Source organism: Rhinichthys klamathensis, unplaced genomic scaffold (assembly GCF_029890125.1).
Source record: "Rhinichthys klamathensis goyatoka isolate OS25496 unplaced genomic scaffold, OSU_Roscu_1.1 h1tg000310l_1, whole genome shotgun sequence".
Classification (NCBI taxonomy): domain Eukaryota; kingdom Metazoa; phylum Chordata; class Actinopteri; order Cypriniformes; family Leuciscidae; genus Rhinichthys; species Rhinichthys klamathensis.
The window spans coordinates 367,304-439,392 of NW_026606828.1; the positions used below are offsets into that span (position 1 = coordinate 367,304).

Consider the following 72,089-nt stretch of genomic DNA (forward strand, 5'->3'; position numbering starts at 1 on the left):
AAAACTTAAAAATTTGAGTTACTACAATGAAGGAAATTGGTTTAATAAATAGAAACTCAAAATATCATGTTATCTGAACCACATTAATTATCTAAGTTGATTTGACAAAAGATAAAAAGTTAATAAATCATGAAAATAATTTTTTACAGTGTCTTGACAACTGGCAACTGTTGCCCGAGATTTACCGTAAAAATAGAGTGCTGGCAACGCATATAATATATTACAGTTTCTAACTGGCCTATAAATTTACATAATGTAAATATACCAACCTGAGTTTTAATCTGAATCTGTCTGGCACTGTAAAATGTATTGAGAATAACACAAGTGTGGAAGGTCACAAGATGAATCAAAGTTTGAAATAGGCATAAAACACTCAAACGTAACAGACAACAAGAATAAAAAGTAAAGAAATGTGATGGTTTGTAGGAATAGTGGCAATGGCCTTTTGTCCATAAATAGGCTAATATAGCTTTTCATGCATTTTCTTTTGTAAAAAAACAAACAATTTCAACAGTATTTTACAGCAAATGTGTATATTGCTTTATTAAGTATAATATAAATGTGCTGTCCTTAAATTATGAAGTAATTGTTTCTACTATTTTTTACATTATTAGATACAGGAAAATTACATGTTGTATTTTAGGTAACTCACCAGTTAACAGCTTTTATGCAAGTATTTATTCAGAAAAATTGACTTCACTATAGAGTATTGAATAGTTTGTGAATGTGAGATGAATGTATGAAAATAAGGTGGCACATCTATTTTGTGAGATTAACTTTTCGCACTCTAGATGTAGTCGCTTAAAAAAAACAGATATTGATGGGATCATGGGACATTTCTGTAAACTGAGTTTCACAACACCCTTGCTGCAACAAACCATCTTTTAGGAAAACATTCATTTAAATATTTCTATATACTTACCTGCCACAAAAATAAAAAAATCTTATTACAGTAAGAGTTTATTATTCTTTTTTAATCAACATATTAAACACTCATTGCCACACATTCCCTGCCAAAACAAACAGTTCTCATGTTGACAGTTTACTGCCATCTACTGGACAATGCACATATATCACGTCATATATATATATATATATATATATATATATATATATATATATATATATATATATATATGACGTGATATATGTGCATTGTCCATTGTTTTTACTATAGCATTTTTTACATTCACATACTGTTAACATTAACATTAATCCCCATGGAATGAAGGAAATGCGTTGTACATATATATATGGTTATATATATCCCTGTACTCATTCAATCAATGAGTAAAGCCAGTATGTGAATGTAAAAAATGCTATAGTAAAAACATGTTTATTGTTTAACTGTAAGTTATAACTTGCAAATGTGAAACATTTTTTAATTATGTCATTTTAATGTTAATAATGTGTTTTTGTGCAAAAATAATAGCTTATTTTATTTATATTAACCAATCTGAATTTTTCAGAAAGTATTTGGTAAACTATGGCATAACAAAAATAGACAATTGTTGTGCTCTTTGAACCAATCCACCTAAACAAAAATATCGAGAAACAACTATCTTCAAAACATCAGCATTCTATCATTCACTTGTGTCTCTCACATTGCACTCAGTTTGTGATTGTTTGCACTTGTACCCTATACTGAGTGGGCAAACATGGCACTTCATGTCATGCGCAAGCTGTTCACACTGGCTCTAAATAGATAGTGTGATGATATACATAAACATTAAGTTTTCACCAGTTTAAATGGATGCATGAAAATTGATTCCTAAAACTGACACATCCCATGCAGGCGATGGTAAGCAAGTGTTGGAAATGCCAGAAATGCCAACACATAAGTTTCAGTTCACCTTGCCACGGAGGTTTCAACTTCTGTATTCGGTAGCTTGCGGATGCATCTGTCTGGTACATACTTCTGTTTTGCTTTTCTCATCTGTCCCACAACAGATGAAATGTGCATGAGCTCAGAAATACAGACGAAGGAAAATGAAAAGTTGTAAATAATGTTTTTAAGCTTATGCTTATAATCTATATCCTTTAAAGAATTATACATTCATTCATTTGTTATATTTTAATTGGCATTTTGGGGCTTGATTTCATTTAAACTGATCAACTTAATGTCTGTTTTCAGCAATACTGAATGTATGTGATAAAAATATCTAGGAAATTGATCAATGAACAATGAAAAGAACAAAGTACCAGTTCAGTCCTTCTGACAAGGTCGGGCAACAGGAAGCATGTGCGATTTATTTTTTAAATGACTCACAACCACCCAAAACAGTTTGACAAAATAATAATGATACTTATGTATTTATTAAATGAACATGGTAAAAAAAAAATGTTAATGCCTTAAGATTTTAAGTACAATCAACTTGGATATTTAAACTTAAATCACATTAAACTCACTTTAAAAAATTTGTTGAATCTTGTATAACATAAAACTTATTTTGATGAGTTAAAGCAATGTTAAACATATGTTGCCATAACTTATTCATCATATATTTTACAGTGAATGAATAAATGAATGAGTGAGTAAATAAACAGTTTATTTCATATTGTTGCATCATTCAAGTTTTTTTTATATATATATATATATATATATATATATATATATATATATATATATATATATATATATATATATATATATATAAAAAGAAGATTCAATCATTTTATAGTGATAAATTATATAGTAAGTTATTTCCCATTTTTAGTCAGAATAGTTCAGCTAAATCATATTGAGCTCACGTCTAATGACTATTATGATGTATTTGTGGCAGCATTGTGATTTTAATTTCTCAATGAAAACTAGAATAAATGAGCACAGGTAAAAAGATATATGTTTTCATGTGTCATTTTACAACTTTCCAAGCAAATATCGAGACATTTCAGTCGTGAGAAAGATTTGAACTAAGTATTCAATCACTCAAATTTAATTTTCTTTTTAAATACTACTTTAAAACAAAGATATTTTATGATAGAGTAGATCACAAAACAAAACAGCACAAATATCATCAAAAGAGTCAAAATAACATCTATAGAGTAGTACTCAATCCAGGACATTCTGAAAGACTGTGTTCGTAAATGAGGGGCTCCTCTATTCCTCATGACAAACTCAATCCAGAAGATGGCACGATCAAGAGGTTTCATTGGCTGGTCGTGATGCAGTCTGGACAGTCTCTGCATGTTCTCCCTGTAAGATGGGTTATGCAGAACCTCTTTTAATGCCTCTAGAAACACATTCCTGTCCAGAGTCGCAATATCTACAATCTTTGCTGTTCCCTTTGCTTGCATCCTGAAGAGATTGTCAGGTTGGTCAAATACTATAGGTAGACCCAAAATGGGAATCCCATGATAGATGGCTTCCTGAATTCCATTGGTGCCTCCATGTGTTATAAACACTTTAGTTTGTGGATGTCCAAGCAGGTCCTTTTGGGGTAACCAGTCAACAAGTAATGTATTATCACCAATGTTGACAGGTCGAGGTCCAGTGTGTCTCCAAATTATTTTTTGAGGCAGTCTGGCAAAAGCGGCAGCAATTTCCTCAGTGATGTCTTGTGGAAGATGACTAAAAAGAGTTCCTAGGGACATGACGATGACTCCATGATCTCCTGAGCTCCGCACAAACTCCTCAAGATCAGCTGGAAGTGGCTTGGCTGGTTTACACTGGAAGCCGCCCATATAGACGATATTTGGCATTGTGGGTCGTGGAAACTCAAACGTGAAGTCATTTCTCATGAGCCAGATGTCGGCATCCCAAAGAAGGTATTTGTAGTTGATTTCTGATCCAAAGTATTTGTTGCAGAAGGACTGGTAGTGTGAGGAGATAAACCTGGTTTTGTGATAAAGCAAAAACAAGTATGCCATTACGTTCTGCACTCGTTGAGCAAACGTCATCTTATCAGTCAGCTCTACACCGGGTACAGGAACATACGACAGAGGTGAAGGAGCTATTTCGTAATGTGCTTCTCCATGTATCGTCCAACGGACATTTAGCACAAGAGGGAGGGCAAGACGATGGGCCAGGAAAACTCCGCCTCCAAAAGCCGGATCTGTCAGAACCAGGTCATACTTTGCGGTATGAAGTGAATCCATTAAGTCTTTATTTTCAAATATTTTTCCAATGAAGGCAAGTTGATTGCAATGCATCTCTTCAAATACCATTCCAACCTCGGAAGCCAATGCGAGGTGAGTCCAGATGGACAACTTTTCTCTTCTGATGACCAGAATATGTCTTGTAAATGTATCAAGCAGCTCCTTTTCAATGCCACCGCTATTAGAAACAGTGACGGAGGTGTAGAAAGGAGACTCTTCCTTGATATACCAGCTGTTGGAGGCTCTAAGCACCGTCACGTTGTGACCTCGTGAGTGTAATTCCTCGATCAGGACCTTCATGTTCACCCAGTGACTTCCATCCAGTGGAAATACCAACACTTTACCTCCTAACACTTGAGATAATATGCTCAAGAATGTTAGCAAAGTGACAGGGAGGTAATGCATCTTCGTTTTTAACCTTTGAAGAAAGAAAGTTACAATACATTTCAGTTACACACAAAATGCCACTTATTATAATTGTTTAGGATAAATAAAGGTAATCTGCTTCACTTACCACACAAGCATGCGACTGACTGGATAGATTTCTCACTGCATTCCACTACTAAAATGGTGTGAAACAAGCCCTGCCCAGCTAATATAAAAAAACGCATTGGGAGTGCACATGTGAAAGTTAACACCACTCCTCTCTCCACACAATACATGTCTAAACTTGATATTATTCTGAGAAGTGCGTTGATTTAGATGCATCTAAATCCTCTACCGACCAAATAAAATAGCTTATTAATCTACAACAACAAACTTTTTGACCCCAATACATTTTTTTTACCAATGAGACAAAAGCGTCAGTGAAAAGCTTAAGATGAAATATATGCGTCATATGAAAACACAAATCATAATTGAGATTTGATGGAAATGACACTGAGCTTTTAGAAAAATAATGACAAAACTATTTATTGTAACGCATACACTGTTGGACGTTACACAAAGTAAACTAGTGAGAGAATGATGGCTTGTTAGAGCATCTTGATTTTCTTTGAAAACATTTGTAAAACATTCTTATATTTAATCTATTTATCTCAAGAATCACAATATGTAACAGTGTTGGTTTATGTTCCCTGGTGTCCACTAGAGGTCCTCTTCCCCCACGGTGTCAATCACATTAGGAACTGCATCCCCCACAATCCTTGTCTGCGCTCATCACTGTTCATTGCACTCAGCTGTGTTCCCCATCATGATTGTTAGTTTCTGTGTGTATAAATACCCTGCCTGTTTAGTGTTTGTTACGGAGTCCTTGTTATTCGTCACACCACTTCAGAGTGCTGTGTTCTTGCCTTGTTTCTCGTGTATTTTATGTTTCGGATTGCCTTATGTATTTTGTGAGTACGGATTACCCTAAATAAATACTGCTATTGGATCCCTGTTTCCTGTGTGTGGTATCGTGACACAATATGTATTAGAAACTCGCTTATCCTCTTTTTTGTGAGTACGGATTACCCTAAATAAATACTGCTATTGGATCGTGACACGATATGTATAAGAAACTCGCTTATCCTCTTTGAAATGTACTTGCTGTTTTCAACATTTACTTGCGGTATTCCTTTCCAACACTAGATGGCGATTAGGAGTAGCATACCGGTACTTACTTGGGCCCAATCAATCATTTAAACTTTTTCCAATTCATTATTTCCAGAAAAATAATGTAAAAATGTTACAAAAAAAATAAATAATAATAATAATAATTGCATCACAATAAGTGTATTGTGATTGTCAAAACATTGGTAACTAAACAGAATTTCATTAAGTTACAATCAATGTTTACATATAGGCTCTACTGTTTTATTAGTGCTTGATACAAATTTCACGATTTTTTAATTTGGAAATATCAGGTCGCCTACAGTATAGCTACTTGTTAATTTTTCAAAGGAAAAAAAATCTCTATAGCCTAATGCTGTAAACAGTGACATTAGTATGGACATATAATATTATTAAATGTTAAAATGAACAAATAAAATGTATATGTGGTTTAGCATTATTATTATTCACAATAATAACGTTATAGTAGGCTATTTTAATGATATGAGTAAAAATATAATAAATATGTAATAGTGCATATATTTAGCAAAATATAGGCTAGGCCTAGTTAATTTTTCTAGCAATACTAACATGCTATGGTCATTAAATGGCTTTCCTGAGGTAAATGTAACGTTACATGACGTTTTTCCGCGGTTGAAACATTGATTGATCGATCGATTACATGAGACATGATAAATATTTCGGTTGTAGTGTAAACTATCTTTCAACATATAGCTACCTTCCAATGTTAATCCGTGCTTATTTAGGCCTACTATTAACTAGTAGTAAAGAGAAAGAGCTGTTCGGTTCACGTAAACACATTTACACAATTAAATTGACAGAATTTGGGGGATTCATCCTCCTGGCGCCCCTCAGGAAACGAACAACTAGGTAGTTTTTCCCTAGTGTGCGTCCTTCTACAGGGTCGTGTGATGCCGCTATGGCAGCCACATATACTTTGAGCGTGGAGGGGGTGCGGCCTGCCTCCAACAGCTCTTGTAAGAAAACGAGCACACTCGGTACCTCGCATGTCTCAGGGTTCAGGTTCCTGGGTTTACACCAGTCACTGAACACCTTCCATTTCTGGGCATATAAGCGCCTCGTAGAGGGCGCTCGCACCTCAGTGATGGTTCTCAACACTCCACTGGGGAGGTTCCCGGGAACCCGTTGAGGGGCCATGCATGGAGGGCCCACAGATCGGGGCTGGGATGGAGGATCATCCCGTTGGCCTGCCTGAGGAGGTCTAGCCTCAGTGGAATCGGCCATGGGGCATCTGCATCAGTTCTGGAAACCACGTCTGGTTCTTCCAGAGTGGGGCTACCAGGAGCACTGCACATTTCTCCTCCCTGATCCGACTGATGACCTGAGGTAGCATCGCGATCGGAGGGAAGGCATACAGCGGGCGGCTCGGCCAGATTTGGGCGAGCGCGTCTGTGCTCTTTGAAAAGAAGAGAGGGCAGTGCGCATTTTCCTTGGAGGCAAAGAGGTCGACCTCTGCTCTGCCAAAGGTTTGCCATAACCACTGAATCGTCAGGGGGTGGAGAGACCATTCTCCTGGGAGAACTTTGTCTCTGGACAGCATGTCCGCTCCCTGGTTTAGAACACCTGGCACATGCGTTGCTCTCAGCGAGCGCAGGTTGCGCTGGGACCATAGTATGAGTTCCCTGGCCATCGAGTGCAGGGAGCTCGACCTGAGTCCACCCTGACGATTTATATACGAGACTACCGTCATGTTGTCCGTTCGGACCAGGACGTGCTCGTCCTTCAGGTACGGAAGCAGGGCTCTGAGAGCCAAAGCGACCGCTTTCAATTCCAGACAGTTTATATGTAGGCGCTTCTCCGGGTTTGACCACAAGCCGGAGACAGGCCTGCCCTCGTAAAGGGCCCCCCAACCTATTTTGGAGGCATCTGTCGTGATCATTTTTCTCCTTGTGTTCACGCCCAAACTCACACCGGACTGATACCAGTCGACAGCTTTCCAGGGCGTCAGGGCTTTTATGCAGCCGTGATTCGCTCTGATTTTAAGTGGCCCGAGCGCCACGCGTGCGTGGGGACCCGGCTTTTGAGCCAGCGTTGGAGAGGACGCATGTGCAACAATCCTAGCTGGAGTACAGCTGATGCCGAGGCCATGAGACCGAGCATCCTTTGAAATCGCTTGACGGGGGCGCGCGCGCCCGCTCTGAACGATGTTGCAAGGCGCCGGATAGTGAGCGCGCGCTCTGATGAGAGGCGCGCCGTCATCTGCACTGAGTCTAGCACTATTCCCAGAAAAGAAATATTCTGGCTGGGGGATAGCATGCTCTTTGCAAAATTGATTCTTAGACCCAGGCATTCTAGATGACTGATAATCCAAGACCTGTGTGTCACTAACTGGCTCTCTGATTGTGCTAGGACTAGCCAATCGTCGAGATAATTCAGTATTCGCACTCCCCGCTGTCTCAGGGGGGAAGTGCTGCATCCATACATTTCGTGAATGTACGGGGTGCCAGTGACAGGCCGAATGGTAGTACTGTGTACTGGTATGACTGTCCCTCGAAAGCGAATCTCAGAAATGGCCTGTGATGAGGCGCTATCGGAATGTGAAAGTAAGCATCTTTCAGATCCACTGATAGAAACCAATCCCCCGGGCGAACTTGCGCGAGGATATGCTTGGTTGTTAACATTCTGAACGAGCGAATCATTAAAGCTTTGTTCAGATGTCTGAGATCTAGAATGGGGCGGAGACCACCATCCTTTTTCGGGACGAGAAAATAGCGACTGTAAAAACCTGCCTCGCTCATAGACTGTTTCTATAGCGCCCTTCTCTATCAGTTTGAGCACCTCGGTGCGTAGAACATGTGGAACATCTTTTCTCACTTTCGTCTCGACCACCGCTGTGAAGCGGGGCGGTCTGCGAGCGAATTGAAGCGAGTAACCGTGTTTTATTATGTTCAAAACCCATTTCGGCATGCCGGGGATATTTTCCCAAGCTTTCGCTCGCACAGATATGGGCTGAATGCTGGCTGGGGGCGTGTCGCAGTGACGTATGGCTCCCGCCGGCAAATCGCCCTGTGCTAATACTGAGCTTACAGCTCTCAGAGGCGCGGGCGCGCGCTGAGCAGCTTTGTTGAATGCCGAGTGCAGGGGTGCGTGTGAGATTACAGGCACGCTCGCCACATCCGTAATGCTCACAGTGTGAGTTGGGGAAATGTTTAAGACTGTATGGACAGTGCTTATGGGTGGGGGTGCATAGACTGTGGTAGGCACGCGCGCCACTTTCATAAAACTTCCCGCTCATGGCGGGAGGTTTTTGGCCATATAAAAAGTGTTTGTGAGTTGGGGTGCGTGCATAACAGCGGGCACATGCGCTACTCTTATAGAATTTCCCGCTTTTACTGGGGAAGTGTTTATAACTGTGGGAACAGTGCTTATGTGTAGTGGTGCATACATGACAGTGGGCACACAATCTACATTTATGGGGCGTCCAGCCTGAGCTGGGGAAGCATTTGGCACTGCTTTGACAGTTTTGATATGTGGGAATGCGCACTTTAGTGTGGACATGTGACCCTTTAATGACACAGGCAGAAAATGGCTCTTTATGTGATTTCTGTGTGTCGCCGTAAAAACGGCGTTTGTTCGCAGGTGAGCGAGCTGTGCGGCTGGCCCATTGGCTGCTGTACAGACATTTCCAGCCGCCTGTAAGGGGACTGGGGAATGGTTTAAATGTTTTGGAGAGAGCGGTCCGGCTCTTGCGAGACACGCGCTCTCTCTTTTTCTCCCTGTAGCTAGGAAGACTTACGAGGCTCTGGGTTCAGCACAATCTTGGGCCGAGGTCCCCGTCGCTCGGGCGGTTGCTTCCTGTTGGCAGAGCGCGAGCGGCGTCAGAAGTCAGTTTCAGGTCTGGGCTGAGAGACGGGAGGTGCCGTCTTGACTCGCTGCTGCTGAGGCGGCTTTTGGCGGCTCTGCGATGAGCTAGATCTGTGTTTGAAAGCTCCGTCGGGTGTTTGAAAGCTCCGTCGAATCAATTCATTAATCCTTGATTTTCTTTTTTACCACTCATTTATAAACAAGCACTTTCTATTTTTATATCATGGGAACTTATCCTCGATACTATTCCTTATAAAAAACAATCGGATTGCTTTGATATCGCTACTTAGACCCAACTTTGCGAATCTCGGCTACTAGCCTTTAGTCCGCTAGCATTTCACGCGTGGCCTCGCGCCTATTGACCGTCTGATTTTACACCCGTTTCACTGAAAGGATACAGGTTATATCCAGCATTTCAGTCCTAAATTACTAGTGATATTGGTAGTATCACTACTAATCTACTGTTCATCTGTTATGGCGAACATATCAGATGTGTGTCTAACGTTACCTCTGAGTGCAGGTGAGGACACATTCGAACTCATTTCGGTACGATTGGAGCTTGAATCAGTGGAGAAACAGATCCGTGGTCTGCTAGAGAGGCAAGCCGAGCTGCGGGATCGGCGATCAGCGCTTGAAACGTCACGCGCCGATGCACACAAGTCAGTGGTTAGTAACTTTTTGACTCCGACTTCGTCCACTCCGTGCGTTTCTCTGCCCAGGAGGACGCGATCATCTCTGGCATCATTCACTCCGGCACCAACCCAACACAATGGACCCTGGGTGATCCCACAGCGGAAGACACGAGCCAGGACCAGAGCAAGAACCTCTCCGCCCCTCCCGGTCTTCGAGATCTCCACCCGGAACCGCTTCTCCCCTCTTCGCGAGTCGGAACGCGACGACGCCGTGATCATCGGCACTTCCATGGTCCGTCATGTCCGCGCTACCTCAGGTAAGGGTAAGGTGCGCACTCACTGCCTTCCTGGTGCTCGTGTTCTTGATGTCGCCGCACAGGTTCCCGAAATCCTGAACGGTGACGAGCGCGTCGGAGCTGTGGTGCTTCACGCTGGAACAAACGATATCAGGCTGCGGCAGACGGAGGTTCTGAAGAAGGACTACAGGAGCCTGATCGAAACGGTACGCAGCACAGCGCCTGAGGCAACGATCATCGTGTCTGGACCGCTTCCCACGTACCGACAAGGACAGGAAAGGTTCAGTAGATTATTTGCACTTAATGAATGGTTAATGTCATTGTGTAATGAACAAAAACTGCTCTTTGTAAATAATTGGAATCTGTTCTGGGAGCGACCTAGGCTCTACCGTGCTGATGGCCTGCACCCCAGCAGAGCCGGAGCGGCTGTTGTGTCGGATAATATCTCCAAGACGTTACACACCGTATGACTAGAAAATCAAATTCCAAATCACAGTCTTTGCTGTGCCAATTTAATTGATATAAGTAGTGTAGAATATTATATAGAAACTGTGTCTATTCCTCGTTTAGTGAGGCCAAATAATAAATCCACTGTAGGATCCAGGAAAAATCTTATTGTAATTAAACCTGAAAATCTAAATATCAGTGAACAAAAACAATTTCTAAAACTAGGTCTTCTAAACATTAGATCGCTCACACCTAAGGCGGTTATTGTAAATGAAATGGTCACAGATAATAGCTTCGATGTACTTTGCCTTACTGAAACCTGGCTTAAACCAAACGAGTATTTCGGTCTAAATGAGTCTACCCCGCCAGGATACTGTTATAAGCATGAGCCCCGTCTGATCGGTCGTGGCGGCGGTGTTGCAACAATCTATAGAGATATTCTTAATGTAACTCAGAAAACAGGTCACAGGTTTAATTCGTTTGAAGTACTGGTGCTAAACGTTGCGCTCTTAGATGTAAGAAATAAATCCCTATTATCTCTAGCCTTGGCTACTGTATATAGACCTCCAGGACCATATGCTGATTTCCTAAAAGAGTTTGCAGACTTTCTCTCAGATCTATTGGTCAATGCCGATAAAGCAATAATTGTTGGAGATTTTAACATACACGTAGATAACACAAACGATGCGTTAGGGACTGCGTTTACAGATTTATTAAACTCCTTTGGGGTCAAGCAGAATGTCAGTGGTCCCACTCATCGTCTAAATCATACACTAGATTTAATTATATCATACGGAACCAATCCAACCGATATAGATATTATACCGCAAAGTGACGATCTCACCGATCATCACATGGTAACTTGTATAATACGCACTGCTGAAATTTGTCATGTTGCGCCACGTTATAGACCAGGCAGAACAATCCTTCCAACCACTATAGATAGATTCTCAAATAGCTTACCTGATCTATCTCAGCTGCTCAGTGAACCCAAACAAACAGATAAACTAGAGGAAATGATTAGCAGTTTGAGCACCATTTTCTCTAGTACATTAGATATTGTTGCACCAATTAGATCAAAAAAGGTTAGAGAGAAAACTAAAGCACCATGGTACAACAGTGCTACGCATGCTATCAAGAGAGAAACTCGTAACCTAGAGCGTAAATGGAAACAAACTAATTTAGAGGTCTTTAGAATCGCGTGGAAAGACAGTATGTCTCGTTATAAAAAAGCTCTAAAAGCAGCCAGGGCTGAGCATCTCCGCAAACTAATAGAAAATAACCAAAATAATCCAAGGTTTTTATTTAACACCGTGGCTAGACTAACAAATAAACAGACATCACCCGAGCAAATTATTCCGTTACAGTATAGCTGTAATGATTTTATGAACTACTTCAATGAGAAAATAGAAAGCATCCGAAACACAATTGTAAATGTACAATCCTCTATGGTGTCTTATGATTCAGCCTCAACTATCGCCCCTCAAGAACAACTACACCGCTTTACAACTATAGGACAGGAAGAGCTAAATAAACTTATCATTGCATCTAAACCAACAACATGTTTATTAGATCCAATACCAACTAAATTTCTGAAAGAAGTGTTACCTGTAGTGGAAGAGCCTCTTCTTAATATTATTAACTCGTCTTTATCTTTAGGTCATGTTCCAAAAATATTCAAGCTGGCAGTAATAAAACCTCTCATTAAGAAACCGCAATTAGATCCAAATAACTTAGCAAATTACAGACCGATTTCAAATCTTCCATTTATGTCTAAAATACTAGAAAAGACTGTGTCCGCTCAATTGTGCTCTTTCATGCAAGAAAATGAGATATATGAAAAATTTCAGTCAGGATTCAGACCGCATCATAGCACAGAAACTGCGCTAGTTAAAATTACAAATGATTTACTTTTAGCTTCTGACCAAGGCTGTATCTCAATACTAGTTCTACTCGATCTTAGTGCTGCGTTTGACACTATCGATCATAAAATACTCTTGGATCGACTACAAAACTACACTGGTGTTCAGGGACAGGCATTAAGCTGGTTCAGATCGTATTTATCAGACCGTTACCATTTTGTTTGTTTAAATGGGGAAAAATCGAAGATAACGTCAGTAGACTATGGAGTGCCGCAAGGATCAGTGTTAGGCCCTCTGCTATTCTCAATATATATGCTGCCACTTGGTAATATTATAAGAAAACATGGAATTAATTTCCACTGTTATGCCGATGACACTCAATTATATATTTCATCACGGCCAGATGAAAACACTAACTCATCAAAATTGACAGAGTGTCTTAAAGATATAAAATGCTGGATGACGCATAATTTCCTGCTACTAAATCCAGATAAAACGGAGGTATTACTTGTTGGTCCAAAAAACTATCCACAAAACCACTTACAATACAACTTTAATATAGAAGGATGTCCTGTTACTTTATCCTCTACGGTAAAAGACCTGGGAGTTATACTAGACCACAACTTGTCTTTCGAAAATCATATTTCATATGTTACAAGAACGGCCTTTTTCCATCTTAGAAACATTGCTAAATTACGTAACATGCTATCTGTTTCCGATGCAGAAAAGTTAGTTCATGCATTCATGACCTCGAGACTAGATTACTGTAATGCTTTATTAGCCGGTTGTCCTGCATCCTCAATAAACAAGCTACAGTTAGTGCAAAATGCAGCTGCTAGAGTTCTTACTAGGTCAAGAAAATATGATCATATAACACCAATTTTATCATCTCTACACTGGTTACCTATCAAGTTCCGTATCAATTACAAAGTACTATTACTGACCTATAAAGCCCTAAATGGTTTAGCTCCTGTGTATTTAATGGACCTTCTATCGCCCTACAATCCATCGCGTTCTTTAAGATCACTAAATTCGAGGCTTCTAGTCATTCCTAGGATATCTAAGTCCACTAAAGGAGGGAGGGCGTTCTCACATTTAGCTCCTAAACTCTGGAATAGCCTTCCTGATATTGTTCGAGGCTCTGACTCGCTGTCCCAGTTTAAAACTAGATTAAAGACGCATCTTTTTAGCCAAGCATTTACATAATGCTTACCTTTTATTATACTGCTGAATCAGGTCAAATGCATTTAATACTATAAAACTTGAAGAGACTGTAGGTTATCTGTATAGGTTGCATAGTATTTGCAGTCATTACGTTCCTGTGTATATTGCGTGAATGACGGGTGGTTGGGCAGATATTGTGTTGCGGTAGGTAGTATGCCATACGGAACCGTTGTCCACTGAAACTGCCTATTCACGCACCAGTGGGGCTCGACAGCCTTAGTCAACGGGTTGGCGCGTATGGTTGGGTTGCGGAGAGATTGTGAGATTGTGGTTAGGTCTCAGCAGCAGGAGGGACGTAGAGGTCAGTAAGCTGGGCTGAGTTGAGTGGGGGACGGAGGGGGGTGATTTTGGGACGCAAGAGTCACTGTATTCATGTTTTGTCTTTTACGCCTGTGTTATGGAAATCATCATTATGAACAGCAGCTACGCTAATTATTTTCCCTTTGCTTTTCTGCTGTTATCTCGGGACGCGAGTCCCGAGAAAATGGCGTTCCTCAGCTCCAGTTTGTATCCAGCCTCTCACGGAGACTTCAGATGCTCCAATCACAAAGCCTATGAAGTGACGACTTAACACGGGCGATATGGACTCTCTATGGTGGACGCCACTGATCCTCAACAACTCGTCTTAAGACCGGCGTGCATACTTGGACTTCCAAAAAATACTCTAAATGTTCCGATCCAATCTGACTTGTAATGCTGCCCGAATCATGCACTGTTCCTTCGTTGGCCAGAGGAGAACTGGCCCCCCGACTGAGTCTGGTTTCTCCCAAGGTTTTTTTCTCCATTCTGTCACCTGATGGAGTTTTGGTTCCTTGCCACTGTTGCCTTGGCTTTTGGCTTGCTTAGTTGGGGACATTTAACATTTAATATTCAATAATATTATTGATCTGCCTTACTTAAGGTGGACGTTGACGCAATTTCTTTTAGAAACAAACTTTGTTATATTGTTATATTGTTTTTGTTATATTGTTTTCATGTTATCACTGTGAAGCGCTTTGATACAATCTGTATTGTAAAAAGCGCTATATAAATAAAGGTGACTTGACTTGACTTGACTAGATCGCTTGGGCAGGAAGTGTCGCATAGCCTGCGAATCCTTACGGGCTTCGGTGAAGCGCTCAGCGAACTCCTTCACCGCTGGTCCAAACAGGCCGCTTTGGGAGATAGGCGCGTCGAGAAATGACGCCTTATCTGCATCCTTCATCTCTGTTAGCGTCAGCCACAGATGGCGCTCAAGGACAGTTAGGTTAGCCATAGCACGGCCGATGGATTAGGCGGTGGCTTTTGTAGCTCGCAGTGCTATGTCGGTGGTGCTGCGCAGGTCCTTGAATGCCTCAGGATCAGGTCCAGACTCGTCCATACTGCGGAGAAGTTTAGCTTGAAACACCTGGAGGACAGCCATAGAGTGAAGCGCTGACACAGCTTGGCCGGCGGCGGCGTATGCGCGACCGGCGAGAGCTGAGGTAGATCGGCAACGCTTCGAGGGATGAGCAGCTTTGGCTTTCCATCCAGCGGTGGAGGGTGGGCACAGGTGATTGGCCACAGCCTCCTCGAGGGGCGGAGTCCCCTCGTAGCCTCTTTCTTTCGCGCCGTCCACAGAGGAGAGCGACGAAGAGAAAGAAGGCTTCAGGCGAGCGGAGTGCGGGGCTTTCCACGACTTCGTGAGTTCGCCGTGAACTTCCGGGAAGAAAGGGGAGGGCCTTTGCCGAGGAGCCTGCCGGCGCCCCTGCAGGAACCACTCGTCCAGTCGGCTGCGGGCGGGTTCTTCCGGGGAAGACCAATCGAGCCCGAGGTCTTCCACGGCCTTAGACAGGATGCGGACGATCTCCGAGTCCATGCTGGAGCCCATGCTCGTGCCCGCTAACGTCGATGGCGCTGGGTCGAAGGACGAGCCCGGCCAGTCGTCGGATGCAGCATCAAAGGAAAGGCTGTCATCCTTTTCGTCGTCATCCCCTGACGCGCCAAACGAGACGAGACCCATCGCTCTGCTGGAGGGGTGCTGGTCCGCCTGTGTGAACTGGACTGGCGGCGGGGAGTCTTCGGGTGGTGGTGAAGCACGCGGGGATTGGCCCAGCGTGACGTCACTGCAAACCGCGTACTCTGGCGGCCTCTGTGAGCGGCGCTTCTTCTTGCGCGGCTCGACCAGAGGGGATGGTAGCATGGTGGTGGTGGGCTCTTTCGCGGCGAAAGCGGCGAAGCGAGCGCGCAGCTCGGTGAGGCCCAGGGCGTCACACTCGGGGCATCCGCCTCGAGTAAGGGCAGCCTCTGCGTGGTCCGGTCCCAGGAAGCGGGTGCAAATGATGTGACGAACCCCGTCCTGAAGAGGGCCTCGACACGAGGCGCAGGAAGGCATTTGAAACAACGCCCAGTTAATTTGCTCTTTTAGAAAAGTGTCGCAGGGGCAAACACTGGTAGCTTTGTAAGGATATAGGTGATGCGCGCCGGATGGCTTAGCAGAAGGCGGCTGAAGGCGCCGGCGTCCTCGTAGCAGTCCTGCTGTAGGCTTGTCGACGGCGGCGGCGAAAAGACTCCAAAAATCCGGAGGATCCAGCGAAGAGAAGGTCTTTGCTGAAGGAGATTATATCTAAAGAACTCAGACGACGGGGCGCCCAATATATAGCCCTTGGCCACGCCCATCTTGGCGGGCTCGAAGCACGCTCATTGGAAGCGGGTTCAGAGTCGCCCCGTCATAGGTTTGTGCAGTTGCCGCAGCACAGCCAATGACCGAGCTGCCTCGCTCATTGCTGTATGCTGTGCAGCTGCAATGCGTTTTACATAAAGACTTCAATATTTCTCGAGAAAAGGAGTTTTCCCATAGCGTAAGCTACTTACGCAATAGGAGGAACCTCTCGAAAGGGAACAGGTTGATGACTGACCCTGACCTCGTTCAGTTGTTATTCAAACGTCTTCTGGCCTTCTGTCTTTACAAACCTCAAATAGCGCACTTGCAGAGAAATTGGCTGATTGGTAATTAGCTAACCATGCTGAGAATTCCGGGGCGAGAACATTTTGTAATCGCACAGTGCCGTACCAGGCTCAAGTGGAAATATAATTGGAACCGTTCTTAGAACCTTTAGGCTCGATGGTGGAAAAGATGACAGATTTTAGAGTCAGGGAGTGATAACATATCATCATGAACTCATGACCAGATGCCTCTTTAATTGCAGGGTGTTCAGAAAACTTTGCCAGATAAGAGTTCAGCAAAAGCTTATACAGAAAAGTCATTCACAATTCTGTTGACTCAATCATAAACACAAAAACGAAACTAATTATAATGTAGGGGATTCATTTGAGCCCTTGTACTGTCACGGATAGATGTGAATTATATTTGTAGCAAGTCCTATATATATATATATATATATATATATATTCCACATATTCTTGTACATTAAAAAAATGCAGCTTATAACAAACAATATAGAGAATATTGAATTAATATTGAAGTCTCATGCATTGGACTAAAATCCAGTTAAATGTTTCAAATAATTTAAGATTCACAAAAACACATGCTGTCAGGACACAATCTGGAAACATTTCAAATGAACTGATATTTCCAGCCACTATTATTCACATTTCACCTTCTTTCTGAATACAACTAGACAAAAATACCTAATTGTATAAACAGTCACAAATGCAAATATAAAAACTGTTGCCAGTAAAGTCCAAATAACATCTATAGAGTAGTACTCAATCCAGGACATTCTGAAAGACTGTGTTCGTAAATGAGAGGGGCTCCTCTATTCCTCATGACAAACTTAATCCAGAAGATGGCACGATCAAGAGGTTTCATTGGCTGGTCCTGATGCAGTCTGGACAGTCTCTGCATGTTCTCCCTGTAAGATGGGTTATGCAGAACCTCTTTTAATGCCTCTAGAAACACATTTTTGTCCAGAGTCGCAATATCTACAATCTTTGCTGTTCCCTTTGCTTGCATCCTGAAGAGATTGTCTGGCTGATCAAACACTAATGGTACACCCAAAATGGGAATCCCATGATAGATGGCTTCCTGAACTCCATTGGTGCCTCCATGTGCCACAAACACTTTAGTTTGAGGATGTCCAAGCAGGTCATTCTGGGGGAGCCAGTCCACAATCAATGTGTTATTACCAAGATTGGCAGGCCGTGGTCCTGTGTGTCTCCAAATAACTTTTTGAGGCAGTTGGGCAAAAGCGGCAGCAATATCATCATTGATTTCACTCAGAAGCTGACCAAAAACAGTTCCTAAAGTCATGATGATGACCCCAGGCTCTCCTGAGCTCTGTACAAATTTCTCCAAATCATCTGGAAGGGGCTTAGCTGGTTTGCACTGGAAGCCACCCAAGTAGACGAGATTTGGCATTGTGGGTCGTGGAAACTCAAACGTGAAGTCGTTTCTCATTAGCCAGATGTCAGCATTCTGGAGGAGGGAGAAGAAATCGACATTGGGGCCAAAATATTTCTGTGCGAACTCTTGGTATGGAGAACCAAAGTATTTGGAATTTTTATAAAGAATCATTATATATGTCATCACGTTCATTACTCTCTGAATGAAAGTCATCTTGTCGGTTAGCTGTAACCCTGTAACAGGTATATATGAGAGAGGAGATGGAGCTATATCAAAATCGGCTTCTCCGTACATGGTCCAGCGGACATTAAACACAAGAGGGAGGTCAAGACGGTGTGCCAGTAACACTCCACCTCCAAAAGCAGGATCCGTCAGAACAATGTCATATGCAGCATCTTTCAGTGAATTCATCAAGGTCTCGTTTTCAAACATTGTAGCTGTCATATTGCATATTAGCTGATGAATTTCTGTAAACCTCCTATAAGTTTCATCAGCAAGTGCCATTTCATTCCAAAATGATCTTCCTTGTCTCTGCATTTTCAGTATGTGAGGGAGAAACTTCTCCATGAAGTCATCGTCAAATTTGCCAGTGTCCACCGTAATGGAAGTGTAGAGAGGAGACTTTTCCTCAATGTACCAGCTGCTAGACCCCCGGACCACGGTGATATTGTGACCTTTTGAATTCAACTCCACAATTAGGACCTTCATATTAATCCAATGACTTCCATCCACAGGGACGACCAGAACTTTACCAGCATAAGATCTTGACAGAGCAGATAACAGGATGAACAAACCAAGAATGGTGGAGTGATGCATCTTAATTGACCACCTTTGATAAGAAAGAATATAACCGAATTAAAAGAGTACACAAGATTTCACAAATACAATGATAAATACAATACCTATTATTGTCCTGAAATAATCTGTAAAACTGCGAGGTAGTAGGGCAAAAATATGTAAGATGTGATTTGGGATGGGATCATACAGATTTGGAACGACATTAGGGTTAGTAAATGATGAAACAAATAACATTTTCAGGTGAACTAATCATTTAAAACAATCAAAAAAGTCTCATACTGATTCAACTATAGAGGTTCACACCAAGGACGATAACTCTAAAGATATAGGTAACACTTTAGAATACGGTTCCTTCGTTAATGAATAACTACACAGGAACAAATAAGTAACACAATATTAACAATCTAGTAACTACTATTAACTAACAAGAAATTCTGATTAACAAATTAGTAAGTAACAGCGCACAGATGAAAGTGGTAGTTCACTATTAAATAATCAATAACTACTTTTTTTAATGCTTCCCAGAGAAGTACTGTAAGAATCATGGTAACTAACTAGTAATGACTCAAGTGTTACTACATACTTCTAAAGGAATGACTAATTATTTGGATCCGTATTCTAAAGTGAAGATCACGGTAACTAACTAGTAATTACTCAAGTGTTACTACATACTTGTAAAGGAATTACTAATTCTTTTAAGCTTTTGAGGTTTTTGGTGAAGTTTTAGATAGTAATTCCCATAGAAGTATGTAGTAACACTTGAGTAATTACTAGTTAGTTACCATGATCTTCACTTTAGAATACGGATCCAAATAATTTGTCATTCCTTTAGAAGTATGTAGTAACACTTGAGTCATTACTAGTTAGTTATCATGATTATTACATGAAAAGCCAATCCTAAAGTGTAGAATCTTCTAATCCCTCACAAGATATTTGCACGCACGTATGAGGTAGGAGACATTAATAAAATCTTTCTTTTTTTTTTTGCGAGGTATAGGTTAAATAATAAAATCACTGTATATGGTATTTGGATGGCCGATAACTCAATATGTTCCAGCCGTCACCGTGACTCTGGCCAATTTTCTGGCATTCCTCTGGACTGGCATTGAATCACTACAGGACAAGTAAGGTCCCGACAACTGCATTTAAAAAGCCATTTCTTTAAAGGGGTCATATAATGCCATTTTTGTACAAGCTAATATGATTCTTTAGGGTCTAAATTAAAAGTTTGTAATATACTTTAATTAAAAATTCTCATTAGTATTGTAAGAAACCACTTATTTTACCTGGTCAAAAACAGCTCTGTTTTCAGCACGCCGTTTCAGTGCATATGACTTTAAATGATAATGAGCTTTGCTCACCCCGCCTCTCTGTTCTGCGCATACACCGTTTGTAACACAATAACACAATAACCATAACGCGTTGTTCATTATAAACGTGGGATTATGAATTATATTGAGAACGTTGTACATAGAAAACATGCTGTAATGTACCCTGAGTGTAAACCGACGCATTCATCGTGAAGCGTGCAGCTGGCGATTTGCAAAGATTAATATAAATATTAATATAAAGATTAATAAAACGTTACACTCACTTTAGTTCTTCTGAAGGTTCAGCAGGAACACGAATAGGTTCCGATCCTTTATTCAGGTGCAGCTTCTCAGCAAAACCAGCTTTACACTGATCCTCGTTTATAAAGCAGTCCACTGAGAAATGATTCGGCAAACATGAGAGCATTGACGTTGCTCGTGGGGAATATTCCCTTCGAAAACAAACTCAGCCACTGCGTCTTCAGCGGTTCGGATTTAGGAACATTAAAATGACTGCTGTAACGAATCACACAATAATAATATACATAAAATGTATTTAAGGGGGGCCGGAAGGCCAATTTAGCTCAAAAGGAATGATTCATCGATTTGCATTGAATCTTGACCGAATCACTATGGAACCGAGCAAATGACTCGTTTAGAGTTCATTTGAACGGGCCGTAATTATAACCTTGGCAACAGATATAAATATCCAATCTATAGTGAAACACTATGTATTAGCAAGGTAACTTTAGATCGACAGTACAAGACATTAAATGTGCAAGCACAACACAAGGCAAATATCTTTTCAAATATATTGACGACTTTATTAACTATTCTAAACACATAATAAAACTAAGGTCTAAACACAAATCACACACACGCATTCATACAAGGCGCAGAGGAAGAGAGAGAGAGTGAGAGAGAGTTTTCAGAGATGCACTTTGTAAGACATGACCTGAACGAACCACCAAGCATTAATTTAAACCTTCGTTTCTTAGACAGGTTATTCAATTTACATTTGCACCAGTTCAGTTAAGAGTCTGGAGTAGCTGCTACTTGCTTGTCTTTGCGTTGCTTAGGGAGTTCCCTTTTTGCGGTGCTTCGTCAAAGGGGTTTCCCGACCGGGTCCGTGTGGCTGGTTGTCTTGGAAGTGCCTGGATGGAAGTTTCTGAACTGCCGGTCACGTGTGATTGGCAGGCGAATAAGAGTCTTTACAGTTCGAAGCGCGTTGCAGGAGAGACGTTTAAACGAACTTCGCAGCAACTTAACGTTGAACCGAGACTTTTATGAAAAAAGAAAATAAAGGAAGAAATGAAAGTAAGACGAGTTAGATGGCTTGAATGAGCTGTTTCAACACCGATCTTGATGGGTTATTTGTCTGCTGGTCTAATTTGGTCTGGTCGATGTAGAAGCGTGCGAACACGCTCTTTGGTGTTTTCAGAGAGAAGCACGAACAGGAACACTCTCTTGCTGTTGCTAGAGAGAGGCGCAAACTTAATTCAACACGAGCCGAACTCAAAACCGAACGGCAACCCCGAACTGCTCTCTGAACCGAATTTCTTTTTCAACTTACTCTAACTCCTTTGTTCGGGTCTTTAACTTAAACGTTAGTCCAACCTCTTTTGGAGAATTCTGACCAATGAGACAATGGCATCATTTTAGGAGGTGGATCGTTCCTACTTATCGTTATCTGGGATCTGCTTGGGTTCCAGCACTTAGCAGAGAAACAAGAGACCCCAGTTTAAACATTATAGATTATTATAATCATACAAAACATTTTACACAGATTTCAAACAAGCCACCTTTTGAATTAAGGGCATACGATTCTTTTGATTGGAAGCACGATACCCTTTCATCCATACACACAGTTATATCACAATTACATGATTTATATGTGATCTACGCATAATACAAACATGAATTGTAGGAACAACAAGAATTATGATGTTTGATTAAGTCCACGGAGCATTGTTCTGCGTGAGTTTTAATGGGTTTGATATGTAAAGTCTGTGTAAGTCTCTCACGTTCCATGGAAGCGGGGTCTGTCTTACATCGCTGTCCTGCTCGGCAGTGGTGATGCTGAGGGAGGTCAAAGGTGGTCAGGCCCCTTAATGGTCAGGCCTCGTCTCACCATTTCTGAGCAGCTTTGTCTTGCTTAAGGATGAAACAGTGACAACGTTCTTCCTGTTTAGGCTTATCTCTAATGCCTGCGGGGCCATAAAAGACTTCTCTGGGGGGGTTTTCTAGACAATTTGGAGCCAGTCTTGTGACTTTGGAATGTGGTATTCAGATCCGAAATGCTGAATCACATTTGAATGAATCCCATGAGAGATTAGAAAGATTAATTCGTGTTTGGTTCATCCTTAAAGTCTCTACACTGCTGTGTTCGTTATTGCACCCAAGAACAGAACACCACAATCGCTTAGACGCCATTCTGCTCATAGACAGTGCTCCAGCATATCAACAATGACCGCGCCGATCCGCGCGGACTATGATTGACAGGACGAGCGAGGGCGGGTCTGTGTTGAATCACTGCTGTCAATCAACAATCGCGGGAGGGGCGTCCGTTTTATTGACGTCACAAAAACGAACGGCTCAATTTGAGGCAGGGGAAAACATATATGGAGATTAAAACAAAAACACTGGATGGATTTTTATCATTATATGATGGTTGTGTACAGGCACTGCCAACACACATTTCAGTACAATCAACTTGTAAAAGTGCATGTACCATTATATGACCCCTTTAAAATTATTCAGTTGATAAATAGTTCTCTAGGAGAGAGCATAGGCTAATTATTTCCCAAATCATAAGTCTGCTATGCTATTACATATTGATAAACCGTGTGTATTTGTTTACAGCAGTTATTAATGTTAATGTAGTGCTAGTCATTTGTCCTGCATTAGTTATTGATTAGTTTTGCATGAACTATTAATATTCTTCAGTAGTTCTCTGGGAAGCATAAAAAAAATAGTAGTTATCAATTAGTTAATTGTGAACTACCACTTTCATCTGTGCGCTGTTACTTACTAATTCGTTAATCAGAATTTCTTGTTAGTTAATAGTAGTTACTAGATTGTTAATATTGTGTTACTCATTTGTTCCTGTGTAGTTATTCATTAACGAAGGAACCGTATTCTAAAGTGTTACCAAGATATAATTACCAGGTACTAGGTACTGTACACAGTGGAAAACCCCCAACAGTGAGCCGTACAAAGCTACCATACAGTGGAAAAGTGCCATAAAAGTTACGGAATGCAGTTGGCACCAATGACCAATGATTTGTTGGCATCATGGAAGAGGGTGAAAAAAAATCATGAAATCATGTCAGCATTCTGGAAGAGGGAGAAGAAATCAGCATCGGATAGAATTTAAATATTTCAGTTAGATCTGTACAATTGGACAGTTATTCAGTTATTTATTGCTTCATAATCTGAAGTCAATCACAGCTTGCATTTACACAGTCATGGATTTACGGTAACGCTTTAGATTACAGCCCGGAAAGTACTGCGTAATTAAAGTGATTTTACAGCATAACCTTCGGTAATTATAGTGTACCTATAACGCACTTACAATATAAGTATAAGGGAACAATATTTTAAGTTTGGGGAATAAAGGGGTAACAACCAGGAGAATTAAACAATTATTTATACTTGAAGTATTAAAGAACTAAAGGGTGCTTATTCTACTATTATGATATAACAATCTTACATGTGGGAGCAATTTAGCAAGAACATACACTGCGTAGCTTTTTGAAATAACGGTGAACCAGTACATACTGTAAAATTACAGGCTTTTTAAAAATTACAGGGTACATATCTATGCATTTATAAAGTAATCTTTTTAACAAAAGTGCACTGAAAACGAAAACTATTGCAACTTTTGCTTAAATATTGGGGAAAGATACTCTTGTTTCATGTAGTGGTGCTTGTTACCCTCTTGTTCCATGTAGTTACAGGGTAAGTGTAACATTGTGGGCTGTAAATTAAAGTGGTGCTTGTTATACCCTCTTATTCCATGTAGTTACAGGGTAAGTACAATAAAAATGCATACACAGTTTTATATCACTGACTCGGAAACCTTTATTTATTATACAAGCACCACTTACCCTGTAACTACATCAAACACAACATGACATCATGACTTTGCGTAAACATACACGCCACTTTCAATTCAAGTGGCGTGTTATCTATACGCATTTTGAAATATCCGCGTGTATGTCCACGCCGAAATCTTTTGCGTGTATGTCTACGCCATTAAATGTCCGAGTGATTCCGCGTGTATGTCTACGCCGTTAAATGTCCGAGCGAAACGAAGCAAAATCTATATCTACATCTGTGGAGCGATATTTCTTTTCCTAGGATGGTAGGAGAAGACTCATAAATGGTATTAACCCCAGTGACGGGTAGGTTTAGGGACGGGGTTGGGGTAGGTCATATATTTATATATGCATAATACAGTAATATAACGTTAAGTCAAAGGCGTTGATAAACACGCTGAAAAGCGATTATGCGTGTTGATAGCACGCCAAAAATGGAAATACGAATTGGCGTGTCATACATACGCCATTTCATGAGATCAGTCTGTCAAACAAGATATATTTCCCAGTATTTAAAAAAATTGCAATAGTCTTAGCTTTTCTTGCCTTGAAACATGTTAGCCCAAACTTAAAAATCTGCACTTTTGCTATCAAAAAATAAATAAAGAATTGTATAAATGCCTATATACTGTATGTACCCTGTCATTTTTAAAAAGCCTATACAGTATGTATTGGTACACAATTATTACAAAAAGGTACGCCGTGTATGTTCTTGCTAAATTGATCACAAATGTAAGATTGTTATATCATAATAGTAGAATAAGTACCCCTTAGTTCTATAATACTTACAGTATAAATATTTTTTTAATTCTCCTGGTTGTTATCCCTTTATTCCCCAAACTTTACATATTGTTCCCTTATACTTACATGCAAGTACTTTATAGGTACACTATAATTACAGAAAGTTACACTGTAAATTCCTCTTAATTACACAGTACTTTCCGGGCTGTAATCTAAAGCGTTACCGGATTTACAGTGGGTTTTATCATCGTCAAGATACAGTCTTCATCTGTCTGTTCAACTATGTGTGATCTAACGTGTAATCAATATAATTTCTGTTAAAAGCCTTTACATGACATTCTAAATAGACAAATTAGTCTTACTGAAGTCAAACTTTTAAACTGCATTTTAACACAAAAAAATAAACTTCATAATGCCGGGGAAAACTTTTTTTAGTCCTTGTATTAATCACAGTTATGAAATTTGCATCTATTGAGGCTCAAGATTTAACCAACAATAAATGCAGCTCTAACAAGTCCGTACAAAATTAGCAAATGTAAATGCTTGAATTTTTTCTACAACGAACTCATACAGTAGGTATACATCATGCACATTTTACTTTCTTTTTGAACAGAACTCTAAAAAGATATCGAATCACATATATAATCAAAAATGCAAATATGAAAAGTGTCACCGTTAGAGTCAAAATAACATCTATAGAGTAGTACTCAATCCAGGGCATTCTGAAAGACTGTGTTCGTAAATGAGGGGCTCCTCTATTCCTCATGACAAACTCAATCCAGAAGACGGCACGATCAAGAGGTTTCATTGGCTGGTCGTGATGCAGTCTGGACAGTCTCTGCATGTTCTCCCTGTAAGATGGGTTATGCAGAACCTCCTTTAATGCCTCTAGAAACACATTTTTGTCCAGAGTCGCAATATCTACAATCTTTGCTGTTCCCTTCGATTCCATTCTGAAGAGATTGTCTGGCTGATCAAACACTAATGGTACACCCAAAATGGGAATCCCATGATAGATGGCTTCCTGAACTCCATTGGTGCCTCCATGTGCAACAAACACTTTAGTTTGAGGATGTCCAAGCAGGTCATTCTGGGGGAGCCAGTCCACAAGTAAGGTATTGTTACCAAGGGTCACAGGTCGAGGTCCTGTATATCTCCAAATCACTTTTTGAGGAAGCTGAGCAAATGCCGCTGCTATGTCATTGGTGACGTCTTGTGGAAGCTGAGCAATAAGGGTGCCTAGAGACATGACGATGACTCCATGATCTCCTGAGCTCCGCACAAACTCCTCAAGATCAGCTGGAAGTGGCTTGGCAGGTTTGCACTGGAAGCCGCCCATATAGACGATATTGGGCATTGTGGGTCTTGGAAATTCAAAGGTAAAGTCATTTCTCATGAGCCAGATATCTGCATCCTGGAAAAGGGAAAAATAATGAACGTTGGGGCCAAAATGTTTGCGACAAAAAGAAGAATAGGTAGGTTCAGAGATGATTGCAATCTGGAACTGGGTGAAAAAGTAGGTCAAAACATTCTTGACACGTTGAAGGAATGACATCTTGTCTGTTAGCTCTACTCCTGGGACAGGGACATAAGACAGGGGGGAAGGAGCAATGGCGAAATGTCCCTCTCCATGAATCGTCCACCGAACGTTGAAAACTAAAGGAATATTAAACTTGTAAGCTAGGATTGCACCGCCTCCAGAAGCTGGGTCTGCTAGCACCACGTCGTATTTAGCATCTTGGATTGAGTTTATCATTTTTTCATCTTCTAATATTCTCTCCATCATCTGCAACATATCTTCATGCATGCTTTTAAACTTCATGATGATTTCGTACTCCAGCTGAATGCGGTTCCAAACGGAATGTCCTTCTCTTTTAATCTTCAGGAGACGGCTGATCATTAAACCAAAAAAGTCCTCATCAAATCCTCCTGTGTTTTGAATGGTGATGGAATTGTAGAAAGGAGACTCTTCCTTGATATACCAGCTGTTGGAGGCTCTTAGCACCGTCACCTTGTGACCTCGTGAGTGTAATTCCTCGATCAGGACCTTCATGTTCACCCAGTGACTTCCATCCAGTGGAAATACTAACACTTTACCTCCTAACACTTGAGATAATATGCTCAAGAATGTTAGCAAAGTGACAGGGAGGTAATGCATCTTCGTTTTTAACCTTTGAAGAAAGAAAGTTACAATACATTTCAGTTACACACAATATGCCTCTTGTTATAATTGTTTAGGATAATAAAGGTAATCTGCTTCACTTACCACACAAGCATGCGACTGACTGGATAGATTTCTCACTGCATTCCACTACTAAAATGGTGTGAAACAAGCCCTGCCCAGCTAATATATGAAAAACGCATTGGGAGTGCACATGTGAAAGTTAACACCACTCCTCTCTCCACACAATACATATCTAAACTTGATATTATTCTGAGAATTGCGTTGATTTAGATGCATCTAAATCCTCTACCGACCAAATAAAATAGCTTTATTAATCTACAACAACAAACTTTTTGACGCCAATACATTTTTTTTACCAATGAGACAAAAAACGTCAGTGAAAAGCTTAAGATGAAATATATGCGTCATATAAAACACAAATCATAATTGAGATTTGATGGAAATGACACTGAGCTTTTAGAAAAATAATGACAAAACTATTTATTGTAACGCATACACTGTTGGACGTTACACAAAGTAAACTAGTGAGTGAATGATGGCTTGTAAGAGCCATCTTGATTTTCTTTGAAAACATTTGTAAAACATTCTTATATTTAATCTATTTATCTCAAGAATCACAATATGTCACAGTGTTGGTTTATGTTCCCTGGTGTCCACTAGACTAGAGGTCCTCTTCCCCCACGGAGTCATTCACATTAGGAACTGCATCCCCCACAATCCTTGTCTGCGCTCATTACTGTTCATTGCACTCAGCTGTTCCCCATCATGATTGTTAGTTTCTGTGTGTATAAATACCCTGCCTGTTTAGTGTTTGTTACGGAGTCCTTGTTATTCGTCACACCACTTCAGAGTGCTGTGTTCTTGCCTTGTTTCTCGTGTATTTTATGTTTTGGATTGCCTTATGGATTTTGACCCTTGGACTGGTTTTTGTGAGTACGGATTACCCTAAATAAATACTGCTATTGGATCCCTGTTTCCTGTGTGTGGTATCGTGACACAATTTGTATAAGAAACTCGCTTATCCTCTTTTTTGTGAGTACGGATTACCCTAAATAAATACTGCTATTGGATCCCTGTTTCCTGTGTGTGGTATCATGACACAATATGTATAAGAAACTCGCTTATCCTCTTTGAAATGTACTTGCTGTTTTCAACATTTACTTGCGGTATTTCTTTCCAACACTAGATGGCGATAGGCTTTATGCCGAGCGTCACGTGACCAAGCCGGAAAACAGCTCACATCGCTTCCGATTCAGGTCTTTTGTATGTGCTTCATGACATTTTTTGCGGTTTTACTCAAGATAACTTAAAAGGAGCAAGCAAAAATGAGCATAACCAATGTCCATTGCATGTGCAGATTGATATTTAAAAGTTTTTCAAATTTTCTTCTTCACACTAACGTTTAGATATTTAAATAGCATAAAACACCAATAACAAAGTGAACTTAGTACGTTAGCTGATTACCTTAAAAATCCATAGATATCGTAGTTCTTACGGCCGTAAACACTTTCTCTGACAAGCGGATGCAATGAGACCCGTTTTCCGGTTTGGTCACGTGACGCTCGGCTTGTTTTCATATGACGTCACGCCACTGCGTTGCCATGGCGCGAAATGCAAATGGAGGGCAGGAAGTGATTTGCTGTATTTAGAAAGCACTATAGGCTATGTGCACAAGCGTAATTTCGAACTTCCGCTATTGTCAGAAGTCGGCATGTCAGTTTCCGGTTTACGGCTGTTCATCCGCATCCGCTATAAACGAACAAGATGAGTGCTCCTGTTGTACGAAAAAAAAAAGAGTTGTTAAACACATCTAAGTTTCTAAGTTGCAGAAACACATCTAAGTTGCCTGCAGTTCACACTGCAGGTAAAAGTGGCCCAAATCTGATTTTTTTGGGGTCAAGTGACCAGGTCAGACTTCTTCAGAGGTAGTGTGAACACTCAAATCTAGCCCAGATCTGATTTTTTCAAATCAGATTTAGACCACATACATATGTGGTCCTGAATCAGACCCAGATCTGATTTTTTTTCAATGCGGCCGCAGTGTGAACAATCAAGGCGGATTTGATGCGACTTTTACGTCAATCTAAGTCGACATTTGTCACAATTATGCGCCGGCAAAACCCTAGACACAACAGACACAGACAGTAGCCTAACATTAAAAACTTGACTAGATATGGAGAACAGCGATGAAGCGAGTCAATGAGAGTGAGGTGTTAGATCTAAGTAGTATATGGGGAGATACTTCAATTCAAGCTAGAAGGACCTACCGTAACCGCTCCGTTTTTGAAAAAATTGCACACGAAACGGAAGAACGGGGACACAGGAGAACAGCGTCTCAGTGAAACTATTCACGACATATTCCCACGACTCCTGGCTTCGTCTACGCATCCACACAGATCTCTGTAGTGAATTTGCAACCATAAACCCGCAAAAGTTTCCATTCACAAACATTATGAAATAAATGCGAATATGCTTTCTTCCTCCATAACCTCCCGAACTTTAGTGCAACCGCGTGCTGCGTCTGATGTCATTGTTATTGTTCTTTTGCGCATGCCGGTTAGTTTGAAACCTCAAACAGTTCACACTGCAATCAGATATAGGTCACATTTTAAAAGATAATGTGAACAGCCAATCAAAAAATCGGATCTGAGCAAAAAATCAGAATTGAGCATTAGGACTTGCAGTGTGAACGTGGCCTAAGAACTGTAGGTGGATCTATCATCTAACGCCCGTTTCACACATACCCCGTTTGCAGTGCGTGTTGCGGTGCAGGAGCAACGCGGGCTATAGTGCTTTCACATATGATGCGTTTGCAGTGAATAACTGATCCGCGGCTGTACCACAAATACTTTTTTTTTTTTTTTTGTCGCCCAAAATGTCTATTTTGTGCGTCGCCCAAAATGTCTATTTTGTGCAGCCACTGCGCACGAAGGTCGGTGTTTTTCGGGAAGCGTTGGAAGCTCAAATGGCTGTTAGCGACTTGAAGCAGAGCAAAGTGGCACACAGCAGTGCTCCTAATGCACCATGTTAACAGGTTAGGGCTTTCACTTTTCACACCGTTCCAGATTCGGCACGTATAACAGCAGTGCAGCGATCGTTTCTGCACCGAATCTATTTCTGCTGTGCTGCATTAAAGTGACACCGCATGTTTCGTGGTCAAAATGCACAAAGATTGACCTGAAAATGTAGTAATTTCCCCATAAATGCGTTTCATTAAATAAAATGTAGTAATCTCACCATAAATGCATTTAATATACCGGTACTACTATTTTTCACAGTCATCTGAAGACTGTGAAGACCGGGGTAAATCAAGGAAAACTACAATTAAGGCGACATAATGAACAACACTCGTCTCATTCGTGGAGGTGGAAAAACAAGTTCTTTGTGACATGCAAGATCTATTGTAGGCTATTACAATTTAAATGCAAAAGAAAAGGCATGTGAGTCGGCTGTTTTTGCCAATTTTAAGTTTTAATTTAAAATATTTGCCATTTTAATATAGTAAATTTGACCACTTGCTTGAGCAACTTAATATAAGTAATGCATGGAATAATAGCCCTAACTTGCGTTGTTTAAATTGTGTTTAAACGTGCATACGTCCATTAAAGAGTGTGTACAAAGAGAATCGCAATGCTGACAACTTTTTTTGAAATAAAAGCTGCAGCACAACTTCTGTATTTTAAATAAAAATAGTAATGTGTTTGTGGTACAGCCGCGGATCAGTTATTCACTGCAAACGCATCATATGTGAAAGCACTATAGCCCGCGTTGCTCCTGCACCGCAACACGCACTGCAAACGGGGTATGTGTGAAACGGGCGTTAGATGATAGATCCACCTACAGTTCTTAGAAACTTAGATGTGTTTAACAACTCTTTTCTTCGTACAACAGCAGCACTCATCTTGTTCGTTTATAGCGGATGCGGATGAACAGCCGTAAACCGGAAACTGACATGCCGACTTCTGACAATAGCGGAAGTTCGAAATTACGCTTGTGCACATAGCCTATAACAAACTCAAAATGCCTATGTTTGCGTCGTTTATGGTTACTTAAATCGAGCAAACCACGAGGAGTTTTTATCGTGTACCAAAAGTTGTTGTTCAAAAGGGGGGAAATGCAAGAAATTGACCGAAAAACTCTGGGAAAACGGCTTGCAAACCTACGTCGGGAGGAGCCGAATGGAAAAATGCCCGTGTGTGCAGTGATCACTTCGTCAAAGGTGAGTTAATACAACTTAAGTGGCTATGTTTGTGTAACGTGTAACGTTTCCGAACTTTGTAAAGTCAAAGTATGTCTGTAAGACGAGGTAGTTGCTGATATACCGCCTCGATGGCAGGAAAATCTTTCAATTCAGTTGAAAAATCGCTCCGCTTCATAACGTAAGAATCACGTCCAACATAGGTTTGATTTTTTTGTTTATATCTTTCTCTTGTAATAGCGTGTAAAGTAGTGATGTGTCCTCCCGTATCGAGGCTTCGAAGCGTGTGTCGAGTAATCCGGGATGATTTCTGTGAAGCGCGTATCGAGGCTTGTGTCGGTGACGTATGTGGTGACGTTTGAAGCCTCGCGAGCCGCCTGTGCCACGTGACTGCTTCAGGAAGTGGTTCGCGGTTTGGCGGTCTATTTGAAATATAAGGGCCAGCAAAATGCAATAGATTCCCCCTCACATTTTGTGGACTTGGGACTTTGCGAGTTTGTTAGCGATCTATTCAAGCTTCTTTTTCTTCATTCAATTCATTCAATGCTTCAGACACCAAAGCCATAGTGTCATTATAATCACACTGCACGTTTTACATTTATTGTCCACTTGATGGCACAATAGAGCAAATGAAGCACCATGAAGCTTCGGCACATGAGTGAACCAATTGGATGAAACGCTTCAATGCTTTATGAAGCTTCATCTCGCCATCACTAGTGTAAAGTAGTACAGTACGGACTTTCCTCCATCTCGTCCATTGCGCTCTTCACTCCCTGCCCTCCATCTGAATTTCTCGTGTCATCATAATCACGTGACTGAAACCAAGCTATTAGGAGTAGCATACCGGTACTTACTTGTATGGCAAGCCCTCTTAACATTTAAAAGCTAAGTTTGACTATCCAGAATTAACATTGTAGATATCAACAACTTCTTTCTGACTAGTCGTAATTACATTTTGGATAGTTGGAATTGTCATTCAAGATATCTGTAACGTAATTGTGACTAGTCGAAACGACAGATAGAGATATCTGTAATTCAGTTTTGACTAGGCAAAACTGAATTACAGATATCTGCAATGACATCATTGAAAACGACATTCAACTCGTCACACATCTTAAATGACAATTGCAGATATCTGTAATTCAGTTTTGCCTAGGCAGAATGAAAGTTAAAGATATCTCAAACGTCATTATAACTAGTGCAAATTATTGTGCATGATGTAATTTCCCCTCCCCACCATAATCAAAAAATAAGTGGGTTAATTTCCTTATTTGGAAGAAGAAAGAAGCTGCATTGGCTTTAATCGAAAAAAAAAAAAAAACAATAAAAAAACACCAGAAAATGTTTACATGTTTCCAGCATCACACAAATTGTATTCATTTGCATTAGCCTGGGGGTCTCTCAAAAATATTGGCAACATGCAATGTTTGCCATGCATTTCTATGTTTATGACCATGCTTAAAATTAGTAGATTATTGTTGACGAAAGATTTATGCTTGAGAGAGATTCACACTAATTCACTTTAATGAAGATGCTTACATGCATGCAATTCTTGCCATGGAAGTGCAATAACATTTGATTGATTGAACTTCCTTAGATGAGAAAAAACAGTTCTCAGATTAGTTTTTTTTCCCACAGTAAAAATCTATGATGAGCTAACAGCATTAAAAAGACGATTAAAAACTCCTTCACCCTCGACATGGTGCTAATTAAAAGTGAACAGTTAACAGGTGCTATGTGATTTGATGATTTGAACAACAACACGCTCTGCTCCCGCCTAAAGTGGGATGCGGCCGAGCCTAATTTGCATACAGATATCTGCAACGTCATTTCGCCTAGTCAAAACTCTAATTCAAGATATCTGTAATTACATTTTGACTATAGGCAGAATGAAAGTTACAGATATCTCAAATTTCAGATATCTCTAATCAAAATTCATTTTAAGATATCTATAAATTGATAATAGATATCTACAATTAAATTATGACTATCCCTAACTCCAGTTTGAGATATCTACAATGCCATTTTGACTAGTTATAATTCCAGTAACAGATATCTACAACATACTTTCGCCTAGTCCAAACTTAATTTAAGATATCTGAAAAGGAACATGTAGATATCTTGAATTGAGGTGAATTAAAGATATCTTGAATTGGAGTTAGTACTAGTCATAATCAAATTGTAGATATCTTAAACTGGAATTACAGATATCTACAATTCAGTTGCAGATATCCGTAATTCACATAGTGGATATCTGCAACTGAATCGTAGATATCTGTAATGACAAACCCCATACAAATGAATGGCAAAAGTGATGTCATTTGTCCTAGGAAGAATGTCTTTGTGGATATCTGAAATGACAATTATGGATAGGAAGAATGTAATTGCAGATATCTGAAATGTTCTTTTTGACTAGGCAAAACTGAATTACAGATATCTGCAACACATATCCAGTCTAGCTGTTAAATGCTAAAATGGCTTGCCATAGGCCCAATCAATCATTTAAAGTCCCTGTAAAGGCAATTTAAAAAAAATTCTAAACACATTATAAATGTTAGAAATGTATTGCTAAAACACATTACAAAGACTGTGAACTGTGGAGTTAGACCGTTAAACAGTTTTTCACCATTGATATTTTACGGATTATTTGGGCGGGGCTAAAAGGGTACTCGATGACGCACTGGAGTGCCTGAGCTCCTGGCCCCGCCCCTACCTGATGACGCACTGGAGCCCCTGAGGCTGGCCGCTCCCCTAACAATATAAATAGAGCACATTCGCGTCAGTTTGCCGCTCAATTGCGAGTTACTGTCAGTATTATTAGTTACTACAGCTTACAGTTTGCTAGTTAGCTATGTCTTCGTCACGGAAATGCGTAGGCTACTACCTGGATACGATTACGTAGCCTACAAAACAGATCGGTGTCCTTATTTAAATTTCCTAAATACGATCACATCAAGAAGAGGTGGATTAATTTTGTGAAGAGCCACCTTGATGGAGAGCTGAGGATCACCACCAAAACCCGCCTCTGTAGTGATCATTTTACACGGGATAGTTTTATAAACTTCCGTCGGAGACAACTGGGATTCACTGATAATCCGCTGTTACTGGTGAATGGGGCCGAAACGACTATCTCCCGCCTCGGCCTTCATCCTACCGTCTCGCCGACAACTGGTGACATCATCGGCAGTGCTTGCCCACCAATGAGTGTAAGTTGCCTTGTGCGCTTATGTTATAATTAACCTAATAACAAAGCCCGTCTACGGAAAGCCTGGCCACTCCCTATTAAGTCCTATTGTACCGACTTTTTGGTTGTAGTTCCACCAGAGTTCCACTGGGGGCAATAGTCCGAGTGCAAAATGAATGGGAGTCTATGGGGCTAAACGGCTAAATTTGTCTTTTTCACCCGATTGTCATTGAGAAATCTTAGATTTGAATGTAGGTTTTGCAAGTCCAACATGGGTTATAGGTCGAAAGTTGAATGAACGAGTACTTATGTCCTTTCGATTTCTTACAGGTTGAGTTGTTGTTGCCCATAACACGCTAGCATTCTGCTAATGGACGCTGATTGGTCAGTGAAGGACTGATTACGACCAGAGATACCGCTTGATGGCATCGTGGCATCCGAAGCGGGACCACACATGTATTTACCTGTGTCAGTTGTGTAGTAGATGCCTCGAGAGAAAAGAAAGTGCAGAACGCAAAAGCATAGACATAATAAATACATAGACGCCCTATTGGCCGCTTTGGAGCGTTGCTGCGATAGTTTTCTTATTGTGGAAAAAGCATTTTCTGTGATTGACCCGATTTTAGCAATAACAAAGATAACTGATGGATCCTTTATCTATGGTAGCCTAATACGATATGGTACAACTACAGTGCAGTGCAAATAGTAACTATAAGATAAAGTGAGAAGTAATAGTAAATAGTTTAGTCAATAAAATAAACAAACAAACAGTACAGCAAATAAAATAGTAATGAAAAGGCTATATAAAATATAGGCTATATAAAAAAAATGACACAACCCTGTCTATTTTTCAGTTTTATTGATCAGTAAGAGACATTATAACAGTATAAGTAGCCTAAAAGGTATAAGAAGAGTTATACAAGACAATAAATAAAGTAAACGATTCAGACACAGCAGGATACAACGTTAAAATAGCCACAATATAAAGTTATGAAACTTCACTTTGCCGTCAGCCAAAACGATTTGCCAGGGAACAAGATTAATGAGACCAAAGATCGCCCGTTAGATATACACAAGACGAATTATATGTCATGTTTAACCACAAACGTCAGAAGCACTAACCGAGTAAAGGCTGTTCCAGGCGGGGTGCAGAGCGCTGAGACCCCGGTAAAGGCTTGGATATCACAACTCCGAAAACGTCAGATCAAATTTTTAAATAAGCGCTATCTTTATAAATAAACCACATATTTGAGCTTTCAACAACTACATTGTCGACTGAAAAACTATTAAAACTACATTTCGTGATACAATAACAGTAATATTTTTAAATTTCGCGGCTTCTCTAGTCTGTCTATGCGCGTAAGCACCAAAGTGACTGAAGGATTGCCGTAAAGCAGGTCTCTGGTCGTACGATGTGTATGACGTCATTGACATTTTAAAAGACTTTTTAAAGCAAATAAGTGACTCTAAAAAATCTAACACCCAGCAATGTGTAATTTCTTTGCATCTTCTTTCGAATACAACATTCAAATTACTAGACAAAAAATTATATCCTGAGAAAAGTGGATTTTTAGGGGTATTGCTCCATTGACCTCCATTCATTCTGCACTCCGCCTGTGAGCGCCCTCATATGGACCCAGAGTGGAACTGCAACAGTTCAGAACCCGGAAGTTTAATGTGAGTGGGAGTTCTCCCCGTATTAGACTTTCTCTGCTAATAAGCTGCTAGGAGCATCCATTCAGGTGTTGTGCCTAATTCCGACCCCCCGGCTGAAGACTACTCCCCTTCGCGTGCACGCGGACAGTACCGCCGTGTTTCCTGTAGATGGCAGTTAAAACACGCAATGGGTCTCATTCATGAAACACGAGCAGAACGAATTTTTGTGTAAATCGTGTGTAAAGTGGTTCTGGCGTAAATTTTCGGATTCATTAAAATGTTCGTATTTTCCAAATGTTAGTTGGTACACAAGAAATCAACACCTGCTCCCAGCCACGCGTAAATAGTGCGCTTAACACCCGAACGTTTTGCTCATTAATAAGGCTGCATTTTAATTCACCTTAATCGGGTACATATTTGCACAGCATTTTGAAAAAATATTATATATAGTAATTACATACGGTTTTTCTTATTATGAGAGCCAGTAATAGCATCTGCGATGGTGGTCCTTCTCCAGTTTGAATACTATTTTTCCAAAGTGAGCTAATTCGTTTTTTGCTCTCAAGCTTAATGTCGAACCATTTTCTTCTCACTTCTGGGAATGTTCGATTAACGGATGAAACTCCATTAACTGCATCTGTAATATGCTGCCAAGCTTCCTTTTTTTTTAAGGACCCGATGCCACTATGCACGCTTGAAAATAAAATGTGGCGTTTTGAATGAACTTCTGATAATAAAACTTCAATTTCTGCATTTGACAATTTTTTTTTCATTCGCATTCATGTCATAATATGATGCCCATATATAGTTGTCAGTCGGATTTAATGGGCGGGATTTATGGTAATTGAGAATGAACGTGCACGCGCATCCCATTTACGACTGATTGGAATTCATTAACACACACACACATTTCACTATCACATCTGACGTTTACGAAGTATTTGTGAATCAGGAGAAGAGTTTTCGGGAATGTCTCTTTACGCGCAAATCACTCGCATATTTACTCGTATATTTACGAATGTTTCATGAATGAGACCCATTGTTCGGTCAAATGCTTCACTGATCCCTACTCCAAACGTTCAAATTGAAGAAAATCTATGGATTTTCCTGTAGATGGCAGTATAAACTCAGAAACGTAATGAATTGCTTTTCAACCCTAATCGTAGAGGAGACTGGCATGTCCGTTGCAAATCTCTTTTGATAAATGTGTTTTGGCTCATATTGCCACTTACACCGAAATGTTTATAATACTCCAATAAACTTATGAACTAAAATTATAATAAAAAAATATTGCATGAATCAGAATCAGAATTAGCTGTATTGCCAAGTGTGCTTGAATCAAGCCTTGAGCACACACAAGGATTTTGACTTGGTACTGAAGCTTCCAGTGCACATATACAAATACAACAAGAAACATAGTAACACAATGATAAGAAAAAAATATTAAAGTATAAAGACATGATAGGTTTAGTCATAATGAACATTTACAGATTATGAACATATTTACAGTAATTTCTTATAGTAATTTCTTCTCTCTAAATACACAAATGGTTCCAAAAATGGGTCTGATACGCCGACACCAGCAATACTGTGTGCAAAATGCTACATTTCACTCAATTAGCATGGGCAGATTTAGTTATAAAGGGGGTATTATTTGGGCAGGTCTGTTTTTACCCACCTGCCTGGATTATACCCCCCTATTTCTTCTCTCTAAATACACAAATGATTCCTAAAATGGGTCTGATACACCTACACCAGCAATACTGTGCGTAAAACACCAGCAATACTGTGTGGTGGGGGGGGGGGGGGATAATTTGGGCAGGTGCGTTTTTACCCACCTGCCTGGATTATACCCCCCTATTTTCCTAAAATGGATATGATACACATACACCAGCAATACTGTTCAATGCAACATTTTATTCCATTAAAGTTTAGTTTGATTTATACAGACAGTTCTGCTACTATATAGTATAAACTTTTTCCATTAATCACAGAAAAGGAACACTTATAAATATCCACAAATACAATAATGTTTATGTACAGTACTATCCATTGTTTGAATAATGAAAAATAAATAATAATAAAAAACTGAAAGAACAAGGGTATACAAACGTGTTTTTCCTTCATGTCTATTTAACTTTTACAAGCATAAGAAAGCGAACTTTTGATGTCCCTCGGACACATGATTGGTGGTACCATCGACCGCAGCAGTCACACGCTATCTGAAATTTAGAAAAAACTCAATAACTGTCTGCAAGTCACTATACAGACACAGTTACAACTGATGGAATTGTGATAAATGAAAGTGAATAATATTAAAAAACATCAACTAGTTAACAGCAACTTCTTACCCAGTCAGTATCACCACTCTCCTCCCCACAGACATGGCACAAATTGCTCAGGTCATCTAAAATAACCAATTCAAGTAAGATGTAGTGAGAAGACTTATTAATGTAGAAGTACATTAAGTCAATCCCTGTACACTATGAATTGCAAAATGTATCATATTTAAATCACAATTTATTTTTGTGATGCAAAGCTGAATTTTCATCAGGCATTACTACAGTCTTCAGTGACACGTGACAACACTTTAGTTAATCCACTGCACATCTCAGATCACTTCATTACTTTTAACCTCAAACTGACTCCTGACACAACACACACTCCTCCCCAGGTCACCTTTAGGCGTAACCTACGCTCACTCTCTCCCTCTTCCTATACTCTATAGTTTCTTTTCCCGCTCAGTTTTCAGCACTGGACACTAATGGTGCTTTTCCACTGCATGGAACGGTACGATTCGGTTCGGTACGGCACGCTTTGGCGCTTTTCCACTGCATGGTACAGTACGGCTCGGTTCGGTACGGCTCACTTATGGCGCATTTCCACTGCATGGTACGGTACGGCTCGGTTCGGTACGGCTCACTTATGGCGCATTTCCACTGCATGGTACGGTACGGTACGGCTCGCTTGATCACTGATTGGTCAGACAGACAGAATCGTCACTATCAGCGTCATTGTATTTGCGACACGAGACACTAAACCCACTAGATTTAAATAGCCAGTAGACAACAGCCACCGCTGTAGCACCTGTTTTAAAACTACTAGCTTGACTTGCTTGAAGAAAAAAGAAAGAAAAATTCCATAAAAAAGAAATGGCTGAATCGTGGTCAGTGGACGAAGTGCAGACATTCGTCTCGTTGGTTGCCGAGGAGCGGATAAACTATAACGGTCAGACTATAATCCCACCCACTTTGAAGCGGTACTAACCAGTGTTGCCAACTTAGCGACTTTGTCGCTATTTTTAGCGACTTTTCAGACCCCTTCAGCGACATTTTTTTTAAAAAGCGACTAGCGACATATCTAGCGACTTTTCACACAAACCTGCAGTAATCTCCAGATGTTGCCAGTACTGTCCTGCGAGCGCGAGGTCTTGCCTTCTCCCGGCCGTCTCTCTCTCTCTCTAACGGCGTCTACCTTGTTCAGTGAATGGCTGAGACGAGCAGCAGCACATTCATGTGTTGAGCTCGCGCCAGTTTTTTTTTTTTTTTTTTTTTTTTTCACGGACTTGTCACTTATCAGCTTCTCTTTTGTTTTATTTTTAAAGAGTTTTGTTTGACCATTTTAATTCCGTTCTTTTCTTGTGCTTATTACTTGTAATACTCACTATCACAGAGCTTTCACCCATTTCCCGAACTCTCTCAATTCAGATAATTTTACACATATAAAAAAATTTAGTCATTCACTAGCCTATATAGTTAGCCTACTTGTTCTACTGTCTGACAAAAATAATATAGGTAATGAGAACAGCTTTATTGGACATTCATATTATATTATATTAAAATACAGAATGTGAGCATGAATTTAGAGAGAAAACACATTAGGCATGGCAGAACGCAAGTACGACGCGATGACGTCATGAATATGCTAATTAGCGTATGACGTCATCTAGCGACATTTAGCGACTTTTAGGGAAGGCGTTAGCTACTTTCCTTAGAAAATGGTTGGCAACAGTGGTACTAACTGCAGTGGAAAAGCAAACCGAGCTAAAGCGAGCCGAGCCGTGCCGTGCCGAGCCGAGTCGTACCAGCAGTGGAAAAGCGCCATAACAGTGCTACTGACACTCTTTCCTCCACTGCCCCACCCCCTCTGCCCCCTGGCTTTACGATGTTCTCTGTGAACATCGCTCTAGACTCCGGGCTGCAGAGAGGAAGTGACGATCAAAAAATTATACTAACCTTAGTTTATATCAATCTCTCCTCTCTTCCTTTTCTGTAAATGTCTCCACTGCTAAAACAACATTTTACTCTTAACAGCTGATGAGTCTGCAACATTCTTCATAAACAAAACAACAACCATTGGTGGCCAATTCTCCTCACAACAAACTGAAAAACACATCATAACTAATATACACTCTCTCTCTTCCCTTTCTCCATAGCTTGACTTTGTCATACTCAGATTGAAGTCAGAATGTGAGTCTGATACTGCTCCATTGGACTGTGATTATGGGGTGTGTTTCAACCGAACCAGGAAAGAAAATGCCTCTGAATTCAATTGGATAGACCGAGAACCAATCAGAGCAACAGAGTAAATGACATATGTTCTTCAGTCATCTTTCCGACCGACAAATGCTTTGATCGCGGTTCTCTGTCCCTTTTAAAATTAATGCGCTTTTGATATCTTCTATAACAGACGCGATGGCGGAATCTACACATGATGTTTCATAAACAAAGTTCAGGAGGAGCACGTTCAAATAATCAATCCAATCAACTTGTCATCAAACAACAATACCATATCTAACGTTACCCTATCAGCATGAGAGGAAGCATATTCACTCTGTCAACTCACCTAACACTTCTTGAAAGTTTTTCAGCATCTCTCCACCACCCCGACTCTTCACTCTTGGCTTGTTCTTTCACAGCCAGGAATATGGGGGGAGTAGCTTATTCTGGGTTTAGGCCGAATACCGAGCCCGGAGCCCTCGGACAGCACATTATATACGCATTTATTCTATCTGACTTATTTGTAAGTGTGAACTCGTAAAATCTCAATTCTCCAGCAGCAGTCATCTTTGTTGTAAACAAATTCAACCCAAGCACTCTTTGTTGACGTGGATGATTACGTAACTGTTGATCATCTGTCCATCATTGTATAAAGCCCACCCTGGCAATTTGATTGGCTCGACCATCTCTGGCTCGAGCATAATTAATCCTCAACGGATCAAGTCCAGACCGAACTTCCCGACCAAAAAATGTTGTGGGTGGGGTTCGTTCTGGCTGAAATTTCCTAAATTATCCTTTCCAATCATCCTACTACCAGTCAGCTTGATCCTATCCCCCCTCACCTCCTCAGGCCATTTCTTCCTCGGTTACACCTGCACTTACTCACAATATTAACACCTCTCATCACACAGGATTTAAGCAAGCCCGGGTAACCCCACTGCTTAACAAACCCACACTAAATCCATCACTTTTGGAAAAAGAGAGACCAATATCACTTCTTCCATTCATTGCAAAGTCACTTGAAAGAGTTGCTCTTGGTTGCTGAAACACTGAGAATGGCAAGAGCAGCTTCCAAATCCTCTGTACTCATCAGGCTGGATCGGTATGCTGCTTTTGACACAGTTTACTACCAGATAATCCTGTCAACCCCTTGTGAAGATGGACATCTTAGGAACTGCACTCCAGTCGCTCAAATCTTGCCCACTCAGGAAGATCCTGCGGGGTGTCATGGAGGGGCGAGGTCACTAAGTCACAACTTCTTGCTACCGGAGTTCCTCAGGGATCAGTGCTTGGAGTTAAGTCAAGTCATCTTCATTTATATAGCGCTTTTAACAATGTATATTGTTTCAAAGCAGCTTTACAGAGATAAACATAATTTAAGGTAACAGAGATTGGCTTTATAGCGGTTCTTGAATAATGTTATTTTTCAGCTAAAGTTAGTTTTGATTAATTTACTTCCGTCGAAATGATCATTTGTTATTAAATTAGGGGCCGCTAAGACGACACCATTCTCTCTAAACAGACTTTAAACGTGAACCTGTGATAAATGCTGATGGCGTTCACATGCGCACCAAGAATCGACTCCATAGCAATGCCCGTTTGAATATATGTACGCAGGTTTGTAATTCCCTACAAACCATGCCTAAACAAACTACTTGTCTTGCTTATAAACTTTGATACAGAATATTATTTTATTTTATCACTTCAGTGTAGGTACGCGAACCGAATTCCGACAACGCTTTATCTATAGAGTGGTAAAGGGATCCTCCATAGGGAGAGGCTAGTTGGCACTTCAGCACTGCGTTGTCATCGGGTCCAAGCAAAGGTCCTTTGTCAGATCTGGATCATGTCTTCACTGTAATTCAGAAACATGCACTTTCCTATCACTGCCATCATCTAGCTACTGGAGTGCCTCAGGGCTCAGTGCTGGGTCCACTTCTCTTCTCTATCTACATGTCATCACTAGGATCTGTCATTCAGAAAGACTAGTGCAATGCCCGTGCAAAATCTGTTTTTGTGTGTTTTTAGTAATTGTTGGTTTGGTATGTTTGAGTTGCTTAATAGCCAAGGCTATTATACACAGGAGCCTAAACTCTGAGGAAACGATAACGTTAAGCCCACCAGAATAAAATATAACATTCATAATTAAACAGTGTAGCTGACTTACAGATTCAGTTAACATCCACAAATGAATAAGCGCGTCGATTCAGAGGAGGTTCAGACCTTGGCTGGAGCAGCTACACAGTGAACTCAGAGAAAACGCTACGCTTGAGCAAACAGTTTGTGAATAGGCTACTACAAATGATGGCCGTGAATAAAATATAATATTCAGATATTTTTAAACCACAACCCTCTAATGTCAGAATGTTTATTTTGGGGAGTGGCCACTCAGTGTGAGCCAGAGTGGCCAGCGGCTAGAGCGGCAAAAGCCAATGTGTGCTTCTTTTACCGATATATTTACCGATATCTTTTGCATTTCTAATCCAAACAACGTCAAACTTGGTACTGCATTTACTCGTGCCCGTAGCAAGGCACCTGTCAAGTTGAAATCCATCGGACTAACGGTTCGAATAACAGTTCAAAATCCGTTTTTGTGCGTGTTTTTAGTAATTGTTGGTTTGGTGTGTTTGAGTGCTTATTGTTACAATTGCACAGCAAAAGTTCAGTGAAATTTTTATTTGTGCATGGTTGAAAGCAAATACTGATACTGACATAATGACATACATTATATATGGAAAATTGAACTATATTAACTACTGACAACCAACTACTTCTGAATAACTACAATATTCAGAAGTAAACAGTGTATAGTAGCTGACTTGTGCCCGGTTGCATAAAGCACCTTAAGTGTAATTTTCCCTTAAGGTCGCCCTTATGTTTCCCTTAAACCTAAGGGTGTTGCAGAAAAATACCCTTAAGTGTTACTTAACGGGTTTTTTTTAGTGAAACGTCATAAACACTTAGAATTTCCCTTAAATGCTGTTTTTTCACTTAAGTAATCGTTAAGTGTTGCATAAAACCCCTTAACGTTAATTTCCCTAAGTATAACTTAAAGTTTGGAAATCGTAACCTTAAGAGTAATGTGGACAAAAATAAGACGACATGGCTGAATTTATGGAACCAGCTGAAGATCATAGGGAATAGGGAGAACCCTTTGGACTAATTTAGCGATGAAAAATTGTTGCAAGAATAACGATTTGATCGACGCGCATTATTTGACATCGCTATCAAACTGTACGGCTGTCTGTCTGTCATTACACGTGACTCGCATGTAAACTATCACAACGTTAAGTCAGTGCGCGCACGGAGAGTGTGTGGCCGACTCGTGCAGAAAATAATTCACAGGAGAACGAGCTGATTCTGTGTTTTAAAAGGAATCATGACAGAAGAAAACAGGTATGCTATGGAAATATACTCAGCTGTATTTCGAGACACAGAGCCAGAAGTGCATTCACAAAACCTAAACAAATGCCAAAGCATGAGACGGTGAACAACACAAACTGCCGCCACTTTCGGAGCTAACGCGGTGTTACGTGATAGCGTCACTGGACTGACACGTGATATTCCGACATGTTAGTGTTTTGCGTATCTATGGCAACAACAGACTTTTATAATGTGAATCGAGGATCGCTGTCGTGAAACACTTAAATGTTTCCCTTACCTAAGAGAACCGTTTAAGAGATTATATGCAACACCCTTAAGTTATTCTCTTAGGTAAGGGTAAATCGCCCCTTAAGTATCATACTTAAGGGAAAAATTCAAGGTACTTTATGCAACCGGGCATTGATGTTTAGCTGATAGAATGTTTATTTTTAAACCACCATTTTTAAACCACAACCCTCTCTACTGTCAGAATGTTTATTTTTAAACCACAACTTTTGTGTGCTTCCTTTATCGATATTTTTAACGATATATTTTGCATTTCTTATCCAAACAACGTCAAACTTGGCACTGCACTTACTCGGGCCAGTAGCAAGACACCTGTCAAGTTTGAAATCCATCGGACTAACGGTTCGAGAGATATTTGATTAACAGACAGACGGACAGACAGACACAGACACACAGACGTTCCTGTAATTTATAGATAGATGGTTTTTCCTATCACTGCTTTGCTGATGACACACATCTCTACCTCTCATTCCATCCTAATGATCCGACAGTAGCTGCTTACATCTCAGCCTGACAGACAGACATTTCTTGCTGGATGAAGGACCATCATCTACAACTAAACCTTGCTAAGACAGAGCTGCTTGTGGTCTCAGCCAACCCAACTCTTCAGTACAACTTCTCCATTCAGCTAGGTTCATCAACCCTAACTCCTCCCAGGACAGCCAGGAATCTTGGAGTTGTGATTAATGACCAGTTAAGCTTCACAGACCATATTACTACAATGGCCCAGCTCTGCAGATTTGCTTTATGCAACATCAGGAAGATCAGACCATTCCTATCAGAGCAGGCCACACAACTCCGTACTCCAAGCTCTTGTTCTCTCCCGACTGGACTATTGTAATGTTCTCTTAGCAGGCCTTCTGACATGTTCCATCAAGCCTTTGCAACTGATCAAGAATGCAAATGATTAAATGTAAATGTAAATTAATATTTTCTCTGTATATTTCATCCAATAAATGCTGGCTTGGTGAGCATAGGAGACTTCTTTTAATACGTTCTTTTAAAATAGTATTGTCTCCAAATCTTTGACCAGTACTGTACATTACATGTACCACTGTTTTGGAGAAGAGTCACAGCTATTGCTTTCCTCAATTCTTCCACTCCTTCTGGTGTGTTAAGGAAAACAATTGGCTCCTCGCTAAGTACAAATTCAGCAAACTAAAAAGGAAAAATAACACACAAAAAAAGAAATTTTGTAAAGTAAAATAAAACATGAATTTGACATTAGCAGACCATGTACACCATAATTAGCAACTTAATTGCGTTTCCCGGGATCATACTTTAGGCCATTGACAGTTTAGGACAATGCCATAAATTATCTATTAAATTTCCCTTACTTTCAAAGCAAAGACACCGCAGGATGTGCCATCTTGTTGTTTTGGGTGAGGCAGCGTATCGCAGGACCACCTTGAAAAATTGCATCCCTTTTGTCGCATAAAAGCCCTTAACAAATGAAAATTTTGTGATAATGGAACAACTCATTTTACTGTAGAAATACTGTAGAGTTATGCACATCATAAGCACTTTTTTTTATGAACAACTTGAAAAACCTTGTCATATTCTGGCATCGTTTCTGTTTTGCAGAACTCCTTTGAGATGGCAGCATAACCTTTAAAGATTTTAAACAGTGTTGGCCAGACATCTCCAACACACTCTTTCAAGAATTCCCCAAATATGTCAGTACACCCTAACTGTCATAACGGCTCCAAATTCATTATAAATATTCATGTAATATTTCCCCTACACAAGTAAAGTGATTTTTTTTCATTTGTTTACTGTTCAGTGGTGGTGGTCATTCACAATGCCAATGAGGTACTTGTACAATGTGGGATCAACCTAAATTTCAAAAAAGAGGACTGAAATATGTTCTAAATTTGATGTTTCATATTTGGTACATAAATAAACCTGAGCAAACCAACCTTTAATTTTGATTTGTTTCCATTCCAAATGTTGGTCATTTCGAATGAGTCAATTTGGAACGCTTGCTCTTTTGATTGTGTATTGAAACACCTCACAAGAAGATGCATGTATGCATTAATAACCTTAAACAAGGAAGCAAAACAATGAGGGATTAGCAGTGGAAGTTAAAGGGGTGGTTTGGAGTAAAATCAACCTAGGTTCATTTGCACCATGACATCGAGCCAAACACCCCCCAGAAGCCCTTTTTCCCTTGCTTGAACAATATTAAAATTAGAGCTTATTTAGAGTTATCTAATTCTATAGTAATAGTTATCTATTCGCCGTCAAGGCAATTATTTTTTTAAATAAACTCCTGATGTACTTACAAACTTTCCAATGCCTTGTTTTATGGGTACATAACCTATTTGTACTAATGTAGAAGTTTGGTACCATTCTGGCCATAATTAGTGGGCTAATTTACGAGATACATATATGGAGCCAATAGATAACTTTAAATAAGCTCTAATTTTAATATTGTTCAATTAGGCAAGGGAAAAAAGGCTTCTGGGGGGTGTTTGGCTCGATGTCATGGGGCAAATGACCCTAGGTTGATTTTACTCAGAACTATCCCTTTGACATTTGATATCTACAATTTAATCATAGAACATTTTAAAATACTTAAACATCTTACCTCACTTTCAAGCTCATTATTTGGGGCAGTTTTATTAATGTCTTTAAAAAAATTTTATATGGTCCAATTCTGGAGAGCAACACATAGACATCTTTTCCTGCCCATGCCTCTTGAACAAGCGCTTTGGGTGTACAGTAGTACATATGAAAGCGCTATATAAATGCCTCATTCATTCATTCATTCAACAACAACTGTATTGATAGATGTCATAAGAAATTTAAAATGTGAGAAAACATGATTTTTTAACTTTCATTGTTTTATACCTTTACTTTGTTCTGATGCTGACTTACTGCTGATGAGGCGCTGTTCTGCTGTTGCTGGGGTGTTAGGTGATGATGGCACAGATATAGCGGGGGAGGAAGGTGATGCAGCCACTTTGGAGATGGTAGGTGATGATGAAACAGATATAGCGGGGGAGACAGGTGATGCTGCCACTTTGGAGATGATAGGTGAGGATGGCACAGATCCAGATGCGGAGACAGGTGATGCAGCCACTTTGAAGATAGTAGGTGAGGGTGGCACAGATCCAGATGCGGAGACAGGTGATGCAGCCACTTTGAAGATAGTAGGTGAGGGTGGCACAGATCCAGATGCGGAGACAGGTGATGCAGCCACTTTGGAGATTGTAGGTGAGGGTGGCACAGATCCAGATGCGGAGACAGGTGATGCAGCCACTGTGGAGATTGTAGGTGAGGATGGCACAGATCCAGATGCGGAGACAGGTGATGCAGCCACTTTGGAGAAAGCAGGTGAGGATGGCACAGATCCAGATGCGAAGACAGGTGATGCAGCCACTTTGGAGATAGCAGGTGAGGGTGGCACAGATCCAGATGCGGAGACAGGTGATGCAGCCACTTTGGAGATAGCAGGTGAGGATGGCACAGATCCAGATGCAGAGACAGGTGATGCAGCCACTTTGGAGATAGCAGGTGAGGGTGGCACAGATCCAGATGCGGAGACAGGTGATGCAGCCACTTTGGAGATTGTAGGTGAGGGTGGCACAGATCCAGATGCGGAGACAGGTGATGCAGCCACTTTGAAGATAGTAGGTGAGGGTGGCACAGATCCAGATGCGGAGACAGGTGATGCAGCCACTTTGAAGATAGTAGGTGAGGGTGGCACAGATCCAGATGCGGAGACAGGTGATGCAGCCACTTTGAAGATAGTAGGTGAGGGTGGCACAGATCCAGATGCGGAGACAGGTGATGCAGCCACTTTGAAGATAGTAGGTGAGGGTGGCACAGATCCAGATGCGGAGACAGGTGATGCAGCCACTTTGGAGATAGCAGGTGAGGATGGCACAGATCCAGATGCGGAGACAGGTGATGCAGCCACTTTGAAGATAGTAGGTGAGGGTGGCACAGATCCAGATGCGGAGACAGGTGTTGCAGCCACTTTGGAGATAGCAGGTGAGGATGGCACAGATCCAGATGCGGAGACAGGTGATGCAGCCACTTTGGAGATTGTAGGTGAGGATGGCACAGATCCAGATGCGGAGACAGGTGATGCAGCCACTTTGGAGATTGTAGGTGAGGATGGCACAGATCCAGATGCGGAGACAGGTGATGCAGCCACTTTGAAGATAGTAGGTGAGGATGGCACAGATCCAGATGCGGAGACCGGTGATGCAGCCACTTTGGAGATAGCAGGTGAGGATGGCACAGATCCAGATGCGGAGACAGGTGATGCAGCCACTTTGGAGATTGTAGGTGAGGATGGCACAGATCCAGATGCGGAGACAGGTGATGCAGCCACTTTGGAGATTGTAGGTGAGGGTGGCACGGATCCAGATGCGGAGACAGGTGATGCAGCCAGTTTGAAGATAGTAGGTGAGGGTGGCACAGATCCAGATGCGGAGACAGGTGATGCAGCCACTTTGGAGATTGTAGGTGAGGGTGGCACAGATCCAGATGCGGAGACAGGTGATGCAGCCACTTTGAAGATAGTAGGTGAGGATGGCACAGATCCAGATGCGGAGACAGGTGATGCAGCCACTTTGGAGATAGTAGGTGAGGGTGGCACAGATCCAGATGCGGAGACAGGTGATGCAGCCACTTTGAAGATAGTAGGTGAGCTTGGCACAGATCCAGATGCGGAGACAGGTGATGCAGCCACTTTGAAGATAGTAGGTGAGGATGGCACAGATCTAGATGCGGAGACAGGTGATGCAGCCAATTTGGAGATTTTAGGTGAGGGTAGCACAGATCCAGATGCGGAGACAGGTGATGCAGCCACTTTGGAGATTGTAGGTGAGGATGGCACAGATCCAGATGCGGAGACAGGTGATGCAGCCACTTTGGAGATAGCAGGTGAGGATGGCACAGATCCAGATGCGGAGACAGGTGATGCAGCCACTTTGGAGATAGCAGGTGAGGATGGCACAGATCCAGATGCGGAGACAGGTGATGCAGCCACTTTGGAGATTGTAGGTGAGGATGGCACAGATCCAGATGCGGAGACCGGTGATGCAGCCACTTTGGAGATAGCAGGTGAGGATGGCACAGATCCAGATGCGGAGACAGGTGATGCAGCCACTTTGGAGATCGTAGGTGAGGATGGCACAGATCCAGATGCGGAGACAGGTGATGCAGCCACTTTGGAGATTGTAGGTGAGGGTGGCACGGATCCAGATGCGGAGACAGGTGATGCAGCCAGTTTGAAGATAGTAGGTGAGGGTGGCACAGATCCAGGTGCGGAGACAGGTGATGCAGCCACTTTGGAGATTGTAGGTGAGGGTGGCACAGATCCAGATGCGGAGACAGGTGATGCAGCCACTTTGAAGATAGTAGGTGAGGATGGCACAGATCCAGATGCGGAGACAGGTGATGCAGCCACTTTGGAGATAGTAGGTGAGGGTGGCACAGATCCAGATGCGGAGACAGGTGATGCAGCCACTTTGAAGATAGTAGGTGAGCGTGGCACAGATCCAGATGCGGAGACAGGTGATGCAGCCACTTTGAAGATAGTAGGTGAGGGTGGCACAGATCCAGATGCGGAGACAGGTGATGCAGCCACTTTGAAGATAGTAGGTGAGGATGGCACAGATCTAGATGCGGAGACAGGTGATGCAGCCACTTTGGAGATTTTAGGTGAGGGTAGCACAGATCCAGATGCGGAGACAGGTGATGCAGCCACTTTGGAGATAGCAGGTGAGGATGGCACAGATCCAGATGCGGAGACAGGTGATGCAGCCACTTTGGAGATAGCAGGTGAGGATGGCACAGATCCAGATGCGGAGACAGGTGATGCAGCCACTTTGGAGATAGCAGGTGAGGATGGCACAGATCCAGATGCGGAGACAGGTGATGCAGCCACTTTGGAGATAGCAGGTGAGGATGGCACAGATCCAGATGCGGAGACAGGTGATGCAGCCACTTTGGAGATAGCAGGTGAGGATGGCACAGATCCAGATGCGGAGACAGGTGATGCAGCCACTTTGGAGATTGTAGGTGAGGATGGCACAGATCCAGATGCGGAGACCGGTGATGCAGCCACTTTGGAGATAGCAGGTGAGGATGGCACAGATCCAGATGCGGAGACAGGTGATGCAGCCACTTTTGAGATCGTAGGTTAGGATGGCACAGATCCAGATGCGGAGACAGGTGATGCAGCCACTTTGGAGATTGTAGGTGAGGGTGGCACGGATCCAGATGCGGAGACAGGTGATGCAGCCAGTTTGAAGATAGTAGGTGAGGGTGGCACAGATCCAGATGCGGAGACAGGTGATGCAGCCACTTTGGAGATTGTAGGTGAGGGTGGCACAGATCCAGATGCGGAGACAGGTGATGCAGCCACTTTGAAGATAGTAGGTGAGGATGGCACAGATCCAGATGCGGAGACAGGTGATGCAGCCACTTTGGAGATAGTAGGTGAGGGTGGCACAGATCCAGATGCGGAGACAGGTGATGCAGCCACTTTGAAGATAGTAGGTGAGCGTGGCACAGATCCAGATGCGGAGACAGGTGATGCAGCCACTTTGAAGATAGTAGGTGAGGGTGGCACAGATCCAGATGCGGAGACAGGTGATGCAGCCACTTTGAAGATAGTAGGTGAGGATGGCACAGATCTAGATGCGGAGACAGGTGATGCAGCCACTTTGGAGATTGTAGGTGAGGGTGGCACAGATACAGATGCAAAGACAGGTGATGCAGCCACTTTGGAGATTGTAGGTGAGGGTGGCACAGATCCAGATGCAGAGACAGGTGATGCAGCCACTTTGAAGATAGTAGGTGAGGGTGGCACAGATACAGATGCAAAGACAGGTGATGCAGCCACTTTGGAGATTGTAGGTGAGGGTGGCACAGATCCAGATGCGGAGACAGGTGATGCAGCAGCTGGACAGTTTTTTTGTGATGCAGTTGGTGTTGATCTTTCAGACACAATCTTGTGTGGAATGCGTTGCATCTCCTCAGTGTACAATGTCAAGTGATCAATATTGATTTTTGGACAAATGAACCCTCTCTCATCTATCAGATCAGCATTCTTGCCTTTAATGTTTTTAATTGTGTATGGACCCAAAAAATTTGGATCCAATTTGCCGCCTTTTCTTTGCTGGCTCCGAACATTACACTTCCATACCTTGTTGCCCTCAGAGAATTTTACTTTCTTTGCTTTCTGTTCTTTCCTTGTCATTCTTTTTTGGACCTGAGCAGTGTGGTTAAGGGCAGTTTGAAGAACTGCATCAAGTTTCAGGACATCCTCAGTCATTTGTTCGATTCCTACGACAGCTTCAACAGAGCTGTCAATCTGAAAAAAAAAGGAACATTTGCTTCTAGTTTAAAATACCTGATCATCTCAAATTCATGTAAGTTTATACTGAATGCAATACATACACATAAAAATGAAACCAAACACAGAAGACAACAAACACCCACTTGATAATCTTCAGGGACCTCAGAAGGGTACCGTGCCTCACGACCAAACATCATATAAAATGGAGAAAACTTTGTCGTCATCTGTTTTTTGGTCCTTAGTCCAAACATGATAGCATCAAGGTGTTTGTCCCACTCCTTTGGTTTTTTGGAGACCAATTTGCTGAGAGCCCTTAAACATTTAATTTACATTAAAATAGTTTTAGCAGAAGATACTGTCTCTATAAATATCTTTGAATACCATATTTATTTTATAACAGTTCTTGCGAATGCCATTATAGCTTTAAAATAACCAAATAACATTTTCTAATAGGCTTATGTAAAAAAAAAAAGAAAAGAAAGGATCTTTGTATAAAAAGTATAAACAGTATAAATGTAGTACCTTTGTATGGTCCCATTCATCTTTTCGACTAGACCGTTAGTCTGGGGGTGATAAGGTGAGCACAAACTCCTTTTGATACCAAGAATTTTGGACACATTTTGGTTGATCTGATAATTAAAAAAAAAAAATGTATTATTATAATCAATTTAGGTAAATATTTTTCAAAACTACATTTGAGCACTACAGCTTTTATTTACCTGATTAACAAACTCCCTCCCTTGGTCTGTGAGTATGCGTTTGGTGCCTAAAAAAACTTAATACATTTTGTGACCTCCTCTGCAGACTTACTTCTAAGTGGATAAGCCTGTGGCCATTTGGTCAAATAATCGATCATAACGCAAATATATTGATGGCCACTGTCTGTGAGGGTGAGTTTCCCAATCAGATCCATCCCTAAAAGTTCAAAAAGTTGTGTAACCTTGCAAGAAATGTGATAAAGTATAATTAGACAAAAATATTCAGTAAATTGTGTAAATGTTCTAACTTGGTGCAGATGTCGGGGAAAGAAAGAAAAGAAGGAAGGACGGACGGACACAGTAGATAGATAGATTGATTACCTTTATAGGTGTAATTTTAACCTCTTCTTTAATTGACGCTTTGGTTGCCTGACATGCCACACATTCAGCCACCTGTTTAAAAAGAAGTTATCAGTTAACATCAAGATAGAAAAAATATTTTATTAAATTTATGGACTTTTATTAAAAACTTTCAATGGCTTCATTACACATTTGTCAAGATCCACGGACATCCCTGCCCAGTAAAATCTTTTGGATATGATATCTTTGGGTTTTTTCTGTCCACAATGTGCGCCAATACTGCTAGCATGAAACTCGATAAAACATTTATTTGCATCCTCTGCACCACAGACAACCTTTAATCTCAGTTCACGGGCAGTACCTTTGTATCTTCTGTAGTACAGCTGACCATCTGAACAATTGAATAACTATTAATTTAAGCATCAAACATGAATATGACATGATAATGTAAAGTACAAATAGAGTAGACATCTCTCCATCGGATCCCTCGTCAAACAATGTAAAACAAACCTTGTAAATAATGAAGTTTAACATGATATTAATTAATAAAATCAAAATAACAGGCCCGGTAAATTTGTAATAGCCTAATGGATATATCCTAATATATAGTCACATTTTATGTAGTAAATGGGTTTTATAATTTTTTTATTTGATTAATCACATAGTTTTAGTCACCTTCAATGTCATAAATAGCCGTTTTCTTCCGTAAATTGGACTTCTGGTCCTTGGGTAATCCCTGAGGATACCCACCACCTATTTTGTAGGTCACAATAGCGCTGTATGTTGCAGGATAATAATCTACCACCCGATATGCCACCGATACATTCCCCAGAACATCAGCTGGACATCACCCCCCCCCCCCCCCCCCCCCCCCCAGATGGAGCGAAGTGGAGAGAATTGTACGTCGGGCAAGAGCTGCATCTTCCCCTGGGCCCAATGGAGTCCCATACTGGCTGTATAAGAACACACCAGGGGTATTGCGCTGTTTATGGAGGCTAATGAAAGTAGTGTGGCAGAAACAAGAAATTCCAACGGCATGGAGGAGGGCAGGAGGCATCCTAATCCCGAAGGAAAAGGACTCTGTGGACATCAGCCAGTTCCGCCAAATCAGCCTCCTGAACGTTGAAGGTAAAATCTTCTTCAGCGTAGTGGCTAACAGACTAACAGCCTACCTGGAAAAGAACCACTACATCGATACCATGGTGCAGAAAGCTGGGATTCCAGGCTTCTCTGGTTGCTTAGAGCACACAAACATGATATGGAATCAAATCCAAACCACCAAAAAGAATGGAAAAGATCTCCATGTTGTGTTCTTGGATCTTGCAAATGCCTTTGGGTCAGTTCCTCATAATCTCCTCTGGGCTGCATTCCAGTATTTCAGCATCCCAGAAGAAATCACCTGCCTCGTTAAATCCTATTTTCAAGACCTGCAGCTATGCCTAACTACTAATGAGTATACCACAGCATGGCAACGTTTAGAAATCGGAATAATGGCAGGATGCACCATCTCACCTTTAGCATTCACGATGGCTATGGAGGTCATCATTCGCGCATCTCGGTGGGTAGTAGGAGGTCAGAAGCTCAAATCTGGTCTTCGTCTCCCTCCCATCAGAGCCTATATGGACGATATGACCATCCTCACCACAACCAAGGCTTGTGCTAGGCACCTGCTGAACAAGCTACAGGAGAACATACAGTGGGCTCGGATGGAAATAAAGCCAGGCAAGTCCAGGAGCATTTCAGTCGTCAAGGGAAAGCTGTCGGAACAGCGGTTCTATGTGGGCAAGGACCCTATACCAACAGTGGCAGAGAAGCCAGTCAAGAGTCTTGGACGTTGGTACCACGCCACCCTTAAGGACACAGAGCAGGTAGACCAGCTTAGGCAAGATACAATGCACGGCCTTGAGAGTATCGACAAGACCATGCTCCCTGGCAGGCTAAAGCTGTGGTGGCTTCAATTTGGGCTACTACCTAGGATGATGTGGCCTCTTACCATCTATGAGGTCTCAATCTCAAAGGTAGAAAAGCTGGAGAGAGTGATCAGCTCATTTGCCAAAAAGTGGCTGGGACTGCCCAGATGCTTTACTAACATAGGACTGTATGGAAGAGGCATCTTGGAGATTTCTGTTTCCAGCATGGTTGAGGAGTTCAAGTGCTCTTAAGTAAGGCTGGAAATGACACTAACAGAGTCCCGTGATCCATGCGTTTCCCAAACAGCTCCTACCCTGGTGACCGGAAGGAAATGGAGCCCAGCTGAAGCCACTCACCAGGCGAAGTCAGACCTCAGGCACAGAGACATCATTGGCAATGTGCAACAGGGCAGAGGCGGCCTCGGATCTGGAGAGAGCAGACCATCGTGGCATAGAGCAGCTCCAGCTCAGCGGCGACGGCTGGTTGTCGAGGAGGTGCGACGGCAGGAGCAGGCAACGAGGTGTGCAAAGGCTGTTTCACAAGCCAAGCAAGGGCAGTGGATGAGATGGGAGGGAGTTGAGAGGAGAAAGTTCTCTTGGAGGGAGCTGATGAGCATGGAAGCATTTCACATCAGCTTCATCTTACGTGCAACGTACGACGTCCTGCCTTCCCCCTCAAACCTCAACCAGTGGTACGGAGAAGACCCAACGTGCCCCCTCTGTCCATCCCCCGCAAACCTCAAACACATTCTGGTTGGATGCAAGACAAGCTTGTCACAAGGCCGCTATACCTGGCGGCACAACCATGTCCTGAAGTGCCTAGCAGCCACCTTGGAGTGCAGACGACTAAAGAACAATGCCCTGCCTCCTCCATCATTCCATCCTTCATATGCAAGGGAGTTCATTCGAGAAGGGGTAAAGACAGCCAAAGGCTATACAACCATGGTTAGCGGCCAGCTCGGAAAGGCTCGAGACTGGAAATTGGTGGCAGATTTGAACCAAAGGCTTTACTTCCCATCTGAGATTGCCACAACGAACCTAAGACCAGACCTTGTGCTCTGGTCCCCATCACTCCACATCGTGTACATAATAGAGCTTACTGTTCCCTGGGAGGATGCTGTAGAGGAGGCATTTGAGCGCAAGAGACTTAAGTACACCGAATTGGCAGCTGATGCTGAGCAACGCGTATGGAAATCCAAGGTTTTCCCAGTGGAAGTCGGCTGCAGAGGCTTTGTGGGCAAGTCAACCATCAGGTTGCTTAAAGGGATACTCCACTTTTTTTGGAAATAGGCTCATTTTACAACTCCCCCAGAGTTAAACTGTTGAGTTTTACCGTTTTTGAATCCATTCAGCCGATCTCCGGTTCTGGTGGTACCACTTTTAGCATAGCTTAGCATACATCATTGAAGTGGACAAGACCATTAGCATTTCTAAAAAAAAAAATGACCAAAGAGTTTTGATATTTTTCCTATTTAAAACTTGACTCTTCTGTAGTTACATCGTGCACTAAGACCGACGGAAAATGTAAAGTTGCGATTTTCTAGGCTGATATGGCTAGGAACTATACTCTCATTCCTGCGTAATAATCAAGAAACTTCACTGCCGTACCATGAGAGCAGCAGGCGTAATGATATGACGCAGCGCCTGAAAATAGTTCCGTTGTGTTGACGGAAGGTGGCCTATTTTCAGGCGCTGCGTCATATCATTACGCCTGCTGCTCTCATGGTACGGCAGTGAAGTTTCTTGATTATTACGCAGGAATGAGAGTATAGTTCCTAGCCATATCAGCCTAGAAAATCGCAACTTTACATTTTCCGTCGGTCTTAGTGCACGATGTAACTACAGAAGAGTCAAGTTTTAAATAGGAAAAATATCAAAACTCTTTGGTCATTTTTTTTTTTAGAAATGCTAATGGTCTTGTCCACTTCAATGATGTATGCTAAGCTATGCTAAAAGTGGTACCACCAGAACCGGAGATCGGCTGAATGGATTCAAAAACGGTAAAACTCAACAGTTTAACTCTGGGGGAGTTGTAAAATGAGCCTATTTCCAAAAAAAGTGGAGTATCCCTTTAAGGAACTGGGAGTGCGAGGCCAAACCCTACGCCAAACCATCAAAGCCCTCTCAGGTGCAGCAGAAGAAGCAAGCCAATGGATATGGGTAAAAAGGGGAGAATCCAACTGGGCCCCTAATACCACCTGCGGCATGTAAGGGTTGAAAGCAGAGGGGGGCACACCTGGGACGCCAGGTGCTGCCGATGAGCCCTCTGGAGGTGTCGTGGGCCTATCATTGAAACACCAGAGAAGGGGGGTGCCCACCTGATGACCCCAATGAAGCTTAAACACCCATTCTTATCCCACTAAACCATTACCACAGTGAGGAAATCATTCTGATGGATGCGTTGTTACCACTCATATCTCAGAGAGGAAACCACTCCGATGGATGCATCGTCACCACTCATATCTCAGAGAGGAAACCATTCCGATGGATGCATCGTCACCACTCATACCTTGGTTGTCTAGAGAGGTATATTGGCACAGATTTAGTTAATGGTATTTTATAATCACCTTCACAAAAGTGTAACATAAATGTTTTCCCTCTTGATGTGCACTAATCCTGTAAGAGCCTTTAAATGTTAATATATTAATATAATTCATTCATTCATTCTTTCATTCATTATTATTGACTTCTGAAACTACAGTCAAACTAAAATATAGACACATATTTTTACAATATTTTGTATTGAAAGTAGTAAATAATGATATCATTTATATATTTTGATGTAAGATCTGCAATGCAATGATAAAGTTACCATAGCTGACACACATAATTAAAAAAAAAAACCACAGGAATTTAACACAAATGTAAGAGTTCAATCAACCCCCGTCAGCCCTACTTTAAGGCCATTGCACACTGAGTCCGAAATTTTCGTATGCGTTTTTTCGTATTCGTGATTCGGTGGCTCTGAATTGTCAAAACACCTTTCAAACACCATTCAAACTGCTTGCTACTGATGCGAAAAACGCAGAAAATCGAACCCGATCCGATTTTTTTTATGACGGACGAAAGTTTCGGAGGCAGTGTGCAAAGTGATTGACAACGTGAGGTCGTATTTATTTTTTAACGTGTGAAAATTTCGGATGCGAATTTCGGATTCAATGTGCAATGGCCTTAAATCTGCCTATAAAGTGACAATAGAAACATATTTACCTTTCAAAAGGACGATATCGATGAAAAGAAAAGTTCTTCTGCACAGCTTTAGATCCTGTATATTTACGTTTAGCCTACGCCCAGGCCTACTAATTCCTTGAAATAAAATTTGTGCAATTTTAAGAAAATGAACAGTGTCATATAATATCTGTCAATTAGGATATTATCCTTATTCACATCACGTGTAACACTCTTCGGCACACAGCATCATCGCACCCGAGTCCTGATTGGTCAATCGTTCACGTGATCAGGTGATGGACAAAACATGACGCTTTCAAATTGTACAACAAGGACAGCAAGAACGAAGTAACAGTAAAAAGGCACAGTTTTATTTGTGTTCTCATTTGTATGCATTGTTATTTAAAGTTGAATTGTAGCCATATTAGTTCTCTTACGAGAGGTTCTCTCGTATTGCGTAAGTTTAGCTTACGCTACGGGTAAAGTTCATCTTTGCTCGAGATATTGAAGCCAAAATTATCCTTAATTTTGTATATATTGTCAACGCAGTGCAGCAGCTGCAGACCTAGAGCAGGCTATCTAGCGTGCTCATTGGCTGCCTTGCGGCAACTGCAGCAGCCTACCAGTGAGCCTGGCGTGACGTCACGCCCAGTGGTGGCGCTTCGCGCCCACCACGCGTCACAGCCCGCGCAAAGGGGTGTGGCTTAGCGTATAAAAGCGGGGCTCAGAGGCTGCTTCCCTGATTTTCATCTGTTCAGCGAAGCTCTTCATACCGCTGGATCCGAGAGAAGCCGCCGCCATCGAATCCAGCGACTGCCAGCAGAGGAAAGCGCCTGAGGAAGCCGGTCGACTTCTCGCCGCCTTCAGCCTTCCGTGCCAGCAACGCTATCCGGCGACAATATCCTTTACTGCTCTTTTTCACTGTATTTACTGTGTGTGTGTGTGCTTGCCGCTGCGACACACACGAGCGTTCTTGTAAGAATACCTCGCACGTCCTGTGGCTCGTGCCGAGCCCTGCCCAGCGTCGGAGACCGCCATGTGTTTTGCACTCTCTGCCTGGGCCCGGACCACGCAGCCCTCGCACGTCGGGAGGCTGCGTCCACTGTGAGGAACTATCTATGTCGACCCTGCGGGCTCGTCTAGACCTCTTAACGGCAAAGCTGTCACTCCGCCATCTGCTGGACCGCGCAAGAAGAAGCGCCGTGCACAGAGACTGCCGGAGCCTGATGTGGCACTCAAACGCTCGCCGAAACGACTCCCTCGAGCATTTCTCTCTCCTTTCCCGCCCCCCCCTCCCGCCCGCGCTGCCGCCGCCTCAGGGAACGAGGCGCTTGATATGGATAAGGACGCGCTGCTAACAGCTGTTCTAATCGCGGCTAGCTTCTCTACGTACGAGAAAGCTATCCCGCCCCCGTGCCCCAGGCGCATGCGTATCTCACCGGCGCAAAAGGGAGGAGTGTTCTAGTCCCGCCGAGGCCGGACTAACCCCTATTTCTCAATATTGCAGCTATGAGCCTGTTATATAACATGCACTCCTGCAAACTAACGCCGACACAAAGCTGTGATGACGCTTTCTTATCTGCTCGCGCTAACTTAAGCTTACATCGTTTCCCCTGTGGCTCACTGGCGAAACCCTAAGCTTTCGCGCCAGAGACCCGTGTTCGAATCCTGGCTCTGGCAGCAGATACAATTTATGCGGCTCTCCTCTCTGAGCTCGCGGACAGTTTTTCTTACGTATAGAAAGCACTGTTTAAAGCCGCGGCCGGACCGCTGTCAAACTATCTCGCCATGTCAGTCCCCCTGGAAAGGGCTACTGCAGTGGAGTATTTGGCAGCCAACGAGTCGGTAATGTTACCCGCTTGCCTGCACACAACCGCCGTTTTTACGGCAGCCCAGAGAAATCTCAGAAGAGTGTAATGTCTGGTATCCGGCTCATGCCGTTGGTGTTTCAAGTGTAGAAAAAGTGCCCACGTCTCAGTGTTCACCCCTACACACAAGCACTGTACCCCCCGTGTCTCTTACGCTCGCAGAGCCCACTCTCTTAAAGCTGGCAAATGCCGCTTGAGTGTTAGATGCAGGTATCGTGCCCACAACCTTGTGTTCACGCCCATCCTCTGCTCGCTCTTTCACATGGCTAAAACACTCTCATATGGGTCAGTCTATGAGCGTAAGTCGCGTGCCCGCTCACGCTTACAAACAGACACACCGCCTTCGGCACCGCTCGCACATCACAATATTTTCACAAACCGTTCCCCATTCGTAGCAATCGGGACGTCTCACGTGACACAGCCAGCTGCTACTGTCAGCGAGCCGCCGTGTCCAGGCTCTCATATCTGTCAAGCTATGAATGTAAGTCAAGTGCCCGCTCACGAGTGCTCACGCTTGTTAACATACCCCTTTTCCACCAACAAGAACCGGGTGCTGGTTCAGAGCCAGAGCCAGAGCTCGTTCGGAGTTGGTTCGACTGACAAGCTTACTAAGAGCTGGTTTGCCTTTCCACCGCCTAGAGAGCCACAACAGAGCCAGATCTTACGTCACTGCATACGTCTCATGTTGCCCAGCAACGCTAGTGCGGTAGCGCCAAACACAAACACGCCAGGCTTGTTCGAGATTAGGGATCGACCGATATGGATTTTTTAGTGCCGATACCGATACCGATTTTTTCCCCATTAGCCTTAGCCGATGACCGATACGGGCTGCCGATTTTCTTGAGCCGATATTTGGAGCCGATACATTTTGCTCCCTCAATTTACATCATAAAAATGACATGATGTTAAAAAATGTTACAGGTCTCAATTTCATAAAAGTAACATTTATTTAAGGAAAAAAATCAATATTTAACGAATAGTAAAAACATGTGAGGTAGAACAAGAACAAGTAGATAAACAATATTTAACAAATATTAAAAACATGAGGTAGAACAAAAAAAAGTTCACTGCTGAAAATAAATATTTAAGCATAAATAAAATAATTACACTATTGCACACAGTAGCAACCAGCATAATAAAGTGCACAGTGCACACTGTACTTCATTTTAAAAGTAACGAACTATTTACTGCCATGGTTTAAATTTTTCTACATAAAATAAAATGAGCATGTCTAGTCTGTAATATCACTGCGATGGCGAGGGAGACACACACCACACGCGTCCAAACCTCAGCCAGGTGGTCGCTGAATAAATCTCCCACAAAAAGCACGGAACAACGTTGGTATTACTTAATCCTATGACCAGTGTTCGTAACAGCTACCGTACGCATACTAGGGCTGTCAAAATTGCTCAAATGGCGTTTGTATATTCCCTTCAAAAAAACATATTTGAACATATCGTCGTGCATTTGGTCAATGACGCGCATTACGTCAATAACAGGACAAATTAATACAAAGAGACATAACTACTAGTATTAAGTAGCTTATTTGAGTTTAAACATATTTGACAACGTATTACTACAAAAAAAACGAGTAAATCAACTAATGGCCAAGACCGCAGAGCTCACTCTGGCTCGCCCGGACTCGCAGGCGCACTCTCTCTCTCTCTCGCACTCACCCTCACGCTCTCCGCGCATACCGGGTTAAATGAACAACAACAAACAAATGTTGAGTGCTGATCAAGAGTTTTGTGCAAACAATTTAAGGTATACAGCAGGCTTCATTCAGTGATTGAAACAAATACATTAATTGAAGTTTCACAGTACATAGAACCGACACTGAGCGCTCCGAGCGAGCTGTGCTGTGGTAACGTTAGTCTGCTACCGCGGGCGTGTTTTTCCACATTCGAATATTAATTTTCACCTTCAAAATTCAGTTTTTTGAAACTATTCGAATATATATTCGTATTTAGAATATTCATTGACAGCCCTAATGCGTACTGATCGGATAGCCTACAGCTATTTGCAGCTCCCTAAATACAATGGCAAGCAAGCAGTTTTATAGACGAGTCATTCGCGTTTTCCATTTGGACCCACAAACTTGCTTAGCTATATAGTTGCAACCACATAACAGTTATAGAGCAACGTGTTTCCATTTTCAAAGTGTTTGACAATATTTCAGCAGTCAAACAGTTAAAAGATTTTTTGAAAGTTTAAAAGTTACCGTTATCTTGAAGCGCAGGTTGCACTCTGCTAGTGGGGGAGGGGCAGTGCAGAGTCTGCACGTGAACTGCAGCGTCTCCAGCAGCACAGAGCTGCCTGTGGACGCCTGTCTATAAATAATGCCGGGAAAAAACTATCGGCGAACGCAGCAGCCGCGTATCGGCCGATTCCGATACACGTAAAAACCGCAAATATCGGCCCGATATATCGGCTGGCCGATATATCGGTCGATCACTATTCGAGATGCATCGGCTTCTCGCAGATCGATCGCCGCATGACATCAAAGCACTGCGAAAGCGATCCAAAAGCACAAGGAGTCGTATGATCTCCAAACACTCCCGCAGCTCCGATCGGTCCACGCCGCTCCGATGCATCTCGAACAAGCCATCAACAATAACAGACGTTGCGTTACTATGGATGCTCATGGGTTTGCAAAAATACATCGGAATCCAACGCGTTTGTGCAGCTCGCCGTAACTTACATAGACGGATATTATAATCAAGCTGCTATTAGCTCGACTAGCTGCTATTTAAAAATGGCGGTCACAAGTTTCTATTCGTCTTGTTGGTCACGGTAACCCCGCCCCCAGCCCCTGACGCAAGCGGTTCTTACTTGGCTCTGTTCTAGACCAGCAATGATTTGGTGCTACTTAAGAACCACTTTTCCTGGTTCGGAGCTGGTGCTTTGCGTGTGGAAAAACAAAGAACCGAATTGAAACTAGGCTCTGGCTCCGAACCAGCACCAGCTCTGCCTTGGTGGAAAAGGGGTAACAGACACACCGCCTCCGGCGCCGCTCGCACAGTACAAGTGCTCACTCGACGTTCCCCATTCAAAGCAATCGGGTCGTAATATATGCAACAGCTAGTCACTGCTGGTTATCCGGCTCACGCCGATGGTGTTTTACGTGTAGAAAATGTGCCCACGTCCCAGTGTTCACCCCTACACACAAGCACTCAAAAACATGTGTCCCTCAGGCCCACAGAGCCCACTCTCATAAAGATGGCAAATGCCGCTCGAGTGTTAGATGTAGACATCGCGCTCGCGAACTCGCGCTCGCGTCCATCTCATGCCCGCTCTGTCACACGGCCATTTCAACCTCAAGTAAGTCAGGTTATGAGTGTAAGTCACGTGCCCGCTCACAAGCGCTCACTCTTACTAACAGACACACCGTCTCCGGCGCTGCTCGCGCGTCACAGAATGTTCATGGCACGCTCCCCGTTCACAGTAACCGGGTCGCCTCAGATAGACAGCCAGCTGTTGCTGTCAGCGAGCCACCGCATATAGACACCCATATGAGTCAGGCTGCGATTGTAAGTCACGTGCCCGCCCCAGCGCGCTCACGCTTACTAATAAACGCCTCGCCTCCGGCGCCGCTCACTCGCTACAAAGCTCTCAGAAAACGTTCCCCGTTTAAAGTAACCGGGACGTCACATATGAAACAGCGTGCCATCGCTGTCAGCGAGCCGCCGTGTTTAAGCACTCATACCGGTCAGACTGCGAATGTATGCTACGAGCTCGCTCACGAGCGCTCGCATGTACTATCAGTCGCTCCGCCTCAAGTGCCGCTCGCGCTTCAGAAAGCCATTGTAAAACGCTCCCCATTCAATGTAATCGGATCGTTACGTGCGAACCAGCCCTAAGCGGCTGTCAGCGAGCCGCTTCATCCAAGCACCGAGGGAACGCACGCCGCGCCCACATCTCCGTATCAGTTCCCGAAGCCCACAGTGTGCGGCGACCGGAACCCGGAGGCTATTCTCCCCCTGGCCACACATGCACAAGAATGGGAAGCCATTCCAGGGGTTTCAGAGTGGGTGCTAAGCACAATAAGACAGGGCTATGCACTACAGTTCGCTCGCCTTCCCCCGCGTTTTCACGCTCGGACCGAGTCGACAGTGGCTTTCGAAAGTAGCACATCTACTTCACGCAGAAATAGCCAAACTGCTGTGCAAAGGAGCTATAGAACCGGTGCCGCCTTCTCTGAGCGAGTCAGGCTTTTACAGCCGTTATTTTCTCGTACCGAAGAAGGACGGAGGCCTGAGGCCTATATTAGATCTGAGATTTTTTAACAAAGCTCTCATGAGGAGACCGTTCAAAATGATTACAACCAGGCAGATCCTCGTGCAAATTCGCCCGAAGGACTGGTTTATATCTCTCGATCTGAAAGACGCGTATTTTCAGATACAGATTATACCCCGTCACAGGCCATTCTTGAGATTCGCCTTCGACGGCCAGGTATATCAGTACACCGTCCTCCCGTTCGGCCTGTCCCTGGCACCCCGTACATTACGAAGTGCATGGACACGGTGCTCGCCCCCCTCAGATGTCAGGGTGTGCGAATTCTGAACTACTTGGATGACTGGCTGATTCTAGCACAGTCAGAGATAGAGCTCGTATCTCACAGAACTATGCTTCTCAGTCACTTGGAAAGATTGGGCCTCACGGTCAACTGGACCAAGAGCTCATTACGGCCCAGCCAGTCAATCTCCTTTTTAGAGATGGAACTGGACTCCGTGGCTATGAAGGCTCAGCTGTCGACAGAGCGCACGCGCCGTGTTCGACACCTAGCCGCATCTTTCCAGAAGGGCAGAACCGCCTCCCTGAAAAAATTTCAGAGGATGCTGGGCTGTATGGCCTCAGCTGCAGCAGTGCTTCAGCTGGGCTTACTGCGCATGCGCCAGCTACAACGCTGGTTGAACGCCCGCGTACCCCATCAGGGGTGGACGCGTGGCTACAAGCGGATCAGGATATCTCAGAGCTGCATTTCAGCTCTGCAGCCCTGGTTAGCGGCCAATTGGTACCAGCAGGGGGTGACAATGGGAGCGATTTCCCACCAGAAAATCATCTCGGCAGACGCCTCCAACTCAGGTTGAGGCGGCCTTTTCGAGGGCAGACCGGTCTTTGGCCTGTGGTCAGACCGAGAGAAACGCCTTCACATAAACTGTCTGGAGATGCTGGCGGTCGAGAACGCGCTGAAGTGCTTCCTCCCGTTCATACAGGACCAACACGTTCTAGTCCGCTCGGACAACATGTCGGTTGTGTCCTACGTGAACCGCCAGGGCGGTGTCAAATCCAAGAGCCTCTGCGATCTGGCAGAACGCCTCCTCGTTTGGACCCAGTGCTTCCTACGCTCGCTGAGAGCGACGCACGTGTCAGGGATCCTGAACGAAGGACCGGACAGATTGTCCAGGGATAATATTCCCCCCAGAGGAGAACCAAACCTGGTTCCCGGAACTAACACGGCTGTCACGCACAGCCCCGTGGCCGATTCCGGTGAGGAGGGACCTCCTCTCTCAAGCCTGCGGCTCGATCTGGCATCCCCACCCAGAGCGTTGGTCTCTGCACGTGTGGTTGATCAACGGATACCCGTTATCCTGCCAGAAGGAGTTATGAACACGATCACGCAATCTAGAGCCCCCTCTACGAGACGGCTATATGCGTCTAAATGGTCTGTGTTCTCCAAATGGTGCACCGACAAAAATCTGGACCCCAGAACGGGTGAGGTTTTGCAGGTGCTCGGTTTCCTTCAAGAGCTGCTGGATAAGGGCAGGTCCCCATCCACGCTCAAAGTATACGTGGCGGCCGTTGCAGCCTTCGCTGAGTCGAAGCAAGGCTGGTTGCTAGGAAGGAACGAGCTGGTCATCCGCTTCTTAAGAGGAGCCAGAAGGATGAACCCTCCGCGCCCACCTTCGGTTCCTATTTGGGATCTCTCCGTGGTCCTAGAGGCCCTAAAGATGCATCCCTTCGAACCATTAGATTCAACGAATCTAAAATACCTCTCGCTCAAAACCGGTTTTCTTTTGGCTCTGTCATCAGTTAAACATGTGGGGGACTTACACGCGCTATCTGTTAGCACAGCGTGCCTTGAGTTTGGCCCGAATGACTCTAAAGTCATCCTCAAACCGAGACATGGCTATGTCCCGAAGGTGATTGGCACTCCCTTCAGAGCGCAGGTCATTTCTCTGTCGGCTCTGCCAGCATCCGACAGCGTGAGCAGCGACAGCCTCCTTTGCCCTGTCAGGGCACTGAGAGCTTACGTTACGCGCTCCGCCCCCTTCAGACGCTCCGAGCAGCTCTTCGTTTCGTTTGGCGGACGCACCAAAGGTCTCGCCGCCTCGAAACAGTCCCTATCCAGATGGATAGTGGACGCGATTTCTGCTGCCTACGCGTCAAAAGGTCTGCAATGCCCTCTGGGCATCAGGGCTCATTCCACAAGAGGCATGGCCTCGTCGTGGGCATGGTCCAGTGGAATTTCCATTTACGACATCTGTATGGCGTCGGGCTGGGCCTCCCCGTCTACATTTGTGAGATTCTATAATCTGGAAGTTCCCGCCTTGCAGGCCAGACTTCTATCAGTCTAATGTGTGTATGATCTGCCCACATCACTGTTGCGCAGGCTACCTCAACGTTAGCTCTCCTGGTTGAGCTGCACTAATATGGGTTGATATATATGTACATGCAGCCCGGTGCCGCCGCTCTGCATTCCCCATGGGTGCTTATGTTTATACATGTGTCGGCCCGCTTGCTGGCCGCCTGAATTTCCCACTTTCAATGTTCCCTGGGTTGGGACTCATAGAGTGGATGCTGGGCGCGCACGGCGTTGACAAAGTGTTCCCGTAGCGTAAGCTAAACTTACGCAATACGAGAGAACCTCTCGTAAGAGAACGTACTCGGTTACCTAATGTAACCTCGGTTCCCTCTAGAGAGGGAACGAGTATTGCGTAACCGGCCGTGCTAGCGCCTCGAGCGATTTTCGCTTCAGATCATGAAAACCAGGGAAGCAGCCTCTGAGCCCCGCTTTTATACGCTAAGCCACACCCCTTTGCGCGGGCTGTGACGCGTAGTGGGCGCGAAGCGCCACCATTGGGCGTGACGTCAAGCCAGGCTCACTGGTAGGCTGCTGCAGTTGCCGCAAGGCAGCCAATGAGCACGCTAGATAGCCTGCTTTAGGTCTGCAGCTGCTGCACTGCGTTGACAATATATACAAAATTAAGGATAATTTTGGCTTCAATATCTCGAGCAAAGATGAACTTTACCCGTTGCGTAAGCTAAACTTACGCAATACGAGAGAACCTCTCTAGAGAGAACCGAGGTTACGTTAGGTAACCGAGTACGTTTTATTTTATTACACTGACAATAATAGACTTTCTAGACATTAATATTCAATTCATATTGACATTTTTACAGAATAACAAAATCACGCTTAATGTTCAAAATACAACAAAACCAAATGAAAACGAAAAAAAGAAGTCCTAGTTAAAGAGATTTGTTTTTTAACTCTTTATTAATGATTACATTTACAGTGTATGTGATACTTGAGGGGATGACACACTGCACAGAAACACATTGCTAACTATTATTGCAATTTGACCAAATAAATTAGAATAACTCTTAATTTATTTTTTTAAAACAAAAACAACAAAAAAAAACAGAAGAATGGTGGGGGTGGGGTAGTATAATCCAGGCAGGTGGGTAAAAACGGACCTGCCCAAATAATACCCCCCCCAATTTCCAGCCGACGTCACAGTTACGTCACAGCGCTAGCTGGTGGCAGAACAAAGGGAAAACTGGAGGCGGTGAATACGAACCAGCACAGATTTGGCTACAAAATAAGGATCTTAAATTATTCTTATTATTATTAAATGTCATCTTGTTGTGTTGTTGGGTGCAAGAATCAATGAAACATTAATATGCTTTATCTGCAATTTTTTATTTCTAGAAAATATTCACCTCATTAAAATTGCACCGTAATGTCACTCTTTACATTGTCGTCTTCATGGCGCTGGCTAGGCAGAACTGCGGATCGTACACACACGTCTTGCACATCACCATTCAGCACATAGTTATAGGCATCTAAAGATTTATATGCCCTCCGTTTCTCTATCAGGTTGGTGTAGATGTCAGGCCACTCAACCGGAGGTAGCGTTAACGTTAATCCTGTCAGATCCTCAATGAGTGTACGGGTCAGCCAATCTGGTTCCGTCCGTTAAAATTAACTTTTGCAAATAACAATCGCGGTCCTGGACAGTGAGTGACCTTGCACATTAAGATAAAATCGGATTTTCTCCAGTCATTGTTAAAAACAAGCTAACAAAACTTGCAGACTTTACGTTAGTGAAGCGGCCAGAGGGATCGTTCTGCCACCACCTAAGCTCCGCCCACATAAAAACGTCACCATGTTTACCAACTGAAAATTGGTCTATAACTAAATCCCCTTATAACTAAATCTGCCCATGCTAATTGAGTGAAATGTAGCATTTTACACACAGTATTGATGGTGTAGGTGTATCAGACCCATTTTAGGAACCATTTGTGTATTTAGAGAGAAGAAATAGGGGGGTGTAATACAGGCAGTAAAAACAGACCTGCCCAAATAATACCACCCTAAAAACTAAATCTGCCCATGATAATAGAGTGAAATGTAGTATTTTACACACAGTATTGCTGGTGTAGGTGTATCAGACCCATTTTAGGAACCATTTGTGTATTTAGAGAGAAGAAATAGGGGGGTGTAATCCAGGCAGGTGGGTAAAAACGGGCCTGCCCAAATAATACCCCCCTTATAACTAAATCTGCCCATGCTAATAGAGGGAAATGTAGCATTTTACACACAGTATTGCTGGTGTAGGTGTATCAGACCCATTTTAGGAACCATTTGTGTATTTAGAGAGAAGAAATAGGGGGGTATAATCCAGGCAGGTGGGTAAAAACAGACCTGCCCAAATAATACCCCCCCCCCCCCCCCCCCCCCCCCCCCAATAATTTTATTATTATTTTAGTTCATAAGTTTATTGGAGTATTATAAACATTTCGTTGTAAGTGGCAATATGAGCCAAAACACATTTATCAAAAGAGATTTGCAACGGACATGCCAGTCTCCTCTACGATTAGGGTTGAAAAGCAATTCATTACGTTTCTGAGTTTATACTGCCATCTACAGGAAAATCCATAGATTTTCTTCAATTTGAACGTTTGGAGTAGGGATCAGTGAAGCATTTGACCGAACATTGCGTGTTTTAACTGCCATCTACAGGAAACACGGCGGTACTGTCCAGGGTACTGTCCGCGTGCACGCGAAGGGGGGTAGTCTTCAGCCGGTGGGTCGGAATTAGGCACAACACCTGTTGTAGGGTGACAGTTGATTGTGGCGACGGCAGCTTTACCACGAGTGGGCATGGTTTCAGCGCAGCCAACGGACACGCCCCCAGCGTTTGAGAGCAGAGACTACTGCTCATTTTTTCAAGATTTTGATAGCTTATTTTATGTAGCCTACTTGCCAGATTTTTTTATCATTCAAATTTGGCTGGGTGTCTAATAACAAATTTTTCTGTGATATGACAAACTCAGAACACATACTTCAAGTTGACTTTACAGGGACTTTAAACTTTTTCCAATTCATTATTTCCAGAAAAATAATGTAAAAATGTAACAAAAAAAAAAGAATAATAATAATTGCATCACAATAAGTGTTGTGATTGTCAAAACATTGGTAACTAAACAGAATTTCATTAAGTTACAATCAATGTTTACATATAGGCTCTACTGTTTTATTAGTGCTTGATACAAATTTCACGATTTCAATTTGATTCCAGTCTTGATTCAATATCGATTAATTTGGAAATATCAGGTAGCCTACAGTATAGCTACTTGTTAATTTTTCACAGGAAAAAAATCTCTATAGCCTATGCTGTAAACAGTCAGATTAGTATGGACATATGGTAATATTATTAAATGTTAAAATGAACAAATGAAATAACTATAATAATAATAATATAATATTCACAATAATAACGTTATAGTAGGCTATTTTAATGATATGAGTAAAAATATAAATGTGTAATAGTGCATAGCCTATATTTAGCAAAATATAGGCTACTCTAGTTAATTTTTCTAGCAATAGGCCTACTATATGCTATGGTCATTGAATGGCTTTCCTGAGGTAGGCTAAATGTAACGTTACATGACGTTTTTCCGCGGTTGAAACATTGATTGATCGATCGATTATGAGACATGATAAATATTTCGGTTGTAGTGTAACCTATCTTTCAACATATAGCTACCTTCCAATGCTAATCCGTGCTTATTTAGGCCTACTATTAACTAGTAGCCTAGTAAAGAGAATGTTCGGTTCACGTAAACACATTTACACAATTAAATTGACAGAATTTTAAAGCCGATCTTTGTTTCATTATAACCTGTTGTCGAGCAGTGTCAGGAACTGAGGTGGAGGAGTGTGCATGTTTATGAATGAAGGCTCACAGTGAGAGCCACGTGATTCCGATGTTGAACTGCTGCTTTGCTTAAGTTTAAGGCCTTTTTATTCACAGAGAGAATTTGGGAATATCAACATCTGTGGGGTTTATGTTCCACCCTCTGGTTATGCAATAAGAGCTGGAGCAAATGAATGACTATATGTTCAACAAAGTCGTACACCCAGTGCACCTGTTTTTATACTGGGAGACTTCAACAACTGCAAACTGGAACTATATTTGGTTTGGAACAATATGTTAAGAGAAAATGAAATTTTAGACAAATGCAATGAGTATGTAAAGAAAGCTTGTAAAGCAAAATCAAAGCCCCATTGGCAAGTTCTGATCACAAAGTGATTATCTTTCCACCATTCCAACATACAGGACAGTCTTGAAGAGTTCTAAACCAGTGACTAAAGATCTGTCAGTGTGGTTGGAAATCAGCATTGAGTCTCTGAAAGGCTGGTTCTTATGTACTGAGAGGGATATTTTTTATGGCGCTGACATGGATGAAACCAGAAGTAATAACTGACTATGTATATATCTGTACAGATAATGTGGTGACTAAAAAACAGGTAACTATTTACCCAATTAACAAACTTTATATCACAAAGGAGATAAAACATTACATTAACAGGAAAACCACAACCATGTAGCACTAAAATCGGTTCAGAAAGAATTGAATCAGTTGCATAAAGTAGCAAGGAAAATACATTAAAAAAAAATTGTAGAAGAGAACTTTTAACAAGTCTAAGCCCAAAAGGATGTGTAATTCAATTAAAAAAATATATATAACAAATATGCAACCAGCAAAAAAAGAGGCTCTTTGCATCAAAAAGGCAAATGACTTGAACAGTTTTTTCCTAAGGTTTGATACTCATAACTTTGATTATGATTGTAAAAGTGAATTTAACTCTATGATTATTCTGACCTTGGCGAGGTCAGGTTGATGACTGACCCTGACCTCGTTCAGTTGTTATTCAAACGTCTTCTGTCCTTCTGTCTTTACAAACCTCAAATAGCGCACTTACAGAGAAATTGGCTGATTGGTAATTAGCTAACCATGCTGAGAATTCCGGGGCGAGAACATTTTGTAATCGCACAGTGCCGTACCAGGCTCAAGTGGAAATATAATTGGAACCGTTCTTAGAACCTTTAGGCTCGATGGTGGAAAAGATGACAGATTTTAGAGTCAGGGAGTGATAACATATCATCATGAACTCATGACCAGATGCCTCTTTAATTGCAGGGTGTTCAGAAAACTTTGTCAGATAAGAGTTCAGCAAAAGCTTATACAGAAAAGTCATTCACAATTCTGTTGACTCAATCATAAACACAAAAACGAAACTAATTATAATGTAGGGGATTCATTTGAGCCCTTGTACTGTCACGGATAGATGTGAATTATATTTGTAGCGAGTCCTAAATATATATATATATATATATATATATATATATATATATATATATATATATATATATATATATTCCACATATTCTTGTACATTAAAAAAAATGCAGCTTATAACAAACAATATAGAGAATATTGAATTAATATTGAAGTCTCATGCATTGGACTAAAATCCAGTTAATGTTTCAAATAATTTAAGATTCACAAAAACACATGCTGTCAGGAAACAATCTGGAAACATTTCAAATGAACTGATATTTCCAGCCACTATTATTCACATTTCAC

The 72,089-nt window shown here is 42.3% G+C and overlaps 2 protein-coding genes and 1 pseudogene across 2 annotated transcripts; all 3 read right to left on the bottom strand.

Annotated features, from left to right (window-relative positions):
• Positions 1–2,914: 2,914 nt before the first annotated feature.
• Positions 2,915–4,650, bottom strand: ugt5a5 (UDP glucuronosyltransferase 5 family, polypeptide A5). Its single transcript, XM_056271051.1, has 2 exons — positions 4,613–4,650; positions 2,915–4,516 (listed from the first exon to the last, which is right to left on the bottom strand). Exons 1-2 carry the CDS (start codon positions 4,621–4,623, stop codon positions 2,926–2,928), a joined length of 1,602 nt encoding a protein of 533 aa, XP_056127026.1. The 5' UTR covers positions 4,624–4,650; the 3' UTR covers positions 2,915–2,925.
• A 12,807-nt stretch (positions 4,651–17,457) lies between these two features.
• LOC130104494 (UDP-glucuronosyltransferase 2C1-like) lies at positions 17,458–19,197 on the bottom strand (annotated as a pseudogene).
• A 6,436-nt stretch (positions 19,198–25,633) lies between these two features.
• On the bottom strand, positions 25,634–27,612 carry LOC130104456 (UDP-glucuronosyltransferase 2C1-like). The gene is made up of 2 exons (XM_056271011.1): positions 27,478–27,612; positions 25,634–27,382 (listed from the first exon to the last, which is right to left on the bottom strand). The coding sequence occupies exons 1-2, from the start codon at positions 27,486–27,488 to the stop codon at positions 25,795–25,797; spliced, it is 1,599 nt and encodes a 532-aa protein (XP_056126986.1). The 5' UTR covers positions 27,489–27,612; the 3' UTR covers positions 25,634–25,794.
• Positions 27,613–72,089: the final 44,477 nt, after the last annotated feature.